The following is a 60360-nucleotide window of genomic DNA, read 5'->3' on the forward strand; positions in this document are numbered from 1 at the left end:
AATAATTACCAGGTCATGAAGGTGGAATTCTATGTACAACTTCAGAAGAATATAGCACACAATTCCTCTACTTTTTATAATGATTAGAAAAGTCAAATACAGAAGCATTTCAACCTAAATCAACTATATGGATAACTGAAGGAGACAGATTATTACTTAGTGAATTAAAACTACTTTAAAGGAAAACTGAACACATTCATTTATTCCCTATTTGTTTTGAAACTGACCAGTACATATGCACTACTGAAGTAGTTTAGAGGAAAGGTAGATGGCCACATTAAACAAACAAAATACATATGCGTACACACACACACACAAAACAGATTAAGTTGCCAGCACCCAAACAAACAAGAGACTGTATTCAGTTGAACAAAGTTCTTCTGATTCATTTAAATGTAACAGATTCCCAAATTTTTTGTATGGCTTTGTTGTCTTATCTACACATGGAATTAATAACTTCAGATCTTCAAAAACATTGTGTTGGTCTCAATACCTCCTCCAGACCAAGGAGCTTAAAACCCCCAAGTTCCAATTCATTACATCCTTTCTTACAGTGATTACAATTACAGCAATGCTAGTCAGGTTAGCCTACCCACATTTATTCTCTATGCTAACAACATAAGGCCACATCAAGATAGAGCTTCAGTAAAAAGGACTTGTAATTTGTTCAACACCCTTGCTATTCCTACCTCAAAGTCTTTCTTATTTATTTTGACCTATTAGCTCTGTTCAGGGTTAAACCAATCTCAATATTGAGAAATCAGAGTAAAACCATTCCTGAGTACACAGCTGAAGAATAGCTCTTCTGGGCTCTCCCAGAGAAAACAAACTCTTTACCTAAGTGCTTCAGAAGTACTATTGGGCCCCAAACAGTTTTTCTGTGAACTATAGAATATCTCATCTTCCAACCTCTACAAAAATTCAAAATGTAGCAAGTACTATTCTTCCAATATTTCTGAGACTCAATGATCACCTTTATTACGAAATCAGTGTCCCAATTATGAATAAACTGATACCTGAAATTCCAAATAACTTAATACTTCCACAGAAACACAGGAATTCAAGCAAGCAGAAACCACCAGAAAAACCATTTTATTGCAACAATGTCCCCATCAAGTGAGATGGCAAAAATTAAGTTTTATTACATTTTGTATTTCTACCTTTTTATGCAAATATAAATTCAAGAGTGTAAAATAAATCCACATATAAAAACACAGAAGAAACATTCTCTTTCAGTGAATGCAAAAAGACTTACATACTGAATAATCATGACAAATCATCCGTTGTCCATTTTTCCAAGTACACAGGAGTGAAAGAATGCAGAAGTTTATTCTCCAAAAGCATCCTGTATAGAGTCCTTAAAGTATATAAGTGACATTCAATAATCTCAATTTCTTGAGTTTATTGATGTATATTCCAAGAAAAGGAGAGAGAAAAACCATCTCAAACTTCAGATGATTTAAACTCCATCTAAAATAACCTACTTAAAACAAGATTACGCTCAATTCTTATAGCTGAAGCATTACAACTACTTTATTAGTATCTTTATTTTGGAAAATTATTTCTTAGTAGTTCTTCCTGTCTCTAGAATGAAGTCAGAGTATTTATTTCAAATAGCATTGTTTACTTATACTGTAAATATAATGCGGAAAATAACTCCACATGCTGGTACAACAGGCCTTCATGAAGTTCCATTTAAACATTACTATCATGTACCTTAAAAAAAAAAACAACCAGGGACTGCAGCATGAAATGCACAATAAAGGGTCACTGTCATAAGGTTATGCATCTTCTTTCTCAGCTTATATATCTGGAAGTCAATACTGGACTGTTACTTCAAATTAATATTAGTTGGTTATAAATACTTGGACTAGGAACTTTACTGTTTTAGAAAAATTGGTTATATTGCCTGTTATTTCACACACAAAAAAATTATCAGTACTAAAAATGTATTGTGCAGGATATTTCTTCATAAGGAATGTTTTTCAATGGGTCCAGGCAGATTGTTCCAATGACTGTGGCTTTTAATGCACATCATGTCAAGTTCTTAAACAGAGTTTTGCCTCATGGTTATGTTACAACAAAGAATTATGAAATTAAGATGTTAAGAACAAAGTTAAAAAAAAATCAGAACTGCAAGTAACTTCACAACTAGAAGAGGAAAAATTGTAAAACAATTTAAATCAGCACTATCGTGGATCCCCACAGCTGCACTGCTACTCATAGGTTTCCAAAAGATGCATACGATTTTATGAATAGTTTTGTGCTAAGAGCCATGCTCAGAAACAAAATATAGGCTAGCACAAGTCTACCTTCTTGGAGATGCATGTTAAGCATAAAACCTACTTACTAAAGTGCATTTGCCAAACAAATTCTAATTTTTACTATAATAACTATTTCAATAAGCAATACAAACTAAATTTTGTTGAAGTTCTACCTCTACTTAAAAGCAGTAAATACAGATGACAAATCTAAAGTACAATCTTGTAATACAAAACATTATGTCTCAATGCCATGAGCTGCAGAAATAAACAAAAAGTACTGTCCTAAACATCTCACAAGTGAGGAAGTGCCTCTAGTTAAAATACTGAAAGCATACAATGGAGTTAAGTATAAGCAGAGCTGAAGTAAGCATTGCTTTCCTTTTCGTTCAGTATGATGTTTCTTTAAGGCTCTGGGATAAGCTGTTACTTTTCTCAAGATCTTTTGGCAAAAGATAAAATGCAGAAGTAGTAGGGTCACCTGACGTTTCAGAACTTGCACTTTCATATTTCATTAAAGCCAGCTAATTCAGTGTCTGTATACATTTATTGCACTTGTGTTGTTGGAATACATTTATACCAACATAGTAATAACGATTGCAACAAAGCCATAGTAAAATTAACTTTTTAAAGGGTCTGATACTGACATTAGAGGATAAGTGTCTGCATGTTTAAAATGTTCCCTAATAATAAATACAGACAAACTGCTCAAGTCGGATGCACGTATTTAACAATTATTTAGCAGATATAAAATTTCACTCATCCTTTTATCAATACAAATCTGTTAGGGATCAAAAAGACATACCATGCAAAATATTGATTAGTGCTGCATAATGGAATATATATTTCTATCAGAGTTAAAACAGCATTTTCAAAATTTAAAGAAAAATAGATTTTTAAAAAGGGATTTTACTGTTGAATGCAAGTCTTCCTTGTAGCAAAGATAAAGATAAGTTATGATTTATCGCTGTACTTCAGTCTTGATGAAAGACTAATAATAATTTGTCCACCTATTTCTTAATAAATGCTACATTTTCAAGAATAAAGGAACTATCAGTAGGCATTACTTCTACTTAAAACAAGTTACTTCTCTCTGTAATAGGTCAAGTATGCTTTTAAAGATTCAGGTAATGGTAGACTCATAATTTTCTCTCTCAACAGATTTCGAGGAGGCTCTTCTGGCTTCAAGGCCTCGCTGTGATCTTTATCCTCCTCCTCTTTATTATCATCTTCCATTCTTTCATCTTCTTCACTATCTAGAGGCTGAGGAATGAGCTGATTACCAACAAACACGTAGGTGTTAATCCTGCGTCTACGACATCGCCTGCGTTTTCGTTTAGGGGGAGCCTTCTGAGCAATGCCTTTAGCTTTCATCTCCTCATTTATGAAGTTTCTAAGGGTGCGTCTGATATATATTCGAGCGAGGTCCTGAAGATTCCTAACAGCACACGGAGCTAAAAGGAAAGAGAGAGAGTTATGCTCATTAAGCAAAATTTCTCTCTAACAAAAACATTAGTTGCAAGACAGTGCAATTCGTGTTTAAGAACAAATGAAATTTTAGAATATGATGCAATATACAAATGAAATGAGAAGATTAAGGGTTTCTGACAAACCCTGTAGTATATTCTCTACTGAAAAACACCTCTTACTCCAGACATACTCAGATTTGATCTAAAGATGGCTTCTAGAATATGATTACTCTTTTAGAGAAAACACACAGTCCAAGCTATTAAGAGATCTTTGGACAGATGTGCAAGAGAAGCAGAAAATAGTAACTATTTAAAAATTGATTTTAGACAGCACACTCCAAATATGGCATGCCTTGGGACCTACTGCTCCTACCACCTCATGCTGTTCCGTACATTTCGCCTACCATGTCACACTGGTTTAGGCAAGTGCTTTTCTTCCTTCTCTCTTCTACACAAAATACTTCTTCCTGCTAAACCCAAAAGATCATGATGTCAAGATCACAGCTGACCAAGTAAGCCACCCTTATCTTAGTAGCAGAAAAGGCATCAAAGTTTCTGAACAACAAAAAAAAAGTAACAAAAAGTCAAAATCTTCATATTTTGCAATAAGTAGATGATGATCAAGCATTGCTAGGCTGTTGGATAACATACACAGTATGACCTGTTGCCAAGTAATTCCAAGGCAAACAAAACAATAAAAGGTACAGAACTGGCTGGATGGCCAGGCCCAGAGTGGTGATAGATAGAATCACATCCATCTGGCAACCAATGGTGCTCCCCAGGGGTCAGTACTGGGGTGTATTCTGTTCAGCATCTTTACTGGTGACCTGGATGAGGGCACTGAGTGCACCCTCAGTAAGTCTGCAGATGACACTAAAATGGGAGGAAGATCTGCCTGGGTTTACCAAGACTCTACAGAGGGATCTAGATAAGCTGGATCGCTGGGCTGAGGCCAGCAGGATAAAGTTGAATAAGACTGAGCGCCAGGTCCTGCACTTTGGCTACAACAACCCCAAGCAACCCTACAGGATAGGGCAGAGTGGCTGAAAGACAAGGTAGAGGAAACGGACCTGGGAGTCCTGGTTGACGCTCAGCTGAACACAAAACAAAACAGTGTGCCCAGGTGGCCAAGAAGGCAAATGGCATCCTGGCTTGTATCAGAAATAGTGTTGGCAGTAGGAGCAAGGAAGTGATCATCCCCCTCTACTCAGCCCTCGTGAGGCTGCACCTTGATTACTGTGTTTAGTTTTGGGCCCCTCACTACAAGAAAGACACTGAGGCCGTGGAGCGTGTTCAGAGGAAGGCAATGAAGATGGGAAGGAGTCTAGAGCACAAGCCTAATGAGGCCAAGGGTGTTGGGACTGTTCAATCTGAAGAAGAGGAGGCTGATGGGTGGCCTCAAGTTTCTCCAGGGGAGATTCACGTTGGACACTAGGAAATACTTTTCCAAGAGTGGTGAGGTGCTGGAACAGACTGGTAGGTATTCAAGAAACATTTAGATGTTGTACTGAGGGACATGGGTTAGTGGAAAATATTGGCAAGTCTATGATTCTGCATCAGCCAAACCTGTCACCTGTTCAACTTTTCATTTTCGTTCCTACATAAAATAGTATAAAATTTATAGATATTACTGCAAAGGAGGAAATGAGCATAATGAGGAAATAAATTTTATAAAAACATTGCCAATACAGATCCAGTTTAAAAACACACAATGAATTTCCAACTAAATATTTTTTTTCACTGACTTAAACTCCATGCTAGTTATTAAAATTTGAGATCAAAAAGATGCTTAATACTGGCAATACTGACTGCAGTTGTAGCTAACAGTAAAAAGATAACATGAGCGGAGGAAAGAAGCGTTACCTTGCTGATTTCATTTCACAGGGCAACTTCAATTTCCTAATGCATTTATAATTGGATAGTAGTGGCAAGGTAGTAGTATATTTGTATGTTATTTCCTTCTTCCTCTTCTAACTGAACAATCATTTTAAGAGTATTCTTTTAAGCTACTTATAGCTTACACCTTTACTGTACTGCAGCTCTCTTCTAAATGCTACTGGTCTATACTGTTCTAATCTGTAATATGAGAATGATAATAGAGGACTCTAAAATTCTTAAATTGATCTCTTACGAGATCACATGGGACAAAGTCCACAAGTCCAGGGGACCCAATGAGACCCATCCACAGGTTCTGAGGGAACTGGTAGATGAAGTTGCCATCCATCACATTTGAAAGGTCATGGCAGTCTGGTGAAGATCCCACTGATTGCAAAAGGGGAAACATAACCCCCATTTTCAAGAAGGGAAAAAAAATAAGATCCAGGGAACTATAGGCCAGTTAGACTCACCTCTGAGCCTGGCAAGACCATGGAGTAGATCCTCCTAAAGGCCCTACTGAAGCACATGGGAAAAATAGACAGGGTGAATGTTGGTAACCAACATGGCTTCACTGAGGGCAAGTCAAGCCTGATAAGCTCGGTGGCCTTTCATGATGGAGTCACAGCACCACTGGATAAAGGAAGAACAATTGACATCATCTACCTCGGCTTGTGCAAAGCACTTCACAGTGTCCTGCATGACATCCCGGTTGCCAAAATAGAGAAAACTGGATTTGAAGGATGGACCACTCACTGGATAAGGGAACTGACTTGATGTTTGCACTCAGAGATCTGGTCAATGGCTCAATGTCCAAGTGGATACCAGTGACGTTTGTCAGGGATTGTTTTTGAACTGGTGTTATTTAACATCTGTATAGGCAACATGGATAGTAGAATCAAGTACACACTCAGCAAATTTGCAGACAACACCAAGCTGAGTGGTGCAGCTGACACACCAGTGAGAAGAGATGCTTCCTCAGCAGGCTTGAGAGTTGAGCCCACACCAATCTCAACAAGGCTAAGTGCAAGGTCCTGCACCTGGTTTGGGGCAATCTCAAGCACAGATAAGGCTGAGCAGAGAATGGCTTGAGAATAGCCGTGTGGAGAAGAATTTGGGAGTATCAGTTGATTAAAGATTCATCATGAGCTGGCAATGTGCACTTGCAGCCCAGATGGCCAACTGTATCCTGCACTGCATCAAGAGAAGTGTGATCAGCAGGTCAAGGAAGACGATTCTGCCCCTCTACTCTGCTTTTATGATACCCCACCTGGAGTAGTGCATCCAGTTCTGGAGTTGCTGACACAAAAAGGATGTGGAGTTGCTGGAGCAGGTCCAGAGGAGGGCCACGAAGATGATCAGAGGGCAAAACACTTTCCCCCTGAGGAGGGGCTGAGAGAGCTGAGGCTTTTCAACCTAGACAAGGAAAGGCCCCGTGGAGACCTTGCAGCAGCCTTCTAGTACCTGAAGGGGGCATGTGGCAACAGGACAAGGGGAAATGGTTTTAAACTGGAAGAGGGTAAATTTATAGCAGATATTGGGAAGAAATCCTTCACTGTAAGAGTGGTGAGACACTGGAACAGGTTGCCCAGAGAGGCTGCGGATGCCCCCTCCCTGGAAGCATTCAAGGCCAGGTTGGATGGGACTTTGAACAAACCGGTCTAGAGGGAGGTGTCTCCTGCCTATAGCGGAGGGATTGAAACTAAATGATCTTGAAGATCCCTTCCAACCCAAACCATTCTATGCTTCTATGATTTTTAGTAAGGAACCATTCTTCACAAGTTTACATATACCCTCAAAATTAACAGTCAGATCACTAGTTACAAGCGATGCAACCTGATACGGCATCCTGAACTACTGAATGGCTTCTATCTGTTTTGCATTTAAAACTGTGCATAGAAGCAAGAGGCATGTAAATAGTACAGGAGAATTAGTCCACATTGGTCTTACGTTAACAGAACAAAGCAGGAGAAAACTGTTACTGTCTAGTTTCTTTGCTGGCTTTATTTAAATTCTTGGGTGTCACTGAAGCCCTATGTAATACTATTCCTAGCTTTGTCTGTGGTAGCAGAAATTTTCATCTCTGTACCTTTCCCAGCTTTTTTTTCCTCATCATGCTATCATCTTATGCTTTCAGAGACTTTCTAAATGCCTTTCCTAATCTAACTGAAAAGTTTTGTAACTAGAAAGCCCACATAAGTGACTACTAAAGACTGTGAGAATTATCAGCTTCAGACATAAGGACAACTCAGCTATTAACCTTCTGCAGTACCACAGCTGCAGTGTAAACCAGTTCCTTCCATTTCCAGAGGGGAGAGAGAAGAGGAATTTTTTTTTCTCTCTGTGAGATTGTCTGAATATCAGTACTTTTGACAAACCTAGTATTAGCTCAGTATGTTAGATCTATCTCATTACAAAAGAAGCTGAATCCAAAAGGAAAAGAAGTCTGGTAAAGTAAGCTGGAAACAATGCACCATTTTAACCTGAGATGTTGATTGTGCAGCAATACAGCATAGCCAGCAGCACAAACTATCAGTGAGCTGCCACTACGTGAAGTTCTATGTTCCTATTCCGTCACACATATGTAAAGGATAGCCTCTCCACTTCTAGAGTAACACCAGTAAGCACTATTAGAGAACCCACCAAACCAAAGGGAGCCAGTACAAGTGACACTTACGCAGTCCCACAGTATCATGTTTGCCATTGTCATTTCTGTTTGGTTGCACTAGCGGGGCAAATGAAACAGCAAGGATATTTTTACTTTCCCATGTGTTCTGTCCCGTCCTCAAGATTTGTGTTAGCTGCATAAGAGAAACAACAGCAACAAAAATCAGTGGTTACAGTTTTGTCATACTCAATACTGTTCAGATTGATGTTCAAACAGTGCAATTTTGATTTACTTCAAAATTAATTTGTAAGAGGTTGTTCTCTAAATAGCCAGCATTTCCATGATCCTAGAAGTATTTTTCTGTCACTGAAGTACTGAAGAAGGCTATTCTGCAGTGGAGAGAGATGCAACTGGAAAACAAAGTCCTAAGGTAAGTTTTGTGCTTGCCCCTCCCATTTTTCCAAAGGTAAGTCAAGCAACTCAGAAGTTTTTTACTGAAGAAATTACAAAAAAAAAAATCTCCACAACCTTTCCAGACAAAGCGCTGGGGTGTTTACCTCATTATGCAGTATTCAATTCATTATGAAAAACTGTTTTTCCTCTATCAAGGCAGAACTTACTACAACTGCAACATTTTTACTTAAATTCCCTGCGCATCTGCAAAAATTGACCTGCCGACCACATAAATGCCCCAGGAATCAGATAGTAAGATGTTCTATAGCCAAGTATTTTCTCTTTGATTGGTTTTGTTAGGGTTTGTTGTTTTTTTTCCCTTCTTTCCAGGTTAGAGGAACCCAGATCTTGTAACCTCTCCTTTTGTCTTAAGAGTTTCTGGTGTGCTAACCATCTGTATATAAGACAGACCTAATGGCAGTTTTAACTTTGCTTTCAAATCTAGAATACCTTTGAGATAAATGCAATCAATCTCAATTGATAGTATCTTAGTCCAATAAATACCTTCTCTAGTATTTATATAACTTAATGACATAGACCACATTTAAATCACTTGGATATTCTGAGAAAGTAAACATATAGTTAGTTATTTTTGGAAGGTAACTAGCAAGCTTACCAGTAAATAATTTAGTAATTATCTACATTCAAGAGAACATCCACGTAAATCAGTTTTTTGTTCCCTGGTTCCCTATTAGCAAAACAGGGAGAATAATACTTACCTTTGTAAAGCCTTTTGAGATCTAAGGATGAAAAGTGATAACAGTGTGAAGTACTATTAAAATAAGACACCTGTCTGGAAAAAGTCTAATCTAACACAAAAAAGCAACACTGAAAATTGCTGGAAATCAGTCTTTTTCTCCACTCTTTTCCATCTCTCTTACCATTAATTACAAACATAAAATCAATTCTCCTGTTTCAGAGAGTGTTTTATGTTGTGTTAAAGTATTAACTGAACATGTGTGGCAAGGATTTCAAGGCAGTACTAGGACTAGCATACATATTTAAAATATTTAAGAATGGAGTACTAGCTTCACTGAAGACAAAACAGTTTTATCACAGATAAACAGGATATTGAGAGTTTCCCACCATTTAAAGGAAAATAATTTCAAGATTGCATTGCAAAAACACCCGTTGAATTGCAGTAATACACTGAGTAAAGACAACAACAGTTAATGTTCAACTTAGTCAACTCTACATGTTAAAACATTTCTTAAATTATGTATTTCTCATATACTATATGATAGCAAGGGGAAATTGTCATTAAGTCACCTGATCTTCTATAGGCATTACTAAAATGCCTCCGACTTTCAATAAAATTTTCATGTAGTTTTCATGGTCTTTCTGGACTCCAGCTCCACAGTAAATCCGGTCATACTGATGACTGTCTGAGGCTATTTCCAAACAGTTACCAACCACAAAGGCAGGTTCACAGAACTCAAATCTGAGGAGAAGAAAACAAAAAGAGGAGACATTTCTAAATAAAATCAGCTTTCTTGAGAAACGCCAGTCCAGTTAAAAACAAAAATATTTTTAGTATCTTCCTTTATGTAAAGAAAAGAAAGAGTAGAACACATTTTAACAATCGGCACTAAACACAGCAACATTAAACAGAAAACAATGTGCTGTTTCTGCTCAATGAAGGATCAAATAACAATTTTTTAAAAGTTAGCGAGTGCATCACATAAAAACAAAAAAGCCTGAAAGAAACACCAGGCTTCTGAACAGTAAGCAATCAGACTTGTAATGTTTCTCTGGACAAGGCATACAGTCAAGTTCCTTTAAAACAGACAGACGTTAATCACTGAGGAATATTTAGGTTATATATTGTATAAATGTTGAAACAGTCCAATTCCCAATACCTTCCCTCTCTCTTTTAAAGGAGATAAATAGGCTATTTTAAGAATCATTTTTCTCCACATCCCCCACTTTCCACTTTAAAAACAACCTGTTTTTCTCGAAAATAAAATTCAATGGAAAAGTTTTGACCACACACAAAGCAAGGAAAAAAAAGAGATTAATTCTGAGAAACATCTGTTCTAATTTTCTTCAGCAAATGAAAATCGCATAACTGCTTCTAAGTGGATTAAGTATAAAGCAGAAGTTGCAAAGACTAAGTTCTCTGATACTGCATAAAATAACAAAAGGTGCACACTGTAGAGCTTTACTGCCAAAGCTGCATATGTTTTCCATTACAGAGATATGTTCTGACATTTTTCACATCTTTGCAGCAAGTCTCTGATTAAGATGTTCATGCCATCATAACGTAATTCATATCTTTGTATTAAAAAACAGTGAAAAAAAACACAACCTCCCTCCCCAACACACACACACACACCAACAACATTCAGTCAATAACCTCCTTTCAAGAAGCGATGTTACACATTTGCTCACAGAAAGGATTTATGGCTTTTTTGGAAAAACTTTAAAACCTAACACTCTGTTGTTACAGAAGTAGTTCACAAGTGTCATCCGGCACCATTACCAGTAGGTAATCCCAGTACAACACCTGACAACATGCAAATAATCATCTCAGTTACACTGAAGCCTAGCACATCTCACTGCCTATAAGGCTTAGCTGACTCTCCTATCAACCCTACCACATTCACAAATTAGTCTTCCATCAAGCTATGTTTTTTGCTTGAAGCACTGTTTTCAAGATAGGGTGCACGACCTTGAAAAGAATTCAATACTTTCTTTGACTAGTCAAATATAGACTCTTAAGAATCCCTTACTGACTAACTACTGCACCTGCCTTATGTACTCAATGGGCTGACAGTCCATGCTGCTGTTTTCTTATCCAAGACCAATGGAAGAAATCAAAGCTACAATCAATACTGACAGGTTAAAAAGAAAAAAAAAAAAAGAAAAGGAAGGTGGCAGGTGGGGAGTGCAGCCAACTACACACAAGCAGGCAACAAAAATGAACTGTGGTTGAAGTAATTTCAAAAAAAAAAAAAAAAAGAGAAATATCTAAAAACACATTAGGCAAGGCTAAATGCTCAGAAGAAAATGAAACCCAAAGCACTGATCACTTCTTCAGTGAAATGACCTCTTAAGTGCATGGGGGACGATATATTTTTCAACGTTTAGCAAAAGTCAGCTCAATGTATAGTTTTAATTTCAGGTTGTCTACAGCTGAAGTAAAGCATCATCACACTGATTTAACTTGAAAATTTAAGCAAAGTACTTTTGTGGGCTTCAAAAGTACAATAAAAACCAGAGGTGGAATAGGAGGAATAGGGGAATCCTCTGAAATGCCAAGTTAGATAGCAACATAGTCACTGGTTCTAAGTTATATACTTAGACCAACAGAAGACAGATTGGTGCTGCATAACCTGACAACTTTCATAACATCGTTAGTTTTAAAGTAAGTAAACAGCATCAATCACATTGTTTTACAATGGAACTTAATCTCAAATCCAAATTCTATCAGTCCCATATGATACTACATCCAATGAGGTAATTTCAATACCATTACCTCCAGGATATGAAAACAGATCAGATACTAAAACTCAAAACACTCTTCCAAAATCTTACTACTAGATATTCCCAAAATGCTTCTACTGGAAGCAACCAATCACATCCTCTTAAAACAGAAACACAAAATTCCCAAGACAGCAAAGACAAGACAAAGAAACACAAAACATTTCCCAGACAAAATATACGCTATATAGACAGACCTACAAATACAGTAAAAGCTGGAAAGAATTTCTCATTTAGGTCCACAGCTTGCAGTCAAAAGTATACAAGAATGACGCTGAATAAATTTCCCATTACTCCTGTAAGAATCAAGATAGGCTAAGCACTAGAGACTACGTCTGCCTACTGGTGCATTAAACTAAGGCTGGACTATGTTAGTACAAATTTGTGGAGACGTGAGGCTTATTACAAGACAGAGAGAGAGTGGTTAGGCCTACTACTTCAAAAATGACCTTCTTCAGTCCAATAGCTCCAGCTAGTTTAAAACCTATTTGTCAAAAGTAAGAGCTTCCTGAAAGACTGATTACTCACAGTAGTCCTAACTAGAGTACATGCAATTCAGAAAGACATCGTTTTAGTTTATTTCAGATGGAAAACAAGGGACTCAAATCACTCGGCAATGCAGTAACACCTACAGCAGTATGCTGGCTGCCCATTTATATCATATAGTTCTAGAACTGCCATACACATCTTTCTACCCAGAAGGCTATATAAGGGTAGGAGTAAACAGGTGGAAAAGATTTTAAGCTGTATCTAGTCAAAGTGACACTCGAGTTCAAAAGCCAGTGTCGTTCACTGAAGCTGCCTGCAGAATTACCTGCTTTGTGTTTTATGATATAAACAGTGTCAAAACACAAGAAATAAAAATGCATATGGGGTTCATACTTAGAGCATTATGGAATTCTCAAATTTAGTTAAGTTGTAAAACAACAGAACTCAATTCTTTTTCTGCACTCCAAGCAAAACTTCATCACTGAAGAAATGAAGACTCCTTCCTCACCCCCTGAATCTTTAACTGACTCTGTTATCACAAAATGACACATACATCTCAGAATCAGGAAACTGATAAATAAATCTATCATGCTGTGGTATCTATGTAATCTAGTAATTAGTAATTAACTTCCAAAAGACTAAAATATAATTTATAGAATTTGTATCACTGACTTTCCCAACTCATTTCCAAAATGAGCAAGGTTAAGCTCTACTTCATTGAAGTATAAGCCTCCCCACCATCTGATCAGGGAATGATGTTAAAGTTCAACACAAGTTTTAGCAAATAAAAGGGAATAATATCTACCAACAGTATAATAAGCTCGTTAGTTTTAAAGTAAGTAAACAGCATCAATCACATTGTTTTACAATGGAACTTAATCTCAAATCCAAATTCTATCAGTCCCATATGATACTACATCCAATGAGGTAATTTCAATACCATTACCGCCAGGATATGAAAACAGATCAGATACTAAACTTCCTTCTGTGTTACACTGAGTTATTTTTATTATAGTAATGACTTTGTTGAAAAGAAATGGTTTAGTGCCTTAACATGCAGCACTGGCAAACACATAAGCTATCAATCAAGGAGGGGTAATATTTCATTTAGTTACCAATTTGAAATGGAAATATGAAAACAAGTTAAGAAATGGCAAGTGTTATTTACATTTTGTTGAACAGCCAGGTAGCAAGACAATTATACCTGGAAAACATGATTTTTTTTTTCCATAGATTAGAAGCAAAAAAAAAAACCACCTGAGACTAAACAACTAGAATAACATATAGATGTTTGAATCACGTCCAGTTCTTCAGTTGAATCCGGTATTTTGCTTACAAGAAAACAGCCAAAAAAAATTAAGAGTTTCTAGTACAGATAACACAGCAACTGTGTTCCTGTGTATGAATGAACATCTGCCATAGGACAAATTTAATTTCATACAGAACTTGTTTAGCAGTGGACCAATACAGTAAAGCAGTTTCAAATACCTGAAGTGTGTTGACCTGATTCTGTCCTTTTCTCCCTTGTCCCTCAAGGATAGGCATTTCATGTCCACCCCCCCCAGCACTAAAGTTCTACAAATTCAATACAGGCACAACAATTTTCTTTCAGGTAAGTATCAAAAATTACCTGTAAGGTTTAAAGAGTGTTTTTGTCTTCACCAGAGCACATTAAGAAAGTAAGTAAGGAATAGTTTATTACTACACACATTCTTTTAAGAACCTCCACAGGTATCAACACAAAGAAACACTATTATCAGGGTAAAATGAGTTTCCATTAAAAAAAAAAAAAAAATTTTAGCAAAGAACTAAGATTGAAATTATTTGCTCTTGTATCCATATCCACCAATCTAGTATTCACGTGGTAACAAAATATGTAAATATTAGTAATCCTAATAAGTTTTTTTCCAAGGTAATTCATTGGTAGTTCCTACCATATAACCTACCCAGACAATCCAACTTCCAATTATTTCCAGCTCTGAGGATGTACAGCATCCCTCAAGGGCTAAGCTCTCCTGCCTATACAGCCTTCATGGATGTAGTATATTATTAATCCTGACAGCTCTTCAAGATCAAAGTAGAGGTAAGGAGTTGTATTTTGTTTTAAGTAGGAGATGTACTTAATTCCTTAGAAAGAAACAAGTTAAATAAAATTGGGCATAAAATCACATACTTTGAATAAAAAGCAACTTTTAAAATCCACAGATCCGTGTTTAAAGGGAACAGTGAAATGTGTTGTAAGATGCTTATAAAAATACTGGGGAACTACTTGAACTGCTGACACTTGTCTTTTGCGCAGAGAAGAAAACAGTTCTTAAAGTCAGCATCTCTCCAGCTACATCTTACACTTCTCCTTAACCACTAAAATTCATACAAGGATACTACCTAATAATACACTTCTGCCTATTTTACTGCACATCCATCTCAGCTTGGTGCTCAGTCCTTACAGAAAGAAAAACCCTTTCAGTATAAATTTTGGATGCTGGTTTGCCATCCACAATCATTTCCTCGTGTGTTCAATCAACTCAAATCCATACAAAAGGGGACAAGTGTCATCAAGCTGCTCCCCTCTAGCAGTCCAGAAGGCTCTTTAATAAAATAAAATACAGTTACCCTCTCAGCAGGTCCAAAAAGGGAAAAATAAAATAAACTATAGTGCGTATTTTATTACTGGCAGAGGGGACAAAAGGGATCAAAACAAATTAACTTAAACCTACAGCACAAAGAACTACTGTTCAACTTTAATGAGAAGACTGCCAAGTTGTTACAGCAAGCCATTTGAATTATGCTGATACTACATTGAAACAATTTTTCCATGGAAAATTTGTTTTTTAAAATGCATTCACCAACAGTAGGGAATCAAAAGAAGAGCACACAAAGTTAACTTTAAATCAAACTTCCCTTAAATCCATTATATTGAGCTGAAGGATCTTCTAAACCACTTTCACCATCACAAAAACCATCCTTTTATTTTAAAACACATTTGTAGAAACTGAAAAATAAGTATTTCCTGTGATTATCCTCAGAGAATGAAGAGCTGCAAATAATCTAGGAAGTTTCAACTCATATTCATTTTTATTAAAAATACAATACTCTCAGGGCTTCTTCTATATAAAACAATTTCGTAATTTACTAATCTTACTCCAAGTACACCTAAAGCCAGAAAGAAACTTTCAAGAAACTTCCAGATCACTTAATCCATTTTCATTTTTTAAACTTTTTTAAAGACGTAAGTCTTATATTCTTTGAAAACTATAGTTGAAGGTGAAACATGACTTTTTGTATACCATGCCACAACGATGCACAACATTCACAAAATGTTAGCATTTTTTCACCTTATTTTACTGCAAAAGTATTCTAGATCAAGTAACAACCAGATTTAAAGGTACTTCTCGTATACTGCAGAGTATAGGAATAAATTTTCACATTTCTCAATAAATATTTCCCATAATCTGTCCTGGTGGTGATGTTCATTTAGGATCCTATAACTAAGAACTACATTAGATACTAAGAGAACAACTATTAAAAATGGAACAACAGAATGACAAGAGAGCAAGTTTTTTTCCTTTTTTTTTTTTTTTTTTTTGTATTTTTCTCTATTTTCCTTCTGCCTTACTTATGTATTTATTAAAGCTCTTAACAAATCTGGCTCATGTATAAATGCATTCTTATGGCCTGCTAGCAAGCTTCCCTGAAAAGTTACATACATTTTACTTATTGAGACTTTCTGCATGTACTCTATGAACATCAGAATAAACAGAAACAAAAATATAAAAACTTTTGGAACAAAGCAATTGTTAATATCTACCGTAGCAGCTTTTAAACCCCTTACACACAATTACAATAATGGGAATTTTATTAGGATTAGAAAAATAGCCAGAAGTAGTACTGACAAAATTTTCATGCAATAATTTTTTCCTGATCATTTTTCTCATCCAGGTAATGTTGTAGGCCAATGGGAAATGCATTCCAGCTTCACTTCTGTTTATCTCAGCTTTAGAATAAAACTGCTTTTGTGCTTCTATTGGGCAACTTCAGCTATCTTTGCTTGTTTATAATTTCGAATAGCCATCACCTTCACTGAAACATATGAAAAAAACACTGCTCTTATTTATAAAGAGAAGTTAGAATGCTGGACCTTAAAAATGCTATGACTAATCTTACTCTCTCTTCAGCACTAGTTAACAAACTTAAACTTCATTATGTACTACATCTAAAATCTTGATGATAAAAGCAAAGTAGTATACTGAAGGAATACAAATATTTTAAATCAATTCCACAGTGAACTTTACAAAACCTGCACTCCTAAGAAAGAAGGAGGTGAAAAAATGTTTCATCGTCTCAGTCTGTCATCAGGACACTAGTAAATTCATGGATGCAAGTCTCAGAAACAGTTTACTGTTTTTGTAGACAGAAATAGTTGCTTTTTTTTTTTTTTAACTGAAGAAGAAAAACTAGTTTTATAGATTTAAGATTGTCATATTGTATACTGAGAGCTTTTCTGAAGGTATAGATTTGATTTGGTAGCAGTAATCCATTGCTGTTTTTCTCAACTACTTTAACGTAACAAATGCTCTAGATACTATCAAAACTTACAGGAACTGGAGATTTCCAAAGAAGGTAGTGTCCACCACAGAATTTGTCTCATTTCTAAAAGATTTTGTATGTGCTTAGAGATTGCAAGAATACAGATTGCTCCAACTCTCAAACACTTTTGAAACAGTTTTATTTTCTTCCTAGAAAGCAGTAAACTTGACGGCCACTTTTGGAGCCTCCTGGCTTATGATGTTTATGTATATTACTTCTCTTTAATACCTCTAACTAAAAAAGAGACATTTCAAAAGCTGATTTTCTTTCTGAAAATGTTAACTTCCAGCATCAAAGAATCCCTCTGAACTTCTTACTGTCATATGTTTTCCTAGCTAGAGCAATAAAAAAAGTACAATATTTCCACTAACCAAATCTAAGAACAAGTTAAAAGTAAAATGTAAACTGGAAAGGCCACCAGTGGGTTTGACACAGGTTGCTCTTCCTGCACAGATTTTTACTGCTATCATTATGTAGCTGAACAGGAAAGAATGCAGTTTTTCTTTGAGCACATGCAAGGAACTTTCAACTTCAACTCTGCTTTTATGAAAGTGAACTTGCAGTGTTCAACCAGGAGCCCTGAATTTCAACAAAGACAAATAAATACTCTATTGGAAGATGAATTTTTCAATGCCAATAATTTTCTTATAGGACTTCAGAAAGAAGTTCAACCCATAACAGTTATACCAGAAGTAGTACTAGGGTTCTTGCAACTTACCATTGAAGTGGTTTCTTGAGAAGGTTTGGTGATTCTTTCACATCAGGGACTTCAGCTTACTCAGGTTTGGTTTTTGATAGGGTGCTAGAAGATGGGCAACCTAGCCTTGCCCTGTGGCTCTCTCTCCAAGCTGGATATTCTAGGTCTAGAAGTTGACTGGGAGCAGAAAAGACAACACATTCCCCTTCAATAAAAACAGGTGAAGTGGGGCCTGGTACTTGCACAATGTGTTTCAGATAGCCTTCTTAAGGAATTTTTTTTTCCCCTTAAATGGCATGCATTCCCTCCTCAAGGTTTTAAGTACAAAAGAAAGTCATACATATACTTCCAACTCAAGAGTACTTTGTTTAATCTACACCTAAAATCTTTTGCACCTCAACCATAACAATACTTCCAGATAACAGCAAATCTCCCTTATTTTTACTAGAAAATATATATCAAATAAAATCAAGGCAGTATTTTACCTCTCACAAGAAACAACTCCATCTCAATTCAGACAAAAAGTATTTTAATAGATTGGTGGGATATGGATACAGATACAAGTCCTTACTGAAATTATTTGTCTTTCTGAAACAACTGTATGAAAAGCTTCTCCTCTAATGAACAGTTCAACAGACAACTGGTAGAAGGACAAACTGTCCTTTAAACAAAGAGTATCTCAGATTCTTTATTATCTCGTTACTTTTACATTGCTACCAGTCTTTAATCAAGTACCTACCCCAATCATTAAAAAAAAAAAAACACATGTAATTATATTTCAACATTTTTATCAGGAACCATAAAAAAGCATTTTTGTACCACACAATGCTGTATCATTTCCTCCTGAAAAGTGCATCAAAACATCTTGTTTCATCAGGAAAAGAAAAAGCAAATAAATCATCATAACCCAGCTCCATGTTGCAAGTCAGATGGAAAGATAAAGGTCTACAGCTTCAAGTGAAGGAACACCACAAATAAAATTAAAGCGTTTATTTAGGATCCAAGCTAAAGATTTTGAAGGATCTATATTTAAGTTTAAAGCCCTTTTACTTTTGTTTCAGAAAGAGACTGCTTCAAATATTCACATCAGACTGCAGAATATTATCCACTGAAGAACATAGGAAAGGAAGAAGGGTTTCGCAGAATTCCCATTTGCAGAACTCAGTTACACGTGCTCTCTGTGCTCTTTCTATACCCTATGAGCCTCCTCAGAGGCTGATCACAAATGTAAGATATTTTTCCTCAAGACATGCATACATCCATTGAGACAATCAGCTTCATTCATACCAGTCTGACAGACAAAATCAGATTTCAAACAGTATGTATGTCTTCTAGATATACACCAGTGTTCAACAGTAGGCAGACAGTGCACACCTTACAAGTTCTTTTTGACGGAAGACCTTTCTTCCATGTACTAAGCAAATCAAATCAGTAGTTCAGTTCAGAAGCAGAATTTCACACAACTTTCAGTAAATATATTTCTTTTACAAGCCAAAATTCAGGGGAAATTTCCTGAAATAATAATCAAAACTAGCTTTACTGACTTAGAGCACATTACTTTAAGAGGCAGACTAAAAGTGAAGACATACTGTATATATCTGATATAAATATATACAGAAAATATTATATATAAACATAAATGAGCCAGTCAATCAGAGAAAAAACATGCCATCTTCAATAACTATATTAAAATACACAGTTAACCATAATTAACTATTCACAAGGAGTTACAAAACCTTCCACTACATCCAAAACCCACGCAATCAATCAGTATTACATCAACAGCAGTTCAATTATTGTCAAGTAGATTTATATAAGAAAAATTTCAGAGACACGTTTGTTAGGTTGGTGAGGAGGATGCTTCCATAGCCAGTGCTTTGAATTTTTTCTGTTGTAGATTATTAAAAAGCATATGCCGAGTGATGTACATGTAAATTAGTGAAAGCGTAAATTACGTTCACTAATCTTTTTTCTCCTCCTCCTCTATATAACACTATATAACTAAAAACCAATTTAGCTATCAGCGTACATAACACGTAATTTAGAATACTGTCTTCAGAGCTGATCTCTAAATTAGCAGAAAATACATTTCTTCTGCTTTGAGAATACTTACATCTCGTATTACACATACCCACTTCCTTCCTTCAAACAGTACATGTGCACACATTCAGTTATGCCAAATTTAGCAACACTGGGATTAGTTCTTTTCCCCCGGTTCTTGCAAATGTTTAAATACAAACCATGCATTTCCATTATTTATTCACATAAATCAATCAGATTGATTTTGTTTAACAACAATGTACTTCTTTGCTTTCCCCTCCAATTCAATTTCTCCTCATCTATGTATGCAAAAGTATTAATCACCAAACTGGCAAGACTTTTCAGTCCAAGTCAACCCTCTGTATGTCAGAATACATATACAAGAATACAGGTACACATAGGAATTCATTAGCAGGCAGTTGCATCTTACTTAAAAGAGCAATTAACGTAGTATTAAAAATGATCATAAGTGACCACAGATCTCACTTCTGTATTAATATCAGCTAACAGTAAAAGTATGTATTAAATTTGAGACGATGGTACATACTAAAACATGACACAGTTTCAGTTCTGTGTCCCTCCAACATTTTTCCAACTGAATAATTAAAATAATCTAGTTAATGCTAGAAGTACAGAATTGAATACAATTAATTACAGCTTGCTCTAGGATGATTCTACTTCAAGTAGAAGAGCCTTCTTTTATATAAAGGCAGAAAAAGGATGGTCTGTTGTCAGATGAAAGTTCTAGAAGATTGGTGTAAGGAAAAACTAGACGGAGTCCAACTAGGAAAATCAGATGCACAGCAGTTCTTAAAAGATATTACAAAGGCAAGAGGATAATTTTCTCTGCTCCCCTCTGAGCAAGAGAAGATGGGTAAGGACATGCAACTCTTATGCTATGTCTACAATTCAAAATTTTTTACTGAATTTCCAGCAGATACCTTACATTTTCTGCTAGAGAAATTACTGTCCGTGAAGAGTTTTTACACATAACAGATCTATCTAGAACACAATTTTCCATTTTGAAAGGGCAGAGAGGGCCAAGTTCTGCATTCTTATGGACAACTTATAAACTACTGAAAAAAATGGTTTAGCAAGTCAAACCAGTAAAGTTCAAAGCCTTATAAACCTGAGATAAATCAGGAAGAGCAGGTGGCGCCTTAGCACAGATGAAGATTCTTAAGTCCACCTCTTCAAGTAATAAACAAATACAATCAGATATTGAGATCAACAGTTGCAAATTAGAAGTTAACTGCATACCGAAAGATGTCCAGTTATGTAATAAGAACTGACTTAACAGATATAAACTGCCCTGTAAAAGATATCTGCATAGTACATGTCATGTATATATGCATGTACATGTAGTATATACACGTGTGTGCATGTACACGCATTCCCAAAATGCAGCAAGATCAATTTTGTTAAGTACTACACAGCAAGAATACTGTCACACTTCAAAGCCGCCTTTCCTAAGCCTTAACTTACCTCGTAACTAGACTGACAATCTGGAAGTTCTATGTTGCAGTAACAAACACCGTTTACCATGTGTGGTGCCATTCTTCTACTCCCCTCTCTAGGTTTATGAGCAATGGTGTGGTCAGTTAAAATCAAAAGTTGCTGCAAAGTGAACCAGACAAATGAGATACTTACTTATCAAAGCTATCACTATACTTTATGAAGCTCTCCAATTTTTCCTTGGCATATTCTACCACATCTGAATGAAGCTCTATTCCATGATTTATCCCAAAAGGTCCTGTAAATAAAAACAGCAGTTTCTTTAGTTGCAACTCAATCACATAGAATAATACTGTACCTTTGCCTGTGAAAGTACTAACATCACGTAAACACTGAAGTCTTCAAACACACTAGGCAAAGATATTTTTGTATCTGTATTATGAATGGTTAAGAGGAAACAAAACAAGGTAAAAGGTCAAAGGATAGAAAAAATATAAAGAATAGAATTGCAGCAAAACAGTTTTATATAACTAATTTTTCACCATAAGGATGCAGAAAATCTTAACTTACTATAGTCTGAACAACTTCCTTTTCAACAAATTATTCAGTTGCAAGACAACAACAATCTCACATTATGATTTAGTTCGTACTGTGTTCTTTAAATTTTGAAACGTTTTCTTAGTTTCTGACAATTCAGAGATTTTGTATTATATTCCCACAATTACATCTGTTCTTCTATTTTGCAGAAGTCTGCTCCTGTTTTACTCAGATAGCATTTAACTTCCACCTAGAACATGGCAACTGGCCACATTATGTTCATTCATCACAATACCACTACAGCTGCAGCACTGATTGATCCTGCAATCAAACCCAAGTACATTTCCAAGTTCATTTGTATGCTAGAAGTTAAAGCTATTTTCAGGAACAAGAAGAAATCATGAGATACTATTATGACTATTTTCTACATCAGAAAAGTGTCTGAATCAGTCACATTCACTGTGATGTTTCTATATTTAATATATAGTCAATAACCCAGGTACTTTAGTCACTGGAACACAACTAAAAAGAGGAGAGAGAAGAGAAAGAAAGCAAATATCAGTAATATTAGAAAAAAATTAGATTTATATAATCTATAATTCTAAACCTTGCTTAAGTATTTAGCTCAAAGATATGATTTCAAAAAAAACAGTTAATTCTTAAGACACCGATTACAAAAAACAGCTGCTGAAAAAACTTTTTCTCCAATATACCAAAACCTACTATACATCACTAAGGTGATTACTAGTGAGAGTTCTTAACATAACACAACATATCAGATAAAACCAAGAGCTACATGCTCTGCTCGTGAGACCTCTCTAATGTCAGCCAAGAGGTAGATAGATCTTTCAACTTGTGAAAACACGTACCTCCTGTTGACAGTAACATCTATTTAAATTTATCAGTCATCATGTTAAGAGAAGCATTCCTGTTATAGTATCTTTTGTGGTGTTTATTTAATGCTTCCTTGCATAATAATAACCTACCACATTATTAATCAGCATAGGTGCAGACCATGTAATGGTCCCTTGCACAATAATAGCCTACCACATCCTAACCAACATAGGTGCCGTTCTGTAACATGCAGCAGCATCCAACACATTTTCTTCTATTAAAACTGCCAGTCCTTTAGTCTCATAAAATAAAAAAAATGCATTGGTGTCTCCTGTCCTAAAATTACTCAGTCCTTACAATACTCAATTTTGAAGAAAAAAAAAAGAACTAAGGAACTGTAAACGCCCTAAGTCTCAAATCTGCAAATGCAATATACTGTCATGTTGTAATATACCATATTACCCATAATTTGAACGGAAATACAAGTAGATTCTGTTCTTTCATTAGTAAATTTGCAGATGCCAAGGAGTCATTCATTTAAAAAACCAGGAACCAACTTTTCCGTTACTTTCCAGACTGATCTCTTTCAGTGGAATTCAAGATAATTCCACCATCTAGTTTGAACTATGTATTTTAATAGCATCAACAGCTAATCTAATCTATTTAGAACTTTTCCACATATCACTATACTTGGCAGTCTCGTGTATACCACTTTCAAATTACTTACTAATTTAATTTCATTTTGATGCTAACAGCATAGCAAAAACATACCCACTACATTGTCAAATTGGAAGATGCCCACCTACTGTCAAAGAACACATAGTTCCCTGTTACTATTCACACTGCATACTGAAACTGGTTTAAAAACAGGTGGGCTTTTAAATGTACATACACAAGGTCAGCTCCAAAAGTAACACCTCCCATTTTATTATGATGGCCCAGAATGACAGAGGCAGATATTAGTGGTACGTCAGAGCCTGAACCTTCCCACCAACGTTCTATTTTGTTGCTGTGAGACGGATGGCAGCAGAGGAGCAGTCTGACATGGAAGTGCGTATGAAGCAAAGGTGCATCACTGAACTCCTTCATGTGGAAAAAATGGCTCCTACTGACATTCACAGATACTTGCTGAATGTTTATGGAGACCACAGTGGATGTAAGCACAGTGAGGTAGTGGGTGGTGCATTTCAGCAGTGGTGACAGGTCACCTCTGTTGGTGCAGATTTTGAGAGCACTGCATGCAAACTCTTGTTCATCACCAGCAAGAAAACATAGCTAATGGTGATGACCATACTGAAAAACAGTGTTTTGCAGCTATTTGCTCTATCAAATAGCTTGATTGTGCTCTTTGTATCTGTTGTAGTTTCCATGAAAATAAGTAGGATGTATTACTTTTGGAGTAACATATGTATTTATCAGAAGCATATTTCTGTTTCTACTCCTTTACTCCACGGTTTAAAACAAACACTAATTATTATGCATAATTAGTGATTATCAATGGGAGCAGAAAATAAGAAAATGAAGTACTATGGAAATACAGGAAGCCTGCTTCTGAATGTAGCTGAACAGCTACTGCTCCAGGCTCCTCAGCACTACTAAGTATATCAGCACCTGAGTTGGAAATGAGGAACAGCTGTAGCTTAACTGTGTTCCTTAGGGGGCTGTCAGCCCATCTAATACTCAAAGACAAGTCTTTTCTCTTTTTGATTATTATTATTATTATTATTTTTAATTCCACATATAATATTCTGAAAGGCAAGAACTCTGCTTGATAGGGTCTAGTGAAGGAGTATTCAACAGGTAACCAAAAGCCATTCAAAACAGGTCAAGTACATGAATATAAGTGCAATATACATAATCCAATTTCTTGAACATCACAGTTCAGGAAGAATACTGAAAGAACAAAGCTTTACACAGAGCAGGGAAATGAATGAATACTGTTACATAATTACTCTTAGCACAGAACTCATAATAACAACTCGTTAGACAGAAACACTCTCCAAAGCAGATATCTTCAGTTTAAATTTTTACATGGTAATGAACATAATTTCTATTTCTACAAGAAAACAGTACTTTTGCCACTGAATTTATTAACAGGAACAAAATACACTGCCAGAGATGCCAACAAATGAAGTTTGTTATGTATGTATTAGGGACAATTTCTTTTTTAAGTGAGAATGAATGATAAAAACTGAAATCAAACCAGCTCCTCACATTTCATATTTGTGTGTCTATCAACACACGCAACAAAATGCCTGACCTTCTAGGCTTTCTTCAACAAATAACATCCGTTTAATAGTCACTAAAACTGCACCAGTAAGAGCTATGTACTAAAGTAGTAATACAATGAAATTATATGTAAAATAAAAACATACTTTCTAGCATAAATCCTTTGTATTCTTAGAAAAAGAAAGCCTTTTTCCTTCTAAAGGTAGGCTGTTTGCACACTGATGGAGACTTAGTTTTCAATTAAGTTACTTCATGAGTCATGAGCCAACATAAGTTATATCTCTTCCATAAATGGTTTAAATATGGTACATATGCAAACTAGAAGTTTTGCCCTCACACTGTTACTCTACGCTTTTCCCTTCTGAGCAATGATAGGCTGTTTCCTCTCATATTAAAATTCTATGCTAGAGAAGGACAAGCATGAACTTCCTCCAAAACACTGTGAAATGCCAGTGGACAGAAGCATCTCTAGATAGCAGTTTATCTACAGCCTGTAGATAACATATAATATCATAAAAAATACACAAAAAATCCAGTTTTATGTGTATCATTATTATTACTTTTAAAGAAGTGCAAGAGCAAAGGTTTGTATAATCTTCTAATAATATGCAGTGGAAATGTATTAAAATAAATATTTTCAAAGTTACCTAATATTAATCCCACCATTGTACTCAAATACCCGGTTCCACTACCCAGATTTAGAAAAGATAATCCAGGCTGAAGCTTCAGAGCTTCCATGACTTCAGAATAAATGCAAGGTGCTGACAAGTGTATATTTCCATGCTTCCAGGCCAAGTCTTTGTAAGCATTGTCCCTGTATCCTTCCAGATAATAATCACCACGATCAATTGCTCTGAAGGCTTGCTCCACACTCTCAGTGCGGATATACTGAGCTTCTTTCAAGTTATCAATTAAGTCATCATTGTCTTCTCCAGCACTCACAGCTCCTCCCATGCTGAATTTCTATGGTGATTCAATTAGCTTGCAAAATACATCAGGAGGAGAGTTTTTCCAAAAGCATTTAGTATGTAACAGATCCTTCGTTGTTCTTTCAAAAGCACATCACAAATGAATCCTAAGGGGAAAAAAAAAACCATAAATTTATATAACTTGAGTTTTTATAGAAATAAATCAACAGTTATTAGAGGGTGATGAAATGATGTTTGCACTGGATCACTTGAAGAACTATTATAGTCTGGACATCATACTTCATCAAAAAAACATCTGCCCTTCAGATTTGTGTCAACACAACCCAATGTTTTTCAGCTTAACTTTAATATTTCACAGTCCATCTACATTAACAAGCACTACCACATGAAAGTTTATATGGACTGCAAAAACATAGTACTAAGAGACTCACCCATTATTACATTTGTGGGGCCAACCAGCTTTGGACTAGCTATGGAAAAGTTTCGAAAACTAAATAACAAACAGCAGGTGAAGCATACACAAACTTAGTTGAATTTTAAAGAAATTGAGCTAACATGCTCAAAAACCAACCATAGTGGAAGACAAAGCCAGACAGTTGGTAATGACTGTGAGATGCATTTCAGATATTCACTTATGTGCTGAACCAGAATACAAGTGTAGAAAACTGCACTGTGCTGGATTCAGCAATTGGGAAACACACTGATGGATCTAAAGGAACTAAACTAGTACCATTTCTTTAAGTACATAAAATGTATTATTAGCTTGCCAGATTTTAAGTGACCAGAAAGTTTTATGAATTCTGCATAGAACACTCATTTAAAGTAACTGCTAGAATGGTATTTTATCTGCAGTTATGGCATTAACCATTGAATTCTCAAATTCAAAATGTTAACATCCGGATTTGTTATGTAAATTATCAGCAAAATAGGAACTGAATATTGGGAAGAAAAACATGATTTTAATCCACCAGTTCTGGATGAATAGCTTACCCAAAATGAGCTAGTTATTAATATTACTTACAATGCCATCTTTACCAAAATAACAACAACAACAAAAACAAAGAATCTTAGTCCTTCTGCCAATTTACTTCCTCCTTTCCTAGTTTTATTTATTGAACAATACATCAAACATAATATACAACTTAAGTCTGAACATGAGTTGTTTCTCCCAATATTTGGGAGACTTTTCTCAAGAACAAAAATACTATCAAAGGTATTCTTGCCTATTTCCAAAAGTATCATTCCAAAGATATAGTGACAAGTAGTATGTTAAAAACATAAAGAGGAATAAGTATATCAGGCAAGTAGAGGTATTAAATCGTCTCCAACCAGTTATAGAAGGATTTGTGAAAGGTATTGATAATTAACCTTGTAATTAGAAAAGAACAGCCTACCCAGTTCCAAAGGCAAGCGCTTGCTGAAAACTCCCAGAGGGAAGCAATCTCCAGAGATGTTTCCCTCACAGCTACCAGCTCTTAAATTAGGTCAGGGAGGGGTGGACTCCAGTTCTACCCCTTCCAGTACACAGATGAATTGTTTGCACCTGTGCACCCAGAGGTGGCCACACCTCTTTGCCAGGTGCTCAGTCACTGGCTCAGGCCATGACCTAGTAGTTCCCTTCCAATATTTCTGAAGCAAATGTAATCTTTTATCAGAAATTACTCCAACACAATCCAGCAAATTCCTGTTTTGTAAAATCCCCATCTGTACTGAGCATGACACCATATGGTATTAGATATATACTTGTTTGACAAGTCTGGGTAGGCTGTCCTAGCTGAGTCTTCTCCCAGCTTCTCACTAGCAGGGCAGTGTGAGCAACAGGGAAGATCTTGTCTCTGTAAAAGCACTGCTCAGCAACACATAAGACAGTGTCATCAACAGTATCATTAACCCACAAAGCAGCATCAAATGAGCTACCACGAAGAAAATCAACTTTATTCCATTAAAAAAAAAAATCAGTGTAACTAGTTAAAATTAATAGCTACTAAAACAACAGCTCTTGCCATCCCTTCACTCTAAGAGATTCTTGATTGCCCTGAGAGATGCAGTTCAAAAGATTTTTAACTAAAGGCAAAAATTTGATTATGTTTAAAGATGAACGCAGCTGCTGAAGTTAAGAAACATCACTTTCAGCCCTACCTGCAGAATGTATTCACTGCCTCATGCCAGCAGATGGAGAACTTCACCAACTCTGTATTCCATTGGTGAGCAAGCAAAACAAAACTGCTCTGAAGAAAAAAAGTCCTCTCAACTTAAAATAAAGCCTGAAATTTGCTAATTTCAAGATAGTCACAATAGTAATACATTTAATTTATTTAGGTATTGTCTAATTTTATGTTCTTGGGATTACCCGACAGTGAAAGTTAGTTACTACAGTGGCACCACACTTTCAAGTGACATACATTGAAAACACACCAAGTTATGGTCTTTTCATGAAAAGCGAGTTATTGTGCTGTAGAGAAATACCCTGTTAAGACATAAATATTTCCTTTCAATGCTTGCTTATAAACTTTTTCCTTATGAAAGTAAAATTACTTGCTTCCAAAAGAAGCAAGAGACACACAGAGTCACATTTTTTATTTTTTAAATACGGAAAAGAAACCATCCCACAAGTTAGTTTGGCAAACATTCAAGGGAAAAAAAAAAAAGGCAAGTTAGTCCAAGTGCTGCGCTTTTGACAGCTGACCAAGGATCAAAACAAGCACATTAGAACATGACCTGGTAAAAGCAGTCTACATAGCTGCACTCTGCAAAGCTTATAGAAAGCATTCTGTGGAGCTTACAGATACCCAAATCTCAACATCTGCAGATGCAGAGCATAACTAACATTCTAATTGCTATTTTACATAGAGATACAGAGATCGTAGAAGAGAAAGCTGCCTAAAATTAATGAAATGCAGTCATTAACTTTAACCTTAGAAATCCCTGGAATACAGTATCCAAAAGAAGTTATAGTTTAAGAATTAGGATGTCAGTGAAGTTTTAAGAAGTTCATTCACTGATTAAAACTAATTAAAAATCTATTTCTCATTCTACATTATTTAAAAATTTCTACAAGTTTACCTTAACATTTCTTATACCCACAATAAAAATGAAAGGTCAACAGTTTTCAGCTTCTGTAAAAAGTCACATAACTGCTGAACAATACATTTGACATGCATCTCACTTGCTTGTAATCAATTTTACTGAAATTCCTCACCTTAAGTATTTTCTAGTTTGGTTAATTGTTTGGGGTTTTTTGTTGTTGTTGTTTTCTGGGGGCAAGGGTCATATTTTTTATTAAAAAACAAAAACAAATACTTTCACATTAATTGAACATATGTTCTTGGGCTATGTGAATCTAAGAAACACTGGCGAGTTTATTTTAACCATAACTTGAGCATATTTTAATTGTCTTACATGCCGTGCACTCCTATCTGAGAAGTCAGTAACTGGTACAAGCTTTGTCGAGTTTTATTTGCCAGCTCTTAATCAAATTCTGCACATTTCAGAAGCTTTGTAAGTGTATTTATATTTTAAGTTAATTCCTCAGGTCAGTAAAGCCCACACACTTGTCTTACACTGAATACCACCTAGCAAAGTTATTCAGTTAATTTGATAGATAAAATCTTGCCTTTTTCAGATCCATACAATTTCAAATATTTTGTAGTATTTGAACAAGCATTTTGTAATATTGACATGTCCTTTAGCCTACCTTGACTGTTACCCAGTCTCAAAGGATGAAAACCAGAACAAAGTATAACAGAAGTTGTTACCCATATTTTCAAGTCTGCTCCTCAGAACTAATGCATTCTGAGAAAATCCTACTGTCATTAACATATCATCTCTAAAATCCCCTCATCACACTGAATTTGGACTGCAATGCATCCCTTGCAGTTCAAAGGGACATGCAAAGTTTCCTGGTGAGCCTCCCCTCTTCTGGGGGGAACAGCACACAAGACAAAAACAAACCACAAAGCTATTAGTAAAATTAGATGCAGGAATCAGCTGTTAAGTTTCCTGAAAAGTGTTTCCCATGCAAGAGGAGAAAACCAACCAGACATGACACAAGAGACTGAAAGAAAAAAACGTAGTTCAGTTTACAGTTTGTTTCCTCATGGCAGAAGTTAGCAACTTTAATCTCATCAGCAGATGCTTAAGATTTGCTGGGCAACCAACCAAGCATTAAATCTGCTTCTATTAGAGTCAGTTAAAGTAGTGAGAGAAACTGATAGTGAATGTGATATTTTGCCTGTTCTTGTCCTTCCAATGACCCTCTACAAGCAAAGGATTCCATTTTCCATTTATCTTCCTTTGTTCTATCAAGTATTGTAGAAGTTCCATAAGCAGGGGTAATTCAACTCCAAACTACAGAGAAATTACAACACTGCTTCCTTCATCACGCAAAGACTGGAGAAAACCAAATATTAACTGTGTGCTGGAAGTGACTGTAATAGATGACTCAAAAAAAGCCAGAACAGACAGTTGGATACAAAGATTGAAGTCTTCATACACATTTTGGAACTTCTGTACTCATGTCTTCTTGTTAAAGCACAACTAGAAGCAACGAAGTCTAGATATTCTGGGAAGAGTAACTGCTAGTTGAACTGCCCTCTTCCACAGCTATCGTTTTCTCACTTCAAATAGGTTAGAAAGGAAGAAAATTATTGTTTTTAGGGTATAGTAGCATGCTGTTGGTGACTTAAGGGAAACTATTAGAAACATCATTAATTTTTTTTTTAATCTAGTAGACTCATCTCACTCAAGAGCACTCCCTCCTAACCTGCTGTCCATGCAGATCATTTCAAGAAACTTTTCAAGTTCAACAAATACAAAAACAAGTATGGTCAGTCCTCCAATTTAATACACCTCTCACAGCATACTTCAAGGTTCTTTGCAATATAGCAATGGAAAAAGAAACAGGCCACAGGATTAAAACTAAGTCAAATGAATGTAAACAGCTATGACTACTGACTTAACCTGAATTGCATTGACCTACTTGGGCAGACAACATTTGTCAAGTCTCATGTAAGCTTACACCCTGATCCTCCTGATCAGGCCTTCAACAGATATTTATGCAAATTTCCAGGTGTGCTTTTACTTTCACTTTCTTCCTTCTTCTCCAGTCACCTGAAAAAACATGCAGTTCTGTATATGGTATTTGGTGTGTTCAGAAGAGGCACTGAGGCTCATGGCTCCACGAACGTATGAGCAGTGAAAAAGACATCAGTGCAGATTTCATGATAAAGTTACTTCCACCTTCAGAGTTACACAAGGTGATATAATTTTTGGACCATCTCCACTGTACATTCAGTGGATTTCTCTCCTTTTTTTTCCCCCCCCCTCTTAACTTTCATAATTTGTTTTCAGCTCCTGTGAACTTTTAATTAAAATTTTTAAAAACTTGGATTTTGGTGATTTTCCACCTCAAAATTTCTCTCTCTAGGCTGGGACACTTCTTTTTTCACTGTTTTCTTCTAAACTGGCCTAGTCCCTCACCTGAAATTTGATCTACCCTCTTCAAACAGTGACAAGATTGAACATCAAAATAAGCATTTACTACACACAAGTTCTACATGCCAGGTCTGTATTCAAATTTGTTGATTGAGACTTGAAAATTCACTCCTTCATATAGTAAAGAAAAATCCAAATACTTCCTGAGTGTAACTTTAAATTTGCAGTTTACCACCATAATTCAACTCAGTTCTCTTTACTGCTTAAAATCTAGATGACAAAAAAGAACCAACCTCAGGCTTCAGAAGTCTCTTCTTAAAACAGTTTCCCAGCTGTAACATCACAAACTTGTTCTGAACACCTACTTTGATAGAAATTAATTCAGTGTTTCCACCTGAGAAATTCAACAATGTAGACTGCAGTACTGGGGTGAATTCCCAAGTGCAGGCTAGTTACTGAAATTTGAAGGTATAGACCTGTACCAGAGGAGTACTAAAGTAGCTCCATATCCTCAGAGAGGTAGCCTCAACTGTGCTCTCTATTTCAGGTTGTTTATGAGTTGTCACTATGGTTAGAGATCTAGCTCCTGTTTTCATATCCTAGAATATCCTCCAGGCCCCTGGATGACCTTTCTTAATTATAACCTGCAGAAAGACAAGAAAGCTGTCTCACTTGCCTAGTAATGGACCAGAACAGCATGACACGCTTTTTCACAATATATGGATAAGTAGTATGTCATCAAAACAAATTTGCTACCCTGACACTTATCACTAGCAGTCAGCTATACATCAGTTGTTACAGTCAAAGAACAATCTAACAAAATACAATTAGTTACATGCATACCATGCATAATGAAGGTTAATTACGACTTGATCCTGCTGTTTCATGATGCTGCATAAAGTGATCTCATCTCTGTGGAGCTTAAGTCCCAGTGACCCATCGAAGTCCCAAAGGAGTATCTCAAACAAGAAGATGTCAGCTTAACTAAGTGCCCCAGTGTGATAGAGAAAAGCCCCGATCCTTCCATCCAACAGAGTCCTTGAAACAACCCAGCAATAATTCTCTTACAGTGCAAACTCTTTGAAGGACTCAGCTCCTGGTAAGTGTAACCTGGGAGCTGTAGGCACAACTATTTTAAGTTTATCAAGTAAAAACTGAAAGACTATTGCTTTGTATCATAGACACTTCAGAGAATCTAACAGACTCACAGAAACAGCAGGTATCAGATAATGTTGGCTTCTTCACCAGCAAGACTAAATCATCAGGGGACTTGAGGAGATGGATATGCATTCTCAATGTATACAGATGTCTGACAGTCCTTGAGTTTGTATTTGCACCTGTTTTGTTTTTTTTTTCCAGAAGAGAAACTGCCATATTTACAGAAATTAGCAATTTACAGAAAGGCCAGACTGCAAAACTCATCACCGCAATAAATAGCTCTGGTCAACAATATTTAACAGAGAATACTCCTTGCAAACAGGCTTATAGAAGCTGAAACAGTCAAATATTAAATGTTTTAAAAACAAGCATTTCTCTTCAAAGAAAGTGTTTAAATTTAGTTTGTGGTGACAACCAGAAGGTAGCAAACCAGGCCCCATAAAGTAAAGTGATATTCCTTCACCTCTTTAAATCAGTCAATTGCAAAGGGAGAGGAACGTACATATTTTAAAATATAAAGCAGGTTTAGTACACAAACTGAAACAATCTCCCGAACTTTTAACACAAATGCAGTTTCTGCAGCTGCAGTCTTAAGTGGATCAAGTCACAGTTCATATAATTTTCAGTAGGATGAATGTGGCTTATGACTGAAAATTCACTACTTCAGCTAGTGCTAAAGTTTAAAAGCTTATTGTGCATAAACATTTCAAGTTATTTAAATAACTGACTTCCAGCAGCAACAGAACAACATAGGCCTGTTGCCTTTAGCAAAAGAAAATAGAAATGAGGTCAAGAGTAAAAATAGAAGATGGTTACATTCCTGACACTTGAAACCTCATCTCAAAGCTATGTATTTACAGCACTCTCAAAAATAATCACAAAACTCAGCAATTCAACTTGAAGCATACTACAAACATTTGTATTTTGTGGTCTTCAGACATAATTCTGAATGCATCACAATAGCATGCAGTAACACCATAAACAACTCAGAACTATACTATCAAAATGTTTACTTCCACAGCCTAAGAATGTCAAGTTTTATTATGTACCCCTCCGTAAGACACTGCATAAAGAATTTAAAGTCTTGATCCTGTTTATTAGATTCTTAGAATGGTGCAGTACAATACAACAGCATATTTTAAGCAGCTGCTTTATTACTTGGGCCTGTAATCTTCAAGAAGCATGTATGAGCATGGCCTACTCTTGCATCCTGCCTTTCATCATCAGTATTTCACTACTACCAGCTTCCAGAAGCACCACACTGGATCCACTCATTTTTTGAAACAACTGGTTTATATGCATGCTTATTCACATGTCAACAGCAATTACTTAAAGGCTCAACCTTGTTCATAACAAACCTATGTTTAAGATATCTACTGCCTACTTTATATGGAGATCAACTACCCCATGTGGTTCTGATTAAATCACTGATTTACTACAATGTTCAAGATCTACAAATAAAGTATGAACTGAATATATATATAAGTCTACCCCAAAAAAGTCCCTATACCCAGGAAAACAAAACAAAATTCAACTCCTTATTTTACAAACTAAAATTAGAGCACTGGTACTGTCATCGAAGTCCATTACAAAAGAACTGTTCCACAAAGTTTCATGTGATTGTTCTAGCATTCTCCCTGTTCCCATTTAAAGCACAAAGCCACGAACAAGAACAAAAGCACACTGAGAGATGAAGTATGGTTTCTGTAACAATATCACTTTAACTCGCCCCTAGATGGCCCAGTAGCCACTTCTACCATACATTTTCAACTACACTTGCAAATTATACCAATTATTTGACAGTACCTATCAAAGTTAATCCTATCAGGTTATGTGATAAAAAGATATTTACACAAAGGAGCAGGCACACTAACAGGTGGGGGAGCCCCACTAACTGAGTGATCCACACTATATGTATGCATGCATGCATTTCCCTCTAGCATTCAGCCTAACCATCCAGAAACAGCTACAGGGTAAAGCAGTTGGTGCTGCCTGTACTTGCACTAAAGCTGTGTTTTTTGCCAGTGTTAACACACATGTGCAACTATGTATTTATGTATGCATGAGCTCAGGGCTGCCTTCTGAGATTACATGCTCACTTCTGGCCATGGGTGCCTAAAATTAAGGCTCAAGTGATAGACGTATCCAGTCCCAGACTGAATTCTGAAACTTTAATTGCAAATAATGTCTGATGGCTTCTTATTTGAAAGTGGTAATTTAAATGTTATTCTAACATCCACAAATGCAATCTGCCCAAGTCTACTCACTTGAATTTTCTCAAAAAGATGGTGTCACTAGCAGACAAATCAAACACTATTCTGTTTTGATGATGGCAGATGTCTCGCTCTCTTTAACATCCCAATCCTTAAAGCCACTGAACACGGCAAAACACACATGATCAATGCCTAATTATATTTTATATCTGAAGGTAATACTCATTCCTTACTACCATGAAAAACTGAATCAGGATTAAAGTCCTACCGCAAAAAAAAAAAAAAAGCACCTCTCTTTATGACTAAAGAGATTGTTTCAGAAGGAAACACTTTGATGCAAGACCAGATTCTGAAAATACTGATTAATAACAGGCACCTACATCCAGTAAAAAACTGCAACTGCTTTCAGAAATAGGGTGACATTACACTTTTCATCTAAGTTCCAACATATTTTAAAAGCTTGCATAAATTTAGAAGAAACTGATTTCTGTTTGCTTTCTAAATCATACCCTAAAAAGAATCTCTAATTAGCTACATTCTATGTTTGGTTATTTTTAAGATTGTGTTTGTTTTGTTTAAGATAGCTACAAGATTGTTTCTTCTTCACTTATTCAAGTATTTCTTGTACTAACCAACTCCTTATAAGAGCACAGAAATGCTTTTGCAGTGGTGCTGAAATACATTTACAATAGTCAAGGCTCAGAGCATTCTTTTGAAGGCAACTGACAAGGGAGAAGCAGACAATGGGAATCGTTTTACAACTTATTTGTTCTATTGTTGTTTTGCATTTCCTCTTATACTACTGTTTTAATCCTCATAGCCTAAGATACTGACAAGCTTTACAGCTAAGATCACAAAATTAAAACAAGTTCACAAAAATGTGAACTACTAAAAATTCAAACTTGACCAAGTTGACCCAAACTGCAAATAAAGCTCATTAAGTAGTCAATACTTTGAAACATTCTACAAATAATTACTTGTCTTTTACAAATATTCTGACCTACTTCTGATCTCTCAACAACTTCAGGCACACCTGATTTTCATAGCTCTTAAACATTATAAACATTGAACAAACATCCCCACAGCACTTCCTTAAGAGCCAACACACATAAGCACATTTTTAACTTGAAAATGTTTACGCATTATAGTTTTATTTCGCCTCTAGATAAGAATTAAGTACTATTGAAAACATGGCTCCAAAGTTAGAATTTACCTACGGGACTAACAGCAGGTGCAGTCTAGAGAAGGGTTTGGAGCTTTTGGAAATGCCTCAGATACTTATACAAATATTTTACCAAGATAAGGAAGTTCAGAACCTTTTATTGTTTGATGTAGCAGCTATACACTAGGACACGTTCATCCCCATAATCCTACCCAGTCGAATTGTTACAGACATAAGCACAGGGGTTTTACCTGACAGAGGTGTAGTTTACAGATACAACACAAGAGGCTGCTACAGTCACACAATCTGCCTTAGTTACATCATGAACAACATCAATTTATCCAAGCTCAATTCTACGCTGACTTTCCTGAGAACTCAGCTACTCCAGTACACATCTTAGAATCTCAGAAAACTCGGCAGTAATGAGTCTTAGTTATAATTAACTGAGGTAAATAAGAGATTTAAAGCCTATGGGATTTGTAATGCTGCAAACTGTCAGCTCCACAGAAATTATTAAAAGACTCAGCAACTGGTCTGTCTCCTCCTTCCAGTTTCACTGACCTGACTGCAATTACACCAAATTTAGAGTTTGTAGAAGAACATAGCAATGCTTAAAAAAAAAAAGACAGTAAGCAACTACACTGAATGAAAACAGAACCACATTTCATTCTCAAAAGGGTAAAGAGGAGGACAGTTTTGAAAATAAACAGCAGAGTCACATGCTGCAGCAGAAGAGCCAGCAAATCCCACCTGCCAGAATCCAATATCAACAACAAGAGCTAGCAAGAAAACTATGGGCCCCAAGATTTTCCAAAATAAATCAATTCCTTCAGTGATACTGATAGCCTGATAGAAGTAATCAAAGCATTCCTGACTAACTGAAGGTATTAGCACTACAAGAATATTAACCTTTTACTTTGCTGCTCTCATTGGTGGATTAAGGCGTTCACTCTTTCAGCAATTTACATTTCCATACATTTTAGCTGTACCTACAACTAAAAAGTCATGTTGAAAATATCACTACCAAGACAGCAGCTACAACACCCTGCATTCAAACATTTGTCAAGAAAACCACGTGGTGATTCCTGAATATCTGCTGAAAATACTAGTACAGAAATAACACAAATTCTCAGAATAGTAACCACTTCTCATTTTCTCTCAACCACAATCCTAATTCTTCTTTTAATGTTAAAACTGTTCATAGGAACCAAGCTTTACATTTGAAACAGGGATACCACAGACATGTGTGTGTAACTTACCAGCTGACTATTACCACTAGAAGTTCCAATGATTTCATCACTCAACATATGGAAAAAATGTATCGATTCACTTAGCTCATCTTGGAGAAGCAGCTTTTGTGTTACTTTTAAAATAAAATATGAATAAATAATGAAGAGGTCATCTGTGAGACGTTCTCTTTGAAATTTAGATCCCTTTCACTCCTGAAGACAGAAGTTGATTTTAAATGCTATTTGTTCTGCTTTAAGATCTGTACCAACACAAACATTTAGAATAGTAACATTCATTCAGATGCATGTATCTATATTTACTGTACTACTGCATACCACCTCTCATTACATCTTAAGCTACTATTATATATGTAAAAACCCTGATTCAACTGTTCCTCTCATCTCTAAGTCTGTATTAATTAGTTGTAGACAACAGCTAAAAAAGCTTCTCAATGACAGTCAGATGCCACCAGCTGGAACATTACCTGCTATCACTAAGTTGCTGCTGCTCATCCGTAACAGTTTTCACAATTGCTTAATCACCACTATGCACCCATCATTAAAGACAACGAGCCAGTTGTTAAAAAAATACATACATATAAGGAACAAAAAGTCCTTATTCACAGAATTAAAAAGCAATGCTATTTAGAAATTATACAAATAAAAGTTTTTGCAGTACCAACACTGTTGATACTTGAGATGCGATTCAGGTGCTTAAGCACAGGCCTCCAGTATTATTTCAGATGCTCCTGCTAATTATGGGCTACTTAGTCTATGACACTGCAACAGCCAATGTTAAGTAACAATGGACACCTCTTCTGTATGATTCCTGTCCTTGCAGCACGATTTAAGACCAATAAGAACTCCAACTGCATACAGAGACTTATCCTTTAAAAGGAACATGACAGTTGGGTCTGGAAAAGGAACCAGGTATGTACTCTAAGGTGTCAAAGGCCAAAGGCTTTGCAAGAAAAAAGACCTAAATAAAGAACTCAGAGGCACTCCAGGTTCTATGAATAGGACCAAATATAGTCATTACACTGCCATACAACTGGATGGTTGTTTGTGCATGTGTATTTTATGTGCATGTATATGCATAAAATAAAAATATGTAAAAACAAGCTTCAGTAAAGCATGCCTAACAGCAAGGCTACCTGGATTTATCCTCTTACTACTTTCTCTTCCCTCTGCCCCCACTCTCCTCCTTTTTCCTGGAACTTCAGGAAAATGTGGGCCTTCCGTAGACACTGTCATACCTAAAAGCTTCATGCTGACTACCCAAATAAACATCTATTTAAAGCTGCTGAAGGGTAAGTATCTTTCCATATCTGCAACATGAAACTATTTTCATTACAAGCTTTCAGGCATTCCATTTTGCTAACAAACCACTTGCTCTCTAAGACCAAGTTCAGCTCTAAAACCTCACTTTAAAACAGTAATTCCATTTATCTTCCAGAAACACTGCAAATCAAATTAAGCAGTTGGTTTGTAGCATTACTGTGAGCAAATGCTACCTTTAGAAAACTCGGAGCACAGGTTAATACTTAAGTTATAGTTCAACCTTCAATAGTTAGTCACTTAAAACACTCCAAATACCTCAAACTTCCTGCAACTCATACAACGTAATGTTCTCCATTTTGAACTAAACTTTAACATTCTTTCTTCACTAAATACTACACAAAACAAAGATGAACTCCAAGATTAGCTTTCAATAAATGTATTTCTAAGTAGTGGGCTCCAAGCTCTTTCTCTGCCCCAAGGCAGCTCTCTAACTGGAGCTGCTTACTCTCCATTCATGGCCACCTCCCCTACCCAGAACTCCCCCACCAAAGAACACAGTAGAATATGCAGAGTTACCATGGTGACTTCCTGATGTCACCTCTGAACTATTCTGGGGCTGCAGGGTGTTGGTGTTTTGTTTTTGTTTTTTTTTAACTGCCTTATGATTACTTCTAAAATACTGCCGCCTCACAATGAGGGATGACATATTTTCATGTATCAACTTAAAGGACTGATAACAACCCTTGATAAGTCACCTATCTACTGCAGTCATAATATAGTGGTTAATCCAGATAAAGGTACCTACACTTTCAGTTCACTTTTGCTTGTTACTTTCAACATTTTCACAAGTGGTATACATCTTGCTGCTGAGATTTTTAAGAATCCAAAACACAGTTGCTGGGATTTCAGGCTCCTTGTCACAAGTTAACATCACTGCCAACTTTGCAGTAGCAAGCTTAACTCTGAAACCAGTTGGCATGAGGTACCAGAAGAACAAAAGAAAACTAACACTACTCTTCTGAATGGAAGCCAGCTAATTGTTCAATCCCTGACGGAGGAATAAGATATTTAACATCCTGAACTGCTACAAGTTCTGCCCTTTCTTGCAGGCTCAGGAAGTCCAGCCCAATTTTCTTAAATGCAGCAGCAGCAACTACTTTAACAGCTCACGTTCAACAGGCCTAAAGCCTCTAAATAATATATTGAACACACAAGTAAGCCCAAGAAGAACTGGAGCACGGGAGCTATTTCCAGATGTTTTAACATAATTGTATCCATATTATTCCACATGAACTACTTCACTGTCTAGAACTCCACAGAAGAATAGGGAAGAAATGGGATCATACTTCTACAAAACAGACACATTAAAAGAGCTCTCCTTTAGGAAAACCCACATCCTTGCTTAGAAAAGATAAGGTGCATTGATCTACTTGGCCACCTTCTGACTCTACTGGAAGACCGCTAGAGTGCCTTTAGGCAAGTCACACTTCTAACTGTTCATCTGCAAAACAATTGCAAGCATTCTTCCCACCTCTGAATTTACATTTTAAGTAGGTAAAATAAAGTAGATAATAATCAATTATGCTTGCATCTAAGACTACCAAGTGCAGTAGATTTCGAGCCACTTCTCTTACACGGGGATAACTAATGATCAGCTAGAGAATTGTTTGCAAGTTCTATTCTTCTGTTCTACAGAGTAGAACAGTGGATCTGTGAAACCCTTACTGACAAGGAGAATAACACAGGAAATGAAGTTACATGTAAAGATGTTTCTCTTCCAAAAACAACTGTATTCTCGGCTGTCCTTCAGCATGCAATGAACATTCTCAACAATTCCAGAATTACTCTTAATGCGTTTGTTTTTCGGGAGTCTTAAAACTACTGGCATAAATGTTTTTCTATGCAGCCTTTCAGAAACTTGTCCATGTTGAACTTTGGGAGTACATCTGGAAGAAAAAAAATGCATTATCAATCATGTTTCGCAATAGGAACTTGAAATTTGGTCCCCATATTACTGTTCTTTGAAGTTCGTCTAGGAGAGTTACTACAGGCAACATGCCCTTTAGAGACTTTCACCTCCATCAATATCAATGCTAAGCTTAACTTTAGGCTTCAGAATTCACAATATTTTAAAGCAATAGCTCACCAAATTTACAGAAATGCAGCCAGACGGCTGCTCTGGTGCAGCCCAGAACAAGCATGGAGAACTACAATGCATGTTTGGTAGTTAGGTTCTATTATTAGACTCTTGGGAGGCAGAAGCCTCTACAAAAGGAGCAGCTGCAGCTTGGGGTAGTCATCAACAAGGAAACAAAAGACTAAGGAATAAAAATGACCAATTTGTCAAGATTAGGCCTATAAAAATTGCAAAACTTAACTAATAAATCTAGTATTTCAAAATTATAACAAACTGTTCAAATATCTAGAGCAAGTCACAATAACAACATAAAAGTTTGAGGCTGGATGAAAAATCCACTGATAAAGCCACTTAAGAGAAAGCAAGATTGAGAGTTTGCTGTGAAGATCTGAGACAATGCAGGGAAAAAGAGCCTTAACTTGCACAAATCCAGAGATAACATTTGACTGTTCTGAGTGCAAGTTCAGAATTATCTCATCCATTTCTGCAATTTCATGACACACTCTTCACTGCAGAGCTCCCAACAACATCTAATTGTTCCTCCTTGCATTTCTGAGGCACATTCACTGTTGTCAAACACATCTGGCTATATGCCCATCTCCATCTGAAGCTCTCATGGCTTTCTGAACACCGTCAAGTAACTAATGTTCCTAGCGTTACATGATCTTTATTACCCGAAGTCAGTTAAGACACTGATAGATCTTTGACTCATTTGTCCACCTACGCACCCAAAACACTTCTCAAACTTCTCCAACAAATGAGGCAGGAGTTCTGCTGAAAGCAGCTCGATTTATACAAGTTTGACTCATTCCAGAGATGGTCTGCTTAGGGCCTAGAATAAAGTATGAGTTGATGGGGGGCAAGTATCATGTATTATCACTCCTTTGCAAGATGTACAGTTACAAAGGTACAAAGGTACTCTCCCAATACACTCTTGTTATCTACTAACTTAAAGCATAGATTTTTCCATCTAGGAAAGCACTTCAATACATAGAGTGCAGGAACAAAAACTGGTATCTTCATTAATCTTGTTCAAGATCCTCATCTGAGCATCCTTCTCTGTGCACCTGAAAAGTTTACTGCTCATTACCAGAAGCAGCCTTACTTCCTTGCTTAAGCATGCAGCTCAACTGTGCTTAACTTTGACCTGTCAAACAGAAAGACAGCAGCTGCGCAGGTCCTACTGGGTACTGCTAGGACACAGACACCTTCAACACACTGCAGCAGATCCACTTCTTCCCTCACGCAGACCCCCCTAAAAATGTTTTCCTCCCTCAGGATGAATCCTGCTCACCACCCGAGTTGCTTGTTCCCACCCCAGGACGTTTCGTTTTTTCCCTTTCTCCTTTCAAAGTCTAGGCTGCACAAAGCAGGCCTCGGCTACTAACTGCGTATCAGATAGATGCCAAGATCCCTCCCTCCACTTTCCCTGCACGGCCGCGCCGTGGCAGAGGGCGGCGGGACGAGGGGAGGAGGCAAACCCGGCGGCGGGGGGACGTGTCCCGAGCCGCCTTCCCGGCGGAGACAGCAGCAAAGGGGGGCGGCCGCCCGCCGCGAGGTCCCGCTCCTCCCCCCGCCCGAGCGATGTAAACAGAGCCAGGAGCGGCGCAGGCGGGGAGCGGCCCCGTTACCTTTGCTCCCGGCCGCAGCGCTGAGCGCGGCCCGCCGAAACTCGTGGATCGCGAGGCAGCGTCGCCGCGCGTGACACGTTTTATATACGTAAACAACGCGTTTCTCCCCTCCACCCAAACAAAAGGAAAACACAGCGGGGAGGAGCCGGAGCGAGGGGACGGCGCTCCTCTCAGCCGCGGCCTTCGCCCCGTCCCGCTCAGCCCCGCACACCTGCGGTTCCCCCCCCGCCCCGTCTCGGGCCGCAGATCACGCACCGCACAGGCAAGAGAAGGCGGCGGGGAGGGGGGACAGCGCTCCCCTAACCCCTACAGGCGTCAGCGAGCCCTGGGCCCGTCCCGGCTGCGCGAAAACAACCTCCCCCCCCTCCGCCCCAACCCCCACGCGCCTGCGTGCCAACGGACAATGGGAGCCGCAGTCGCGGACGGGGGGGATGGGGGGGGGGCTGCGTTATTCCCTCACCCCAAATAGTCCCGGCTCTGCCACAGCGGCCCCGCGCCCCGCGGCACAGCCACGGGGAGCCCCGCCGCCGCTGCTTCCGCCTCCTCCTCCCGTGCCCGGGGCACTCACCCGGTGTGCGGCAGGCACCCCGCTCGGGGCAGAAGGAAAGCGGAGGAGCGCTCCAGCCGCTCGCGCGACCGCCCACGAAACGAGGAGAGGCTGGCGAGCCACGCAGCGGAGGGCGGAGGGCTCGGCCGGCTGCGGCCGCTGTTTGTGTTGGTGTAAGGCGCCGCAAGGGGAGGAGGGGCCCCAACAGCTGAGAGGATGTAAACAGAAGGTCACGTGACACCGCCGTCGCAGGCAGTCGAGCCTCCTCCGCACCGCGGCGCCGGCTTTAAAGGCGGAGGGGGAGGGGGGGGGGAGAAGCAGCAGCGCTTCGCTCTCTGATTGGTCACGCTCTGCGTGTCCGAAAGCCAATGGGAGGAGGGCGTTTAACTGATGTCGTCATCAGTCGCTAGGGTATGTGGGGATACTCACCAGCGCCCGACGGCCTTCTACAGGCCGGCCGGTGTCGGGTCGGGGTCGTAGCGTTGTTGTCACCGCTGTCCGCGCTGCGGCCGAGGGCTGGAAGCAGCCACGCTTCTTAACGCGGAGGAACGGCACTGAGGGGGGTGGGAGGGGTCCTGGAGCGGCCGGCCCCGCAGGGAGGGCAGGGGACGCGCTACTTGTTAGGCCTGACGTTTGTTAAAGTGTGCAAAATGAACGATGCCCATCTGACATTGTTCCACTTTCTCCGAGGCTGCTAATTCGGGGGGATTTTGACCTTACTGTGACAAGCCCAGAGGGAGAGTATCACCTCCTCAGATCCCGCTTGTGAAGGGCCTGCCGAGTGGAAAAGTGACGCTGCTCTCCTCAGGGAGAAGGGCATCCAGCTCGGATGTGCCAGTGAATATATACAGAGAATATACAATTTGTAGAGATTTAAGGCTACTAGATATAAAAGCCTGTACAGATGCTACAATTAAAGTAGCAACTTCGGTAACTCGGTGCCATTTAAAACATTTTAATCTGGAGTGGTTTAAGCATTGCAAAATGCAGCCGAGAGGCATAAGGGTTTGAGTTTTAGACAAAGTTTGAGTGATGGTGGAACAGGATTTCTAAGTGAAAGCCCCGAGAAATGAATTACGTAAAAACGTTGCTGGTAAGCAGCCAGGAATAAATGTCACTTGGGGGGGAGGGGAGGAGCGCTGATGTCTGCTATAGTGGCTGTAGATAGCAACAGTTTAAGGTGGAGGTAATTGGACACATATACTGGGAAGAGTTTCTGCTAAGAATGAGAAATAATTCTGTCTTTTTTTAGTCGGTCAAATAGCCATGTTGTTTCTGCTGTAACTGATGGGCTCTATCCTATTGTGCATGAAGATTCCCTGCTTTTCATTCCTTCTTCTTTCATCATCTTCCTAGATCTCCTTCTGTGCAACCGATATCTTACTTGTCAAAGTGCACTTAATATTCATTCAGGACAGAAGTTATGGTTATATTTTGTTCATTTGATTTTAAAGAATTTTTGTGATGACTTTTTTTCTTGCAAATTATCTTGGCATGAACTGATTTTGTTTTCTTTCCATTTACAGTGGGCATAAACATTGGATTAGGAAGGTCATTCTGCCCTGTCAAAGCTCAAAAAAAGATTCCGTATTCAAGCCTAACTGAATATTCTACTCAAGCACGTATGATTCTAACTCCTGTCACCCATCTTCGAAACAGAACTAAGGCACATATTTTCTGTTTCAGTATATAACTTGAATCTGGATGCAAATTGTATTTATTGCCACATCATTTTAAGTTTGACATGTGCATTAACTGGACATCCTTTCTTTTCATTTGACTGTAAGTTAATATTCCTAAAAGCATATTCAGCTTAAGTATTATATGACAGGCCCTGTTAAAGTTCTGTATAAATTAACTGAATTCAAAAGCCATGTAAAGCACTTCTTAATTTAAGAACATCCCTTTCACCTTTATTTAAAAAATGGATTGTTTAAGCTAATGTGCCCTTCCAACTTCAGTAATCATTGGAAATGGATTGGGCTGGGTTTCTGTGTTTATTTGTTGTTTTTACTTTTTGTGCAAATTCAAGCATTGCTTATTCTTTCAGGATTTGATATTCTGTTATTTTTTTTTTTGTGATCATACAAATAAAATATGAACTAGGTGAATGACTCTAGTTTGTCTTCATTCAGTGCTGCTGGCAAAGGTTAAAGCATTTTCATGTCTAGTAGAAATAATTGTACTTCCATTTTTATAGATAAATTTGAAATTTGCCACTAGTAATCGTTAAGCTACAGAAATGTAGCTGCTACTACACTGAAATGAAAATCAGATATACACAGCAATTGAGAGTGCAAACTATTCCAAATAAGGATTGTCATGTGTATTGAATAGTTAGGTATACTGAATACCGCATTTCCACAGAAAAAAAGTTTGTTTTTTACATGCTGGCCTTTGTAAAAATGACAACAGCTTAAAAATAGAATGATGCAAATAGCATCCCTTGAATGTAATCCTGTTGGCATGAAAGTAACAAATAATGTATAGTTCACAATCCTTTTATTTTTGTGCATATTTCAAGTCATAAAAATCAGTATATATCATTACATGTAATGTGGCTTGCCTTGAGTCAGTTTCAACTTTATGTTCCATGGTTCTGCACAATTGTTTTTAAATACTTTCATATGCCTCAGGAACTATATAAAAAATGAGTATTTTTTCTTGAAATGTTATTTTCAGGGATATTCGATAACAAAAATGGCCTATAAAGCTTGGCTTTGTAAAAATATTCAAAATATTTTTGATGTTCTGCAATACATTCAAATTTCAATAAAGTTATAACATTATAATGTTCTGGTGCATTTCTTAAGTATTATCCATACCAATTAAGGATATCTGTCTTCCCTTGCTTAGCTATGGAAAGGCTATATAAGGAGAAGGATATTTAAAAAAAAAAAAAAAAAAAAAAAAAGAAACCTACATCTATGCTATGTTTCCATTCAGTTATTTCACATTATGATGTATGTACTTGACACAGATTTTTAGACAATGTTGAAAGCTTACAAATTATTATCATTTTGAAAGAGTGATTTTTCATTCTAGCTTTTACATTTACATTTGCTTTTAGAATCATAGAATCCTCAGAATTGGAAGGCACCTCTGAAGGCCACCTAGCGCAACTCCCCTGCAACGAACAAGGACACCACAGCTAGATCAGGTTGCCCCCAGGGCCTGATCTTGCCCCAGTGCCTCACCACCCCCACTCTAAAAAATTTATTCCTTATATCTATCCTAAATCTACCTTCTTTTCTTCTAGATGAGTGAAATAGACATAAAGTACAAAGATAGAAACAAATCCCAGAACGTTTTAACTATGGATATTTACTTGTGGAAGAAGTAATTGATTGTGGCCTTGAAAACTAAATAATTAATTAAAATATCTTTCTAATGAAAAGTTACTTGTGCCTGGGATTTCAACTGATACTTTATGATAAAGGGCATAGGTTTAAATAACAAAAATAAAACAGGATGTAGTTACTATTGGGTTGTCATGTGTTCTGAAAAACACACATAAGAAGTATCCCCAAAAGAGTAATAAAATAAAATGAGTGAACATGGAATATGAGTTTCATTTAAGATACTACGGGTATGTAGCCAGATAACCTGTTCTATAAAGCTGTATTTCTGTTTAAAGCTTTATCCCTGGGTACCCTCTATATATATAGATGAACTGACTTGAGTGACATGATTTTATATTGTTTCACAACATAATTTAAACAAAACAAAACAAAAAGACAAAAATTGAAAGTTATTTTTAAACAAGAGAAATATTAAGATTTTCTATTCCATCAAATAACTTCAATTGTCAGTGGTCAATTGAATGAAATAACTATGAAAGATACAGCATTACCAACTCTTCAAAATCGAATGTTTTTGTTTCTTTTGTCTTTTATCTGATTGAAAACATCCATTTTGTGCTATTAAACCAGTGAAGCTGGAAAAAAAAGCGTCTTTAAAGTGATGGCAGGACCACCATTTTCACTTAATGGTAGTTGCAGTCTCTATTTCTTTTATTATGCTGATGTAGCACAGCCATTAGAAACGGAAAATGTTGCAGCTGAGGAACTCTAAACAAATAGCTTCACCAACAGCAGCCAGTAGGATAAGAGGAGTTCATTTATTTCTGACTTCACACTTAGTGGAACATTTAGATTGATCTGAGGATCAGAAGTTGCTGTTTTGCTTCTACTCCATAAAATAAACAGTGTCTTTATACCATAAACTACCCTGAAAGCTGTTTTTTTTATGTTTAAATCTTTTAACTCTGTGTAACTTTATGAAGTGCAACATCCTGTTTCTTATTTGTTTTACGTGTAACTATTTTTTTTTCAAGTTTCCCCAACCTTGCTAGACTTCCTTCCTTCAATCTAATCTTATTCTGCTTTTTGTTTTAGCTTTAATTATCAAGTATTTTAAAACTACAGTTGCTCTCCTATGTCTCTTTTCATATGCCTTATCCTGATATTCATGCTTTAAAAGAGTATGTGCACTGAGCTCTTATTTTTTTCCCCTATTATTTTATTTCATTGCCTTCTTTTATTTTTGTGGATTTTCATTTTTGACAAGCCTTAATTGATCATTTTACAGTTGTGGAGCACACAGAGCATGTGCTGCATAAGTAACAGTTACACTTTTCAGATATTGTCTTCTGTTCTCTACAGTATGTATTATTTTGGGGAAGAAGATACCTCGGACAGTATCATGTGTTGTCACAGGCATAGCTCGTTTCAGGAAGAGTGCTCTGAAATGCAGAAGACCTGTAGTGTATTTCTCCTGTCTCAAGCATTTGGTCTTCCTGTTACCAGACAAACCTCGACCCAAATAAAATTCCTTAAGACAAATGTGGATATTAAGAAGCAGGCATTCTTTAATACAGCCCCGGATGCCCGGAGGATATTTCCTTTTTAATGTGCACCCCCAACAAAACAAAGGTACATTCCTTATATACGTTATGGCACACTATGCCTAAGTCCTTGGGGAGAGTTCTACAGTTGTCGTGAGGTCTCCATCCCACCTCTCTCATTCAAGTGTGGTTAGTTAACGATGGGGTAATCCCTCTTTTAGCAGTTTAGATAGATATGCTAATTTTTAAGGTGCTCCTAAAAGAAAAGCTTAGCTAGACTGACAATATTCCCACATTAATATACTGTCTCAAAACTAAAAATACTGCACTCTTGAGAAGATTACAAAGAGGAATTACAGAAGGAAAAGAAATGAAATCACTTCTGAAAAACAGTTCATTTTACCTTAAATGTTTGGCCTGCTCATTGTACTTTAAAAATGTATCAGGTATTAATTCTTTTCTCCTAGATATTGCAGTGTCCCTTTTGTTTTTTTGTTGCTCTCATATATCCCAACAGCTACCATGCCGTTTCCAATGATTTATAGTAAGTAGTGCTCCAGTTCCCAGGAAGCTCCCGCGAAGTGCCAAAGCCAAGTTGAGTCCCTTCACCTGTATAAGCAGCACCAACCCGATGACAGTAAGGCTATAATGGAGTTGTCTGACTGCCTAGTCGCATGTCACATTGTAGCCTCCAGTTACACACCTAGGAAAACATCAGGCTGGCTCTGTAGGCTGTTGTTGTGGTCCTCTGAAGCAGGAATGCAGCTATACTGCTTTCTTGTGTGACCTGGCTCTGGAAGTGGTTTAGTCACATTTGTAGGGTGCCACATTTGCAGATGAAACTTGATAGATCTTACCTGTAAGACTGGTGAGATATAATTTTGCAAGCTGTAGTGTCTCTTCATCTTTGGCTTGCTGCAGTTTGGATACACAAACCCAGGATAAGTCTTAGAAACAAGTGGTTGTATGTTGATCATATTTAAGATCAGAATAATGTATCTCAAAGGCATGTATTTTTTTTTAGAAACTGAGATTATCATGGCTGTAGATTCTGAAATACACTTTCTCAGACATAAATTGCATTAAGCTTTTGAACACTTACACGTTCTGTGGATTGTGATTGTGCTCCTCTAAAGCAAATAGAATCAGTTCCAAATAAAATGTGCTCCTCTAAAGCAAATAGAATCAGTTCCAAATAAAATGTGCTGGGTCTTGAGTCACATACATTTATTTGGGATGTCTGAAATCTACCACGCATCCCAAATCTCATGCTTCATGTAAGCCATCACAACTATCATCTGTCTTATTAGAGGAGGAAACATGATAGCAGAAACTCAGAATTATTATTATTTTTTTTAAAAAAAAAAAAAACAGCCCTGAGTAAGCTGGAATAGCAGTGATATTTACCCAAAATGATACATCTGGATGGGAGAGTGCAAGATGTTTTCCTCACTTGTCATGGAGTCCTCTGCTAGGCTGGTGTTAGTATTCTCAGGTTCTGGAGCAGTCATGTTGGTAGTGCTGCTGGGTGTTGGCAAAGGATGACTCATAGCCAGGGGTATTATTTCAGCTGCCAGAACATAAGTTATTCTCAGTTCATATTTTTAAACATTGAAAGCACAAGCTAGAAATATGTATATTTTTTAATTGAAAAATGGAAATGTCTGAAATGAATTGGAATCTGTTGCCATTGGCCTCAAGATATCTCTCTTATGATCTACTTAATATATGAACTTCTTTCAGATTATTTTTCTAATTTACTGCCCATGCCTTCATCTTCTTCTGTTAGGAACAAACTTGAGCACATAATAATGGAAAGCTTCCAGTGGCTTGGAATCACTGATAATTATATAACCAAATTTTGTTCATAAACACAGCACTTTGATATAGACAACAGTTGACATGCTATAACACCCAGTTACACAATCGAATGTTAAAAAATAAAAGTTAAAAAAATTGTTACCAAGACTAGTGTTTGTCCTATACCTCATCAGTAGATATTTTACATTTGCGATCTTTTAGCCATTTAAGAAAAAAATTATGAACAGCTACTTCAATTACAATTTTTTTTTCCCATGACCTAATGGGAAAAGATGCATCTTCCTTCAGCATTCCTTTAGCATTTTGTAACTTGTCTCAGAAATATATTAGTACAACACAACATGAATATTTCAGCAGAAAGTGTCACCTCTCTCCTATTCATGGATTGTAAACTGCAAGCCCAAGACATTCTCCAAGAAAATATGTTGATTTTAATCTAGCTGTAAGTGACAGTGAGTCAACAGCAGACTTTTTTGTTATTCTTTGCTTAAATCAAGAGGGTTTTTGCTATATTTATGATGCTATTTTTTTACAAGCAACACAATCCTTAAACTGTGAAAATTATATGCCATCATGACTAATACTTTGAAGCCAAATAGTCTATGAGCTTCACTTAAATGAGTCAGTTAGAAGGAAGTTACTATATTTTGCATCTTAACTAATAGCTGAATTTTATTCTGAAATTAACAGATGCTGGGAGTTTTCCTGTATTTTTGCCTGATTTTATTAAATGTGGAACAATATATAATTCCATGGATAATCAACCGACCTACATGCAATAATTTAAGAGTCTTTCAAGTCCTACCATTCACTTAAGAGTATCCATTAGGTATCTGTTTCTTATATTCTACTTTTAGGTAGGAAAGATGAGAAAAGTTGTCTGCATATTATTAATGTGTCAAAAAATCCACATCTCTATTTTCATTTCTAACACTACTATAAGCAACCCAGCAATCATAAGATAAAAGCAAAGCAATAAGCCAGAGCCAAGGTGAAGCCAGGGAATCCAAATAACAATACAGAGATGGAAGTGGTAGTGTTGAGCAACCTGAGTTTAAATAGATCTCCTGGCTTCATGGACAGAACTGTGAATGGAGGTCCCTGGTGGGGCTCATCAGGCCTGCCAAGGCCAATTGGTGCACTCAGCCCTGATGCTATGCTTTTCAAAGTATCAAGCCCAAATAGAACTCTTCCACATTTTAATTTGGCAGGCAACACTTTTCATTAAATATGTTAGTGCAATGTATATTAATCAGATTAACATTGTACTGCTTAGTCATGTTAAAGGTCCATCAAACAAAAATCTGATTGTTTCATATGATCTTCTGTGATAACAAGTAAATTTGTGATTTTTTTTTTTTTTCATTTGTTTCATTTGGCCTAACACATGGATCTTAATGTGCAAGACAAGGACAAGTAAGCAAACCTTGTCCTAAGTCTTGAGTTAAGCTGTATGCAATGAGGGATAGCTAATGAAATGCTAGCTAATGAAAGATCCTGTTGAAGCCAATTCATTCTTACATGTAATAACAGGAATGAACATTTTGTACTCCAGAAGGTCTGAATAAGCATGTTAAGTCTCCACCCTTTAAATCATGTTCCATCCTGATTCCTGACAGTTCTCAATTTTCTGCCAAAGGAGTTAAAAACTAAATAATCAAATATTTGGCAATAAAACAATTATAAATCTTCAAGTCCTTAAATTCCTCTTTAACTTTTCATACAATTACATGAAAAGAAAAACTTCATTGAAAAAAACACAGGTCTGAGAGAGGAAGATTTGCTTGATTGGCTTTTTGGATAGTGTGAAAATTCATCTGCTAAAGGCTGGAACTTCTCATCAAATGAAACAGCAGCCTGGAATGAATGGGACTACATCATAGGATGAGGTTATGCCTACATAATATTTCTAATTCTGTGTGTTGAGCCTTTCAGTTGCAAGAAAGTCTTTAGTATTGCTTGAGAGCAGTATAAAGGTATTCCATTAGTATTATGCTACACATAATAGCAATTGCAGAATCTGATCCTGAAACAATTGAAATTTCAATATACTAAAAATGTAATTATTTATTTTATGTGCTAAGTTTGCTTCTCTATCACTTACTTCTCTATTTCTTTCTATTGAAGCAAGAAAAAAGGCCAGGATAGTTCTGGCCTCTTTTTCTTCCCCAAGAAATGCGCTTTTAAAAACTCCGTTGCTGTATTTTTTTTTTGCTTTTTCTAAGATATATTCAGTCAGAATCTACATTTGTGTAAAAATATTTTACAAGTATAGGCAACAACATGTTGATATTAGAGAAAACGCACTAATTATTTCTGTTGTCTCCTCCTTTTTTAAGGTCTGTATATAGCTATTTTTTTAGGTGCTTTAGTGCTTCATATATCACGTATTGAAAAAACAGAACTAAAAGCATACTGTAGATTACAAAGAAATCTACCTGTGGCAATAAGCACAAAAACTTAAATTGTATCAGCATTAACTTAACTGTGGTCAAGAAATGATGTTTGTTCTTGGTTTCACATTGCCTTCTAAGTAGTTGGTAACTGCAGAGGCCTCCTGACTTATCACTCTTGTTCTCTGGAAGGCTTATGCCGCAGAACTGGGAATGAAGCTCAAGAACTTTCCTTTCTATAAAAAGTAACTTATACTTTTTCTCCATATGTTTTAATTCACCTGAATAAAACCACTTTTATTTTTGGAATATAATAGCAAACTGAACCTGTAATGAACACAGAATTAATAATTAAGGCCTAGAAGAAAAGCAGCCAGATGGTTTCAGGTCTCTAAAGTACTAGAAACCGCTAGAAACTAACCAATGTATAAATAAGCATGTAGCTAAAAATACAATGGCAAGCAAAATGATTTGGGATCTAACTTTGTTCATGTCGTTCTTTCATATACATCTGTATTAATTCTGCAAGGTGATCTCACTGCAGCCTTCCAGTACCTAAAGGGAGCCTACAAACAGGAGGGGAGTCAACTCTTTACAAGGGTACATAATGGCAGGACAAGGGGAAATGGTTTTAAGTTGAGGGAGGGAAGATTTAGGTTGGATATTGGGGGAAGTTCTTGACTATGAGAGTAGTGAGGTGCTGGAACAGGCTGACCAGAGAGGTTGTGGATGCCCCGTCCCTGGAGGTGTTCAAGGCCAGATTGGATGGGGCCCCAGGCAGCTTGGTCTGGTATTAGATATGGAGGTTGGTCGCCCTGCATGTGGCAGGGGTGTTGGAGATTCATGATCTTTGAGGTCCCTTAGAACCCAAGCCATTCTATGATTCTATGATTAAAAGTGAAGCTATATGTATGTGTAAAAAATAGCTGAACAAAATTAATGAAAGAACAAAGCCAACCATCTCCCCCAAAACCCACGCAACTAAGGCTATTTAATTACACTCTGCTTTGTTCAAACACATCTTCTAACATCAAAATATATTTTTTTGAAGCTACTGCCTTCATATATTTTATGGTAGTCTTCTATCTTCCAAAACGTCACCAGTTTCTTTAGAGGATGATTTAAGAATACTTTTTATTACAAATAAATAAAAGAACTTGAGGAATTGCAGTTATTTCCTGAATCTCAGCTGTGAAGAGGAAACGGTAGAAGTATCTTATTTTGTAGAAACAGATTTTAGTAATTCACAATGAAAGATGTATTGTGAAGATCTAAAAGCAATTCTGAATAATTTTTATGCTTTCTTTATTATCATTGACATTAATAAAGTCAGTGCATTCTTTCCTTTATTCTGACTTTCTAGCCTGTAGCCAGAAAGAATCATTAGAGAAAATAACGGTAGCTCTTCTTTCTCCGGTGATTAAGATGTAAGAACAATCTAACAGAACCTCTGTTTAAATCATTTACTGGTTCCCTTCAAGCATTAGAATTCATTTCTTTTATCACAAGTTAATCATTTTTTCTGCAACAGAAACCAAGTACATGGTTGTAGTGTTTGTGTGGCTTTGCTTAACCAGTTCAGCTGTTTCAGAGGAGCAAAACCACACATCTCAGTCAGAATCTAGATTTCAAAACAGAATCATACTGAGAACCCAGGCTTTAATAAGCATGTGGATTTGTGACTCTGAGCCACAGGGATTGTAATCTTTATAGACATTTATAGATGAAGCACACTCCTTATTCAACATTTAAAGGTGAAGACCCAGCAATCGAGTAATGCTAATTGCCTTCTTAGGAAGGCATACTATTTACTTTCCAAGGATGCTATGATAAAATTTGACTTATTACCAGTTTGAAATTGCAAAATTTTTAAACCAGCTTTCTCAACATCACTGCATTTGAAGACATTAAAACTATAAATATACATGAAAATGAACTCTGGTAAACATTTTTCTTTATGGCTAATATGTAATGATATTTAAAGGGTTCTTCTGACACACAATTTGTTTTTGTTAAAGTAGAAGCCAGTAACACCCAAAGGTGGTGATATTGCAAAGGTCAGTTACACTTCAATTCTTGAAGTCAGGGACATCATTATATATTTTTATTATTGCATCTCACCCATTTATCTCAGCTATCAGTGTTGTCTTTTAACAGATCAAATGGCTTCTGACCTTCTGATGTCAGTGTGGTACTCTTTATGCTGGCATGTCTTCTGATTTTATGAGAATTGCTTTAAGAAACATGGTCTTTAGCACAGAGGAAGGAGGAAGATACGTCACATTATTCATAATTGTTACTAATTTTCAGTGAAACCTTGGATAGATCTTAAAATTGAATCATAACAAACAAACAAAAAAAAACACCTTTGAAATATTTATGTCAGCACAATAGTAAGGAAAGTTTATTAAAATGCTGCAGAGAGATTTGTGTTTAGTTGGCATCCTACTGCTGTTATTCTTCCAACTGGGACATTAACGCTAGGGGGACTGATTCCTTTAGCCTATTTTTAGATGACTGTTCTTCACAGTGTAAATACCAGAGCAGCACCATAATGCTAGCAAAGACCAAAAGCTCCCAAAACTGCCTGGGAAGAATGTAAACTCAGAAGGTTATGTGAATTTGGTAGAGATTCTTCCTCTATTCAACAGAAGATAGGGTCTGCACTTCTAAAAGATCCTAGATCTGCCAGTCATCTCACATATGCAAACACCTTCATCCACAGAGAAAATAAAGGACCATGGTATTCATTACTTCTATCCACTTCTGTTATGTTTAATGCCAAAGATACTAATAGAAGTTGAAGGATAATTTTAATACAATTAAATAAGAAAGAAGTAATGATACTTCTCATTCCCACAGCTTTTCAATGTAAAAATAATTATCTTCCCAGGTCTCTGTAGAATAGGCATGTATCATTATCCGTACTTTATAGAGAGTACAGTGAGGATTGGCAAGGTTAAACAAATTTCTGAGAATTAGAAAAAATACAGGAAACCAAGAATAGCATTCTAATTTCTTGTCACCTTGTTCAGTTCTGTTTTCACAAGATCAGCCTTCATTAAGTTGTCATCTGAAGCAGCTTTTAACTGATTATACCATGAAGAAATTAAATGACAGGCATCCAAAGTTCATTTAGGAGACAGAGTATATGAAAATCATTGCACTGAAAGTGAGTTTTGTCAGATATGACAGCCCGAACTCCCTGACATGCTGCTTCATTCGATGAAAATTGCCTGTGAACTTTCTCTGAAACTGGAGCACTCACTGAAACAAAAACAAAAGTTTGATTATATAGCAGAAATGACCAGATTGTACCATGTCTAGATCTCCTCTTAGCATAGAGTTTTCTGCTACTCTAGAAAACTCCAAATATTGTTGATTTCCTCTAATAGTTTTTGTATCATGAGCCTTCATTTTTACTAATGGTGGTAGAGAATGATCTGTAGCTCATGACACGCAGCATGAGAGACCTTAGCTTTACTCTTGACCCTCTTTTACCCGTTTCAGGAGAATTGGGCAAAACAGGCATATCTGCCATTTTTGTCCATTCTTGCCAGATTTTGGAGAAGGCTTCAACTTGAAAACACTAAATGCAAAACTGTCTCCTGACAAAATCACATAACAGCTATTCAGCTCAGGCAATTTTAAAACCTCAAACATTAATATAAACTGGGTGATGGAAGGATTGAGAGCTGCTTTGCACAGGCAAAGGAGAAAAAAAAAGGAGAAGCTGGATACAAACCAGTGGTGTGTTTGTGCAGCCCAGAAAGCCAAATATATCCTGAGCTGCATGAGAAAAGGGGTGGCCAGCAGGGAAGGGTAATTGTCCATCCTTGCTCTGCACTTGTAAGGTCTATCTTGAACAATGCATCCAGATCAGGGCCCTCCAGCACAGAAAGGGCATGTTGGAATGAGTCCAGAGTAGGGCCTCAAAGATGATCAAAGGGGTGGAGTGTCTCTCCATCAAAGACAGGCTAATAGATCTGACTTGTTTTGCTCGGAGAAGAGAAAGCTCTGAGGAGACTTCATTGTGGCCTTCCAGTGCCTAAAGGGAGCTTGCAGAAAAGTTGAACAGAGAAGCGTTGTGATAGGACAAAGGGGAACGGTTTCAAACTAAAACACAGTAGGTTTAGATTATACATTAGGAAGAAATTTTTTACTCAGAGGATGGTGAGGAACTGACACAGGTTGTTGAGAGAAGCTTTGGATGTCTCATTACTGAAGGTGTTCAAAGTCAGTTTGGACGGAGCCATAAACAACCCTATAGAATAGGAAGTGTCCCTGCCCACAACACATAGACGTTCTTTAAGATCCTTTCTAACCCAAACTATTCTATGATTCTATGAAAGGTAAAAATCAGAGTCAACAGTTAAAGTCATGTTCTTTTTCTATGAAAAGAAGATTTAATTTACTATTTAATTTATTTATAATTTTATTTTAATATTAAACTGTAAGGAGTGTATACTGAACACGGTGTCTGAAGTAAATAAAAAAATTATAATCCTGACATTTCTGTTTAGACTTGTCTTTAGGGGATAAGCTCAAAAACTGTTTTCATGAGTTCTTACAAATTTCATCTACAGCAAAATTTAGCTGCTTTCACTAAGCATCACTGCCAGGAAAGTGTCAGAATTCTTTTCAGTAAATCTGTTTCTACAAATTTGTCCCAGGTAGAAAAAAAATATGTTTTGCAAAGAATATGAGTTCTGACTAAAGGCAGAAAAAAAAAAAAAAGAAAAAAAAGAAAAAAAAGTCAATACATTTTCTTCTCCCACCACAACAATGATTGTGCAAAATGAGTTATTCCTTCAAGACCCTGATGAGGCATACTGCTGACATGCAGATCCCAGTCTACTCAGGTATACATGGACGTGGGAGCTGCCTGCAGTAGGAAGGAGCTCTAAGCTCTAAGGAGCAGCCTGCAAAAAAACACTAGAGCAATTCTGATAGTACTTGAGAATCTTACTGCAGCTCTAAGCTTTCCTTGTTTGTTGGTTGTTTTTTTGTTATTTTTTTTTTTTGTCTGAGGGGCTTTATCAGGATACTTCAATTTTAGGGCTGTAAATAAGTACTTTGCTGACAGTACTGACTCCAGATATATTACTGACAGAATATCTCATTTGCCAGAGGTCTTAACCCTGGTATGTCTGGTACTGTAAGGACTATTCAGTGCTTCCTTAGTAAACACACAGACCATGCTTGAAAGGTCTCCAAGATGCAGTCAGGGGGTTCAAAGCAAATGCTACTCTCTAAATACATAAAGGAATTGTAATACTGGGTTTCTCTCACCATTTTTTTTTTCCCCTTTCATCTTTTTTTTTTTTTTTTTTAACTCAGGCAGATTTTTATTTTGGAAAAAAGCTTTTTTTTTTGTAGAGACATGAGAAATTTTATTTTGGTAGAAGAAGATAATAATTGCAAGCTTGTTTGTTGCTTGGAAAATATTCATTCTGTAGGAACACAATAAGACAAAAAAAAAAGCCTGGCTTTTTTTTTTTTTTTAAACTAATTTGTCATATCTAAATCAAATGTAACAGACCTCAGTCCAGAGCATATTGCAAAATGTGCTGAATGGCTTCTATCCAACCCTATAAGTGTTTTTTTTTTTTTTTTCTCCAAATTTATATAGTTCCCTAGCATTTGACCATTTGCAATTAAGTATGGTAGAGTAGATCAAGCTTCTGAGTCTAAAGCTCCAGGCTTTTGGCTGATGTGATTCAGAGTTATTAGGCCCACTGGAATGATTTGTATTATAGATGGGAAGGAGAAATGCATAGACATTTCTGCTCCTTTGAAAAGGATTGTGTCTATAACATAATGCCATTAGTTTTCCTCCTCAGATATGTTCTAAGAGAAATGTCAGGCAAAACCCTAAGGGAAGGATTTTGGTATGATTTTTTTTTTTTTTTTTTTATATTTAAAGATAATGTTTGGGAGAGGAGGATCACTTGTTAGGTAGGTGTTTTATTTTGAAGTGAAAAAAGTGGAAGGCATTCTGTAAGGGACTTGAAAACAAATTCATCACTTCACACATTAGGTTATCTAGAGATGAGATTTTTGGCACAGCTTTGAGGACAAATGTCATGTCTGTGATCAAAGAAGTTTTTGCAGATTAGCTGGATATTAAATATGTAAATACACTCACCTCTAATGAGTATGTAATGAACAAAAATGATTAAGGTATCCTTTTGAATCACCGAATAGATTCTAGGTATACATTTTACAGTGTTAAGAATAGCACTTCCCTCTCCTACTCCCCCCTTTAAACAAACAAACAACAAAAAAAAAACAGCCTCCTCCTGGAAAAACAAAGCAATTACACTGCTAAATAAAATTTATTTTGAAAGACAGAAAGAGGAACGTTTTGTTGTGGAATACCAACTCTTAGGAAGCTGGAGACGATGTTGATTGTGATGAAGCTCTCTCCATCACTCAGGAGTCTGACGTCCTTGGCAACAAGCTGGCCAAACTGCATGAATCTGATGTTTGCATTGCTTACATCCCTGTGCTAGCAGCTGTTATCATGCTATTAGCCTTCTGTAGTCCTCATGTAACCTCTTGAAACTTATATGGGCTCCGTGCTCTGAGTCTACCTGCCAAATATTTAAAAAAGAATAATCATTATCTCTCACTTTCTTTTCATTTTCCACCTGGTGGTGAAAATAGCTTGATTAGTTTGGGCGATGACAGGAAGCTGGAAGTAGTCCAATCATGATTTTTCAGTCTGAAGGATTTATTTCCTTTCATTTATTTCCATTCAGCTGGAGGTAATGAGGTTATGCAGGTCTGATTTCAAAGGACACAATTTTGAAATGATGGCTTTTGCCTAGGTACATTATAGCTTTAAAATGGTGACTTTGATGAAATTGCATAAACTAGACTATAATCCACTTTCTTCCCCAGAGACAGGGTGGCTCAGCAGTGAAGACAGTGATATTTTTTTTCTCCCCACTAAAGCACACAAGAACAGATCTGCTGAGTAGGAAGTGCTATTTTTACATAATCACTTTTCAACTTAGAGCCTCACTCCAGGCATTCTGAACAGACTAAACTGAGCATGCTGGTAGTCACTTCTCTGGCTGCAGAACCGTGCAGTTTAGATCACTTATTAATTTAATAGCATCCTCTTTAGCCATTCTGCTCTCAACTAACTCAAGTCCTTCCCTATAATGGCTCTTAACGTTTCTGGGGGTTTTCATCTAGAAGTTCTCTCTGTAAGAGAACTTACAGTTATTGAAAAGAAATTTTTGTGTCATTACTGTCTGAAAAGAAAAATAATGGAATACTGTTTGTTTTCAAAATTATTTTTGATCTAGGATTAAACTAGGATGCATTGCTATAGTATCTGAACATCTAATTTATTCTCACAATCTGCATACTAAGGAAAAAAATGCTATTATCCTTAACCTCATTACTCATGGGAGAAGTTTTTCACTGCAAGATATCTAGTACCCACATAAAGGAGCAAAAGCCAGCTTTCGTATCTTGATAGATAGATATGCCTTAAGAATAGTTCAAATGTTAATAAAGTGGCAAGCTTCATTAAAGGAGTTAATTCCAAGTAATGCAGAGGCAAATCTCTGCAGATCAAACTTAGACTCCTTTCTCTTCATCTCCTAGACTCCCTCCAGCTGCTGCCATGGACTCGGCAGTTCCTTCTATTGTCAGTAGCTCTGGTGTTAGTGTAGTTTTCTCCATGTAGATTACGCTCAACATTTCTTTTGTCCAGGCCTTACTATAGTCTGGGCTGGCTTCTAGCAACTCTCCTGTATCTATTGCCTATCACAAAGAAACAGAGGTGTGGGGGGGGAAAAAAAAAAAAAAAAAAAAAAAGCACTTCCCACCAAGAAAAACACTCATAAATCACAGACTTGTGAATGATGTAGTAACAATAACTACTCAAAGCTTTTGTGGAAGGCCAACCTTTGGCTACAGGGCATAGTTTTTCCACTATGTTTCTTACTAGTTAGTATATAGATGCAAATTTATTTCATACATATTTGTTCATATGTATAATTGATGCAGAAGTTTTTACTTAAGATGCATGAGGCTAATTAACTTTTTTGAATGCCAGCTGGGCTACAAGGCGTTTGTGATAAGTAGTTGACTTCCAGAAAAAAAGGAGAGAGGTGTCATAAAAGTAATCAGAGATATAAAGCATTTTTAAGGCCTCCCATCATCTCTTCCTTGCAAGATGAAGCACAAGCTTTGCTTGTTTTCAGACCTCACTTTAAATATCCACAGAAGCTTTTACATCAAGACAGTCTACTATTGCAGAGGGCCCGTATCTGTAGGTGGGCTTTAAATAGAGCTCTCAGTTACTGCCTTGGTGCATAGAAGTCACTAAACATTAGTCAGCTCAAACTCAAAGTACATTTTCATTTGTCTCAATGCTGAAAGTTAATATCATTTTAGGTTTAGTTGGACAAGGACTTTTCTCATTTAAGTGTTTTACTGAGTTCTGAAGCAAACAGAAGGAATGAAAAGGTAAATTATGAGTGTCACCTATATGCATATATCTGGGCACTTATCTTCTTATTGGAAAGACATTTTTCATATG

The 60360-nt window shown here is 37.0% G+C and overlaps 1 protein-coding gene and 1 long non-coding RNA gene across 6 annotated transcripts; one reads left to right on the forward strand and one right to left on the reverse strand.

Moving 5' to 3' along the window:
- Nucleotides 1-1059: 1059 nt before the first annotated feature.
- PCMTD1 (protein-L-isoaspartate (D-aspartate) O-methyltransferase domain containing 1) lies at nt 1060-42938 on the reverse strand. 5 transcript variants are annotated; one of them, XM_085221082.1, is made up of 6 exons: nt 42759-42938; nt 25665-26092; nt 21613-21715; nt 9936-10107; nt 8283-8406; nt 1060-3715 (listed from the first exon to the last, which is right to left on the reverse strand). In XM_085221082.1, exons 2-6 carry the CDS (start codon nt 25969-25971, stop codon nt 3345-3347), a joined length of 1077 nt encoding a protein of 358 aa, XP_085077208.1. In that variant the 5' UTR covers nt 25972-26092; nt 42759-42938; the 3' UTR covers nt 1060-3344. The 5 variants fall into 5 exon arrangements, with proteins under 5 accessions (XP_085077208.1, XP_085077209.1, XP_085077211.1 ...); XM_085221083.1 differs by lacking the exon at nt 42759-42938 and adding an exon at nt 42651-42671; XM_085221085.1 differs by lacking the exon at nt 42759-42938 and adding an exon at nt 42446-42466.
- Nucleotides 42939-42992: 54 nt separating this feature from the next.
- On the forward strand, nt 42993-45655 carry LOC146544718 (uncharacterized). The gene is made up of 2 exons (XR_014882503.1): nt 42993-43830; nt 44264-45655. It is a non-coding gene; the product is annotated as an uncharacterized LOC146544718 (long non-coding RNA).
- The last annotated feature ends 14705 nt before the right edge of the window (nt 45656-60360 follow it).

Source organism: Meleagris gallopavo, chromosome 3, assembly GCF_905368555.1.
Source record: "Meleagris gallopavo chromosome 3, MGAL_WU_HG_1.1, whole genome shotgun sequence".
In the NCBI taxonomy this organism is placed as follows: Eukaryota; Metazoa; Chordata; class Aves; order Galliformes; family Phasianidae; genus Meleagris; species Meleagris gallopavo.

What these genes read in the sequence shown, in the direction of transcription:
- PCMTD1 (XM_085221082.1), bottom strand. Translation starts at nt 25,971, where the DNA reads ATGGGAGGAGCTGTGAGTGCTGGAGAAGACAATGATGACTTAATTGAT. An exon ending in AATGGTGGGATTAATATTAG is followed by an intron (nt 21,716 to 25,664) that starts GTAACTTTGAAA and finishes TTTTATTTACAG; the next exon opens with GACCTTTTGGGATAAATCAT. An exon ending in ACATGATACTGTGGGACTGC is followed by an intron (nt 3,716 to 8,282) that starts GTAAGTGTCACT and finishes CTTTCCTTTTAG; the next exon opens with CTCCGTGTGCTGTTAGGAAT.